Genomic DNA, 71,598 nt, shown 5'->3' with positions numbered 1-71,598 from the left:
TAAAAATTTCACAATAATTGGATTCATATAACGACAAATATGAATTTAGCATTAAAAAAGCATCGGCAAATATCTATAGCAAAACTTTTGTACTAAAACATATCATATTATGTATCTAATACATAGATCTAGTTGTGTGGAGTGTAAAAAACTAGTTTGGCATTTTTATGATTTTTCTATGATTTATTATGAATTTTCAAAGTTTTAGCCAAAAAACATAAAAGAAAAGGGAAAACCATAAAAGACAAACACTTTGCACCGAGGCCCCAGATCTTTTCCTGAATCAACCCGTAGTCTAGCAGTACTGTTCATCATGTGAGTCACGAGATTTATATTGGGAACCCTAGAAAAGCTTCTATTTATGCGTAAGGTTCTTCTCTTCTTCCTCGTCTTCACTGAGTAGAGGAGGGCTACGGCAGGGCCGATTTCCAGCCATGGAGGGCTTGACGGCGGCGATGGACCGGGCGAAGGGGTGCGCGGGTCCCACAGAGACCTGGGGCTATCCGTGGCATTGCTGGAGGTGGCCCGAGGCGGTCCAGCCATGGACGCCGGCGGCTAGCGGCTACAACGGCAGCGGCGCTATGGGGCGTGGCTATCGGAGAGGACCTAGGGAAGGAGCGTGGGAGGGGCAGCGTAGGTAGGGGAAGGAGGTAGCGGTGGCGGCTCAGTCGAGCACAGCTGGTGGTGGCCCAGCCACGCATGCGGTGGTCGTGGCGGGTGACTGCACGACGGCAACGGCACTACAGTGGCTACGGCAAGGTGACTTTGGCCTTGGCGAGCTCAGCGAGCGTGTATGAGGTAGAGCGGGGCCAGAGGTAGAGTTGGTGATGGTGAAACATGGCACAACACCTAGCAGGAGCTCTCAACTGGCCATGGCGTCATCGTGCCAAGACACAGAGAAAGCGAGAGGGAGAGCAGAGGGGAAGTGAGGCGCGCGAGGGGGCTCGGTCTCCACTTGAAGGCATGAGGGCAGGCAGGCATGGGCGAGCAGGCGAGTAGGGCATGGGTGGCCATGGCGCCCCTATGCACAACATGGGTAGGTAGGGCACGGGCGAGGTCAGAGCAGGGCATGGGCACGGCAGTGGCCATGTGCACCTGTTTGACATCCGGTGCAGCGAGTTTGGTCAAGAACTTGGTCCCAAGTCCTATACAAAAGATCTTCACCTCATGCTAAACTTCCACTCTTATTAGGGGACCAAGGTCACTAGAGTAGCAGATTAGTGGGTAATTAGGGCCAAAGTGAGCAGTGTCAGCGAAAACACTAAGCACTTTGTTTCTAAGTCTCCTAGAAAACAATATTTTATCCAAACTTTGAAGCACTAATTAACCTATCACACAATTAAACTAGGCATGAACAAGCACTCTACCACAAAGTACAAAACTTTATCTAAGTTTTCCACACCAACATATTTTATAGTTTCTATATAAAATAATTATTTATTTATCCTCCAACAAGCTATTGAGCAATTAAAACAAGGTAAGGTTTTTGCCATTTTTAATCATTTTCTCCACATTTTTCCAACATGAACCCTAAATAACTTTTGTCCACAAACTCATTTAGAGATGTTTAAGCAAAAAACAAAGTTAGTTGACCTCACACATGTTGACTTTAATCACAAAAGTGATTCCAACAAATATGTACTTATCATTTCATGCAAGAGTCCATCATCAAACCTAGGTAAACCTATTTACCAGGTTTTATTAAGCCATAAACTATTGTTAAATAGGTACGTAACACCAGGGTTGTTACAACACGTGATGGTGGTAGGGGCGCATGGTGCGGGCAGGAGCGAGCAGATGGCGCGGTGGCGAGTAGGGAAATTTTGGCGGTCTAGGGAGCCACGTCCATGAAAGGATCAAGATGCTCAAGAGGGGGGTGAATTAGGCTGATTCTAAATTTCTTGCAATAATTAAGGCCTACACTTAGCCCATTTCACCCCTAGTACCTAAATGTGTTCTCTATTGATCTACCACATAAAAGTTTTGCACCCTTTGTTCCAATCCAACTCTAGCATGGCAATTCTAAGAATGTAAAGACATGAATTGAATTGCTCAAAAGTAAATGCTCAAAGTAAAGAGAGGGAGATGAATGCAGTGATGTTTTTCCGAGGTATTGGAGAGTCGCCACTCCCCACTAGTCCTCATTGGAGCACCCGCGCAAGGGTGTAGCTCTCCCTTGATCCGAGCAAGGATTAAGTGCTCTCTATGGGCTGATTCTTCAACACTCCGTTGTAGTGAATCGCCCACAACTGCTCACACCATGACTTGGGCCATCCACAAGCTCCACCGGATGATCACCAAGCTTCCAATCACCACCGAGCCGTCTAGGTGATGGCAATCACCAAGAGTAAAAAGCACAAACTCTCACTTGACCAAGACAAGCCTAATGAGAAAAGTGGATGCACACATGCTACTCCCTATGCACTAATGAGCTCCTTAATCTTAGATTATCAAATCTCAATCAACCCACTAGTGATGAGGACATGACACCCATGCATATGACCATGTTTGGCACATGGTATGGAGGGGTAGGAGGCCAGCAAGGGTGTCTAAGTCAAGAAGGAGGCCCGAGGCTAATTCGGTTTGAGTCCCCGAGGTGGAGGCCCAAAACAACTTAAGTTCGAGCCCGTCTCGGAGTCCAGGAGCAGCACATACTAAAAACGACGCCCAGGTCGCATACGGTGTCCGTTTTTGGCGTTCTTTATATGGATGGAAAGATAATTTCATGGAGCTTCTAATGGAACTAGTCCCACCTTAAAATTCAATGGGAGTCAACAGGAATCATCAAAACAAATAGACGTTCAACAGAATGATTTCGAGTCTGCCTCGGCCTTCAGGACCAGTCTGCCTTAAACTGGTCACCCAGGACGCATCCGGACTCCGTTTTTGACGATCCACATATGGTTGGAAAGCTAATTTGATAAGGAAGCCAATCCAAGTGGTGTCACGTCAAAAGCCCTTTAGAATCAATAGGAATCATCAAAACAAGTCAGCGTCCAGAATCTGTCAGGGTGCTGCGACACCTTCTTTTGGTCCGTTGGACCGTGTATCGTGTTTGGGTCCATTAGGGGGCGCGTCTAGGGTAGGTGACGACCTTAAGACCTTTATAATCATACACCGCCACCGTCATTAGGTTTTGGGTTTTGCTTAGATTAATCTATCAAGAACAGTTTTGCCGTTCATCGCTTTGTGAGACCCCAACTTCGTGAGATTATTCATTCATCTGCAAATTGGTTGCTTTCTTTCTTGTTCTTGCTTGTGTTGTTCATTGCGCAGGCAGGGATTAGCCTTCTTGGCGAGGTCAACCGGATTCATGTCTCAGTTGATAACCAGAGGAGTTGTGGTGCTAAGATTATAGGGTTGGATCTTTCGATCTGAAGCCGGATCAGTGTGTCATTCTCCGCCACAACGATAGTTACCACCACCTGACGGAAGATCGGGATCCCCGTCTCCATTAAGTGGTATCAGAGCTAAGGTATACCATTAGGTTCACATTTATTCCCTAGTTTGAGTGTTTCGCATTCGTCCCATAGTCCAGTGCCATACTTGTTTTTTCTGTCCTAAAACCTTCCGCGCCATAGCCTTTGCATATTTCAGTTTCAGAGTCCGTCGTGTTGAGTTTGTGTCCTGGTCGAGGCCTTGTTGCTGGTTAGGTCATGTTAGAGTCCAGTTTGTGTGTTTTCCCCCATCGTTTCCATCAAATCTTTGCTGTTGTGACCAGTTTTGCGCACATTGTTCCCGTTTTGTCCTCTAATTCAGAGCCAATTCTTAAAACTGATCTAGTTTTCGCATACGAACTCCGATTTTGACATTCCATATATCAAAATCAATCAGAAAAAAATTTCGGATCCATCCATCCCCTATCTTATTAGGGTTCAAAAATTTTAGATTGGTCAAAAAGTGGTCACAAGATCCTCTTTTCGTGGTCACAAGGTTTTTGTCGATTTTGAGCAAGTTTTCTAAAAATTCCACAGACCACGTCTTTCACTTGTTTCAGCTCATATTTTCTGTGGCTACTTATTTTGTGCTCCTAAGTAAATGAAAATATCAAAAAAAAAAGTTGAAATTTCCCAAAAAACAACAATAGCCCAAAAAATAGAAAAAAGAGAGGGGCAAAAGAGAAACAATATTTAGAGGAGCACATAGAGAAGACCAAAGTGAGCTGTGATAGTGTGTGCTTTCTGGTTCCTTGTTTGTGTTGCTGTTTCTATCCACCATACTTGTTTTTCATACACCTGCCACCTTGCTATCCACCATACTTTTGTCACACACTTGGTACTTGGAACATTTTAGACCAGCAACGAGAACAAGTACTTTGGACTATAATTCATCATTACTTTCTATTACTGACTTGTGTGCCAGATATACATATTACTCTTTGTGTGCCTTCCAAGCTCCACAAACTCTTCAAATCAGTACAGACAAAGGGCCTTGTAATCTCGGTACCACTGCCTCACAGGTATCACGAACCAGCCGCCGGTTGTACCACCCACTGCTTGTGTTGGTAAGAACTTTGTATGAGCTTGGTGAGACGCTTCCACTTGCTATGAAAAGTGACACCACTGCAACCATGTAGTCATTTGGTAGGGATAACTTTCACCGTTTGTTCCTTGTTTTTGTGTTTATAATGATAGGTTGTTCATATCCACCGACTTATAATGGTATAGGTGCTGATGAGTACATGGAGTGGGAAATTGCCATCGATGGCATATTTGCTACTCGCTTTATGTGTCCAAGGAGGAAGGTAAAAAATGCAGCTAGTGTTTTGCGACATTCTACTTTATCTTGGTGGGAGTCTTTAGATCCTTCTGATAAACCTCAAACTTGGAATGATATGAAACTTCTTATGCGAGAAACCTTTGTTAATCCACCTCCTGTTTTGATTTCATATGATGAGGTGCACCATTTAGAGGAAGAGTCTGTTGTTATTCCTCTTGCTATGACTAACCTTCTGCAGGATAATATCCATAAGCGAGAGGATGACATGGAAGAAAATGAGGAGCTCACAACCTCATATGCAAATTCAGAACCATCACTTCACAATGCACCTATTACTCCTGCTGAGAACACAGGTAATGCCCATGGTGCTACACTCACGGAAGGTGAGAATTGTTTTAATGTACTAAATTTTTCCACAAACCATGCTGTCATAGAGCAATTGTTAGTGGAACCCTCTCTTGATTTATCTCTGTCCCATGATAATTTGCTTGAAGTTCCTTGTGATAAAGATGAATTGGTTGATGATGCTTCAGTTTTACATGTTTTGGAACCAGTCACTTGTGCTGAAAATAAACATGTTATTCATATTGCTACTAAAACTGATGAGTTCAAACTGTTGTCTTCTTTACATACTTTGGGTTACATTGAATTTGATGTTTTGTGTAACCTAGATTGTTTGGAGGAGAGCCTTTTTAAATATGCTGATTTGCCTTGGTTTTCTAAACACACATATCATGTTATTGGCAGATATAATAACAAGGGACAATATATGATACATCGAGTATACATTCGTAATAATATGAATTCTCCTTTTGTTGTACAAGATTATGATCATTTAGAGGGCAGCTATAATAATACAAATATTTTCTCATGTTCCTCAAAGAAACAAGTTCACTTCCAAGAATGGGAGCATTGTTGGTTGCTACCTATGTCTGCTCGACCATCTATTCCTGTATTATCTTTGGTTAGTTCTAATCTTTTGTAGGATAGTGTTGACATACATCGTGTGCATTCGGATCATGGAGTCTACATGCTCGCTGAAATTTTTATGCGAGATGACATGCTAGAAAGTTGGAAACATGGTCACGTTCTTTCTCATAATTATTTTAGTTTCCTTTGTCCTCGCAACCCCGTTCTCCTTTATGTTGTGCAGGATCAGTTTCAAGCACAATCGACGCCGAGGACGGCTTTTCGTCAAGAAGGGGAGGATGATGAGGACATGACACCCATGCATATGACCATGTTTGGCGCATGGTTGTGGCAGAACCTCCTAAGAAATCGGGCCCACGTGCACCTATCGTTGTCTTAACAGACCTCGGATAGCGTACATGAGTTCCCAACAACTTAACAGGTCTGTCGGGTGTCCTCGGGAAACCCGAATCATCCACGAATCTTTTTCGAATAGGATCCCAATCACAGACATTGCAGATTACAACAGTTTATTCAAATATATATATCAAAATAAAAGATAGCGGAAGTCTTAAGATAACATAGTTTCCAAACCAGTTGTTTCAAACTTACAATACCATAAGTGTCATACAACCATAGTAGCGGGATAATATTACATTAACATTATTTATCATACAAACTAGTGCCTTGTCCAAAGGCCATTCATCATTCCTCATCGTCATTGACTTCAAACACAGAGATGCAGCAGGGACCAAAACAAGCCTGCGCATGCGACTCACCTACAACAAGGGTTAACAAACCCTGAGTACAAAAGTACTCAACAAGACTGACTCGACGAAAAAGGGGTTGAAGGACTTTAGAGATGCAGGTGTTGGGTCAAGGTAAGGATGTAGCAAGATTCAAAAGTTCTTTGCCAAAAGCTTACTATTCTTGATTCTATTTTCAAGTTTTACCCCTAAGTCTTCTTAGTTCATTATCTCAAACTAAGTGTTCATATCCCATATTCCAATCCTTCTTATTCCATTCCTTTTTCTCATGTTTTAGTAATTCACCAGTCCTGCATTGCTTCTGTAATGAATCGAGTCTCCATATCCACGGAGCACCGGCAATTCGAATTGATTCAAGTCCCAGCTAGGGATTCCTTATCACACGACATATGTAGAACTTAATCTTGCATATATCAACCTCGCTACTGGATCCTCCTATACTAAGCCATCTCCATGCCACCCGAGAGCACAGCACACCTCAAATCCAGCCACATTCCAGCCACGAGGGTACACGCTACTCCTACCATCTCTCCACTCCCAGTGCATGGGCATTCGTCTTAGTATCAGATTAGCCAAAGTAGGCTTACTGGAGTATGTGACCAGTACTACAAAGTGTCTCGTTCAGAAGATCCACAATGAGTGGCCTTTAAGCGACATAGTCGGCAACATTACCCAGCATTCAAGATAAGTCACCCAACTAGTCTCTAGTTCATTCTACATTCTATCTTTCTTTGGCCAGTATGCCATCTTTGATTGTATTGAAACTTTTACTTTGAAAGCCTACCATAAAGCATACTAAGCATTCTACGCCTTTGTAAATGAAAACATCTTCAAGGATGGTAAACAATTAACAAGGTAGGCAATGCATCAAGTAGGTAACATTTGAATTAATCAACTTAATGCAATAAGTAACATAGGTGATAAACTTTCCAAAGTAAACAAGGTAATTGTTTAATGCATAAACCGGGGCTTGCCTTCGTTGACGATCTCGGGTTCCGGATCAGTACCACAATTATCGAATCCCGTGACAACCGGGGATCCTTCCACAACTTGCTCAACTAGGATCGGTTCACTCTCAGATTCTACACGAAATGATAACATATGCTTCAACATGATGATAATGTAAACATGATGCTTTCATGGTACATGAAATATAACAACACCTCGAATACAACTGTCCTTCATGGTACCGTTGCAAGCCAACAAAACCAACTTGCAATTCTGCCATCAAGGACCACACAAGTGACTTGACCAAACTGATCTTGAAACCCTACTGGTCATAAAACATGACCAAAACAAGATCAAACACTAATCTAACACTTAGGGTTTGCTTTTATTCATTTTTGAATTAATTTGGAAATAAGCCCAAAAATGAACTTGTTCCAAATGACCTCAAAATTTTATGTAAGCTTCCTCATGACAAATTAGTGTACCAAAACAAATTTCATAATTTTTGGAATTATATAGTGGCCTACAAAAATCATGGAAATTACATTTATCAATTAATTGAGCAATTTTCATCACATTCAAAAAGTTCTGTAAATCAATATTTCATATTTTTCCTAAATAGTATTCATCACAGAGAGGTCACACAAAAATTTTCATAATTTTTAGAGCCCTAAATAAATCTACACAAAAATAACAAAAATAGACACTATTCATCTATTTCTGAAAATAGAAAGATTCCATTTGAACTATACAGTCGCTGACATACGGGACCCACCTGTCATCCCTAACCTTCGGCCTTGACCGCGGCGATGACGGCGCTGACCGGCGCTAACTCGCCGACGGTGAGTCTAACGGTGAAGGCAAAGGCACCACAGCGTTCACAAGGACTAGGCGCATCGATCTGTGGCACTACGGAGGTTGATTACGACATGGAACAAGGCTGACACCGGCCATGGCGGACACGGTGGCACGGCAGCGCTACGTCGGCGAAACAAGGCCGGTAACAGTGAAACGAAGAGTCCAGGAAGCATCAGTGGCTCACCCCGAATGTATTGAAGCAACGAGCGAGACTGGAGAAGCTATGGTGACGCGTTTCGACGGTGACAGTGATCACGGCGGAGCGGACCTCGTCGACGACGGTGTTCTGGCGACTGCAGTGGGCAAAATGACCAAGCAAGAGTGGATTAAGCACTATAGCATCGAGACGAAGCTGTAGAGACAACAAGCAAGGGCAACGACTCACCGGATAATGCTGGCCGCGGTGAAACGGCACTTCGGGTGAGGTCGCCGGCCACGAGGAAGAAGGGTCGCTAACGGCGGTTCTCGGTGGACTCAGACAACTACAGTTGGTGGGATGGGTTCACGAGGATGAGGTGGAGCTAGGACATAGCTTTGCTAGGACTGGATTGCGCTGAGGAGACGAGGGGAGCTCGCCGGAGTTGAGGCGGCGGCATCGGGAAACAGAGGAGAGAAATAAAGACTGGTAACGCCGTCGGAGCTTTGTAGCGCGGCCAGGAAAGCGAGGGAACGAGACGCAGTGAGCCGCTCGTGCCAGCGCGAAGCCGAGGGCAGCCACGGGCGCACCTGGAGGCCGGAGAAAGGACGACGGCGGTGGGGCGGTGGTCGTGCTACTGTTCACCAGAATTACAGAATTGCCACTGAGTTCATTTTACAAATTACTCCCAAATTTTCTAAAGAAGTTAAAAATCTCCAAAAATAAAAGTTGTTCAAAATCAAAAGTTCTACAACTTTGCTTGAATGAACATTTTCAAATTTTGCGTCCATTTTGAAATTTGAATTTGGGGTGCATTTGAGCATTTGAATCATTTCAAAATTACTCCAAATTTTATATGTAAACTTTAAAAACTTTGAACACCAAAGTTGATCCTTATAAAATAAGCTTCAACTTTGCTTTTTGTCACACCCCCAAATTCCAAATGGATTTTGAATTAGACCAAAGGGGCAAAAAGGACTTTTATGGTTTGAATTTGAATTCAAATTTGATTTGTTTTCCTTTTTACTTAACTTTGAGTTTTGACCAGTTACATGGCCCATTAGGGTTATTTGAGTCAATTGACACATGGTCTCACATGATCACATGAAATTTGACCCTTGTGGTCATGATCTTTGTTTAAAGTTTTGAATCACATCACATAAAATAACAACATTATGAAATAAAGCTTATTTAGTGAATGCATTCAAATTTTTCTACTTTATGAATGCTTTGCAATGCATATGATGACATGTCAAGTTTTAGTGCTAGGTCAAAACACCAGAGGTGTTACAATGGTATGGAGGGGTAGGAGGCCAGCAAGGGTGTCCAAGTCAAGAAGGAGGCCCGAGGCTAATTCGGTTCGAGTCCCCGAGGTGGAGGCCCAAAACAACTCAAGTTCGAGCCCGTCTCGGAGTCCAGGAGCAGCACGTACTAAAAACAACGTCCAGGTCGCATACGGTGTCCGTTTTGGGCGTTATTTATATGGATGGAAAGATAATTTTATGGATCTTCCAATGGAACCAGTCCCACCTTAAAACTCAATGGGAGTCAATGGGAATCATCAAAACAAATGGACGTCCAACAGAATGATTTCGAGTCTGCCTCGGCCTTCAAGACCAGTCTGCCTTAAACTGGTCACCCAGGACGCATCCGGACTCTATTTTCGACGATCCACATATGGTTGGAAAGCTAATTTGATAAGGAAGCCAATCCAAGTGGTCTCACGTCAAAATCCCTTAAGACTCAACAGGAATCGTCGAAAGAAGTCAGCGTCTAGAATCTGCCAGGGTGCTGCGACATCTTCTTTTGGTCTGTTGGACCGTGTATCGTGTTTGGGCCCATTAGGGGGCGCGTCTAGGGTAGGCGACGACCCTAAGACCTTTATAATCATACGCCGCTGCCATCATTAGGTTTTGGGTTTTGCTTAGATTAATCTATCAAGAACAGTTTCACCATTCATCGGTTTGTGAGACCCCAACTTCGTGAGATTAATCATTCATCTGCAAATTGGTTGCTTTCTTTCTTGTTCTTGCTTGTGTTCTTCATTGCGCAGGCAGGGATTAGCCTTCTTGACGAGGTCAACTGGATTCATGTCTCGGTTGATAACCAGATGAGTTGTGGTGCTAAGATTGCAGGGTTCGATCTTTCGATCTAAAGCCGGATCGGTGTGTCATTCTCTGCCACAACAATAGTTACCACCACCTGACGAAAGATTGGGATCCCCGTCTCCATTAAGAGGGACTTGAGCCGAATTAGCCTCGGGCCTCCTTCTTGACTTGGACACCCTTGCTGGCCTCCTACCCCTCCATACCATGCGCCAAACATGGTCATATGCATGGGTGTCATGTCCTCATCAACTAGGCTCTTGCTCTCCCTTGTGCTCCAAAGTGTTTCCTCAGCTGAATGAATGGGCAAGAGGGGGGAATTGGAGAAGTAGGAGAAGTATAAATATCCCCACTCAAAAACATAACCGTTGGGAACAATTCTCCTTTTCTACGTAGCAACCAGACCGGACCCACCTGCATCCGGACCAACTCCCCTTGGGTTCGACTCTCACAGACAGTACAGTGCCAACACTATTGTCAGGGTCGACCGTTGAGGGTCCGGACCTAAGCTCATGGTCTGGAATCCCCAACCGGACTGAGTTCGCTATCAAATGACGCCTCTAGATCCTCTCTAGATAGATCTGGACCGAGCGCGCTCTTGGTCTATACTCTGACTATTCACTAGGTCTGGTTCTCCCTGAACACAGACAATAGCAACTAGACCCTAGACCAATGGTACGGTTTCTCATCTAGCCAGGGTCCGGTTCTCCCCAGCGCTGAGAAACACCCCTACGGTTGCCACATGTCCTCTGGACCCAACAACTTGGTCCTGTTCTCACTGTCAGCCAGGGTCCGGTTCCACATAAACCCCCCAAATCACTTCTAATTCAAACACTTTGTGAATGGGGTTTGATCTACTTGATCTTTGGGTTGTCTCTGAGCTACCTAGTGCTAAGTTTGACAAGTGTGCATCACACCTAATGCATTAGACTCACCTAGGTCAAGCTACTAGTTCATAACCCCTTAATAGTATGGCCAAAGGAAAAACAAAGTCTTAAACTACTCTAAGTGTCTCTCCAATATCAAATGACACTTAGAACTAGTTCATCCTTAACCTTGTCGTCCATCCTTTGAAAACTGAAACGAATTCCATCGATAGGGGTATGAAAACCATTTTTGCCCAAACAATCACCATTATTGTGACCTAACTTAAATTGCCTCTACAAAACTCACGTTAGTCACAATAATCTTATGTCGTCATTAATCACTGAAACCTACTGGGGGCCTAGATGCTTTCAGTCTGGATGGACGGACACCCTGACCCTAGCATTATCGATAAGAAATTGCATCCCTAGTACAATTCCAATAACGGATAGCACATGCTTATTCAAATCACTTAGTGTCTAGTCTCTAGGGACCGGAGTAGAGCAATGAGAAATTGCTAGTCCAACTCCAATAATAGATAGCACATGCTTATTCAAACCACTTAGGGCATTCCCAATAGGGTATCTAGAGCTAGCTGAGTCATCACTCAAGCCGACATAGAGAAGAAAGAGAGCGTAAAAATATCGTCGCTAGCGACGAACAACTCGCTAGCCGATTACGTGCTTCCTAAGCGCTGGCCCCACCATGTGAGCAGCTGTTACCCATACCTCCTCTCTCCATACACCTCCTCTATGTGCTTGTGGCAGGTGGGACCATGCCTTAGAGAACGTGAGCTATTAAACGAGTAATTTTGTGTGTTGCCTATTTGATTATATGGATACGCTTCAAGCTAGAGTTGTCTAGGACTATTGAGGATGCCCTTTGTGTGTGAAATAGTTTTTGTTTAAAAAAAACAAAAAAGTGATTGGATGTAACAAATTCCATAGCCTGAGGCAAGCTACTTAGTTTATGAAAAAAATATGTAGTCTCCAAAACCATATACTCCCTCCATTTTTCTGATACACAAATTAGTTCACATAGGGCCATTTATGTGCGACACAAATTTAGGGCCCTTTTGGCACTGTTTTCGAGGCTCTAGCCCCTAAAGTATAAGATTGAAACCGGAATTCGAAAGAAGCCCCTCCAAATGGATCCTTAGTAGGAGCAATACTATTTCTTTCTTATAAGTGGAGAAGTACTCTTTCGTCATGACCAGTCTATATAGCAAATTGAAGAAATAAAAACAACTGCGGTAACATTCTGGTGTACATATGTGTCGGTGCAGAAAGTGACCAACACGTAAATATTTATAGTTTTGCTATACGTTGTGATCAGAGGTGGCCTAGCACTCAATGACACAGGGTTTATACTGGTTTAGGCAACGTGCCCTACGTCCAGTTTGAGTCGATCGGTGACTTTATTCCTGAGCCTAGGTGCTCGAAGTTTGCTATGGGGTTACAAATGGAAGGGAGAAAGATAGGGGTACAAGAGGTCCGATCGGACTCCGGTCCAAAGGGCCAAGAGTGATGGGAGCTCCGCTATATGCTAAGTATTTGAGCATGTGCTCGAGGTTTGAACCTAGTGGTTCTCCTGTTGTGTGTGTTGTTCGAGTTGTTGTGAACCGGTCGATCTATCTATTTGGGAGAGAGCGCATCCCCTTTTATAGATGAAGGGGATAGCCTTACAAGTGAGAGGGAGAGAGTGTACGTATGCTAAGTATTGTTGCCCATGCTATCGGGTACAGGATGATTGTAGGCACCCATAACACTGTTAATGTTAGATGCATGTGGGAGGTCACGTCGTCTTCTTCAGGTATGGTAGACATCGGTGCCTGCCACACTGTTGATACCCAGAGGCATGCAAGGGGTTTTACCATGTTCGCCTAGTATGATAAATGTCGGCGCCCACAACACTGTTGATGCCTCAGAGGCACGTGGGGGGAGCCTTACCGTGTTTATCTGGTATGGGAGTTGATGGTGCCCACAACACTATAGGGGAAATGTTGGCGCCTATAACACTGCTTGGGTTCTATCATGCCAAGAAGGTCACAGGGTACTGTCCGATAGGTGTACAGGGTACGATCCTTGGTATTGTGGTTGACTTGAGTGCCCTGCCTTACTTTCTTCGTCTGTTTCCTAGTCCTTACCGAGCGGGCGTCCCCGGTCGGTTGGTCCCAATCGGCTCTGATTGCGCCAGTCGGTGAGGAGCTATAAGCAGGGGTTCAGTGCATTCTCGGTCGGAGAAGCGGGTCAGAGTCAGAAGTGGAGTTTTGGCCAAGCCTTCCGGTCAAAGAGGCCGTTCGAAGGTGGGCCGGTGTCGAAAGCGAGCGGTGTTCCTCCTTTGTGAGGCCTTCTGATCGGAGAGGCGGGCCAGAGTCGGAAGCGGATGCCGTTCCTCCTCAGCCAGGCCTTTTGGTCGGAGATTAGATTGTCCTTCTAGCCTGTCATTTAGGTGTTTGGGCTAGCCTATGAGTTGCACGTTGTTCGCAACGTTGTCTGTTGGGCCGAGCCTTTGTTGGGAAGCCAGTCCATGAGAGACCCCGGGTTTATGAACCTGATAGGAGCCCCCAAGCCCCCAGGCAATTTGGGTAGAATCGTCTGGGGGATTTTTGTTTTGACAGCGGGTGCGCGCGAGCGCACCCACGGGTGTAGCCCCCCGAGCCCTCGGGCGATTCGGGTAGAATCGTCTAGGGGGTTTTTCGTGTTGCCAGTGGGGGAAGTTTTGTTTCGTCAACGGGTGCGCGCGAGCGCACCCGTGGGTGTATCCCCTGAGCCCTCGGGCGATTCAGGCAGAATCGGCTAGGGGGTTTGTCAGCGGGCAGTTTAGGGATCGAGGTAGTTACCAAGAATTAGGTGAGATGGAGCTCGCAGATCCTGACGTCGGACGTTTTAGGGACTGGGTGAGATGGAGCTCGCGGATCCTGGCGTCGGGCGCACGCGTCGGGCACAACCAAGGTAGTTTTTTAGAGATCGAGCGAGATGGAGCTTGCGGATCCTGGCATCAGGCGCATGCATCGGGCGCAGCCAAGGCGGTTTTTTAGGGATCAGGCGAGATGGAGCTCGTAGATCCTGGCATTGGGCGCAACCGAGGCAGTTTAGGGATCAGGCGAGACGGGGCTCGCGGATCCTAGCATCGGGCGCACGCATCGGGCGCAGCCAAGGCAGTTTTTTAGGGATCAAGCGAGACAGGGCTCACGGATCCTAGCGTCGGGCACAGCCGAGACAGTTTTTTAGGGACCAAGCGAGATGGAGCTCACGGATCCTGGCGGCGGGCGCTACCGAGGCAGTTTTTAGGGATTAGGCGAGACGGAGTCGTGGATCCTGGCATCGGGCGTAGCCGAGGCAGTTTAGGTGTCTTGAGCCCCTGAGCTCTGTTTGGGCTTTGATAGGGGTCGGCTGAGTTTTGTGTGTTACTCTGTCCGTGATTTCTCGCAACCGGAGGGGCTGAGCTAATGTCGCTTGCCTCGATGGCTCAGGCTTGAGTGACGCGCTCGATGAGCTCGCTAACGGGTATGATCGAGTGAAATCTGGGTCCGTCGTTCGTGATGGGATCAGCATAGCCCTCTTGTGACATTCCACCGCTCCTTAACCTACAACCTAGCAGATGCCTAGGTCGTTCAAAAGACCGACCCAGGTGGCCCGCTGGCCTCCCTCGATGGAGATTCTATGGGTTTGGCAGAGGTTTAGGATCGAACGAGACGGTTGAGATGACCCTGTCTGCTTTGGGGTAGACTGGGCGAGGGCTGCTCGGGGCTCATCTGTGTTTTCTCCCCTGGCTCTATTTGACATGAGGTGGCCTTGAGCCCTTCGTGGGTTGGTGCTCATGTTGAATGAGGCAATTGCCGCTTCGTGACACAACATGGAGCGTTGTGATGCATTTAACCGCATATGCGATGCCTTAGCCCCCAAGCCCCCGGGTGATTTGGGTAGAATCGTCTAGGGGCGCGGGTGTATGGAATGAATGAATGTGTGTATGGATGTATGAATGATTATATAAAGAAATAGTGGGGGTTGGTAATGTTACCTTGATGACTCGAGTGACGGGGTTTGAAGAGCTCCAATCGGAAATGTCCGACCGGGACCCATGCTCGTCATTCGTGACGGAGTCGGTATGGCCCACATGGGGCATCTCTTTGCTCCTTACCTGTCTCTCGGTGTTTTCCTGAGCCATTCGATCGACTCAGGAAGCCTGATGGTCTCTCCTAGGCGGAGATCCCATAGTTGGGCCTTTCCAAGTCCCGCCTAGGAAGGCAGAGAGGTGCCTGCGTGAGGTGGCACTCTGTTTCTCATGCCTGGTCGTGTGGTAGTGGTGGGCCATACCTAGGCCACGTCCTATCTAACTAGGCACCATTCCGTCGGGCAGGGTGCGTCCCATCGGTCAGGGTGCATCCCGTCGTTTCCCATCCATATTTAATGGGGGAAGAGAGAGGGTTTCTCGCCCCAATCCTTTTGCCTTTCCTCAACTGCTCTGCCTCTTCTTTAAATAGGGGGAGAAGGAAAGGAGAACTCACAAACCCATTCGTGATTCCAGAGCGTGATGTCGAGTTGGAGGTCCCCCAAAGTAGATGAGATGGTGTTGGCCGCCTTCGTCGAGAAGGGGCTTGTTCCGCTGAAGGAGGTGGCGCACTGGAGGGTGCTGCACGTCGCCGGCTTTATCACCGTCTGCGAGGCCTTCGTTCGGATGGAGCCGTACGTGGACCCCTTCCGGTGAATCTTCTCCGGGCGAGCCATGTCGGAGGGGAAGATGCTTAGGATTGCATTGGTGGGAGGTTTTGCCCTGTAGCTGCTCAGGTTGGCCAGTTCATAAAGTTTGATGAGACATCCTCCAGCCTTGGCGGCCATACTTCGGCGAGCAGCGTCCCTGCCCAGGAGTTGCCTCGACTGCATGAGAAGGTCAGGAGCTCCATGCTCTTCTGCTGAGCATCTATGGGTGCGATGCCCTTGAGGTACTTGTTGCGCTCGCCGAAGTTGAGGGGGCGGAATTGGGCGGGGTCCTTGAGGTACCCGTTGCGCTTGCCGAAGTCGAGGGAGCGGAACCGAACGGGGTCCTTACGGCGGTGGTTATGTCCGGCGGCATGTGCCGTGGCCTCTCTTTTGGCATCAGCTGATACCGCCGAGCGGCCACAATAGTATTTGGAGTAGAAGTAGTCAGCAAATGTAATCATTAAGTTCATGGGGGAGCCCCCGTGTGAATAGTTTTTTGTATCAATGAATACATCAGTTCTGTTTTGTGATAGAATCACTATTCATTCCTTATTTTTATCCTAGCATAGCTTTGATTTATTCTTTCTTTTTCGCACTTGCCCATTCGTTCCATAGGCTGCAACTTTTGGGAACCTGGGCATGGCCCGCGAGGCTTGGCTGTTCATAACCGTAGGTCGTGGCGGGGTGCGCTCGGTCGGGAGTAAGAACAAAGTCACATAGGGTAATCAAAGGAATGGAATGCGCTTTCGTTTGGGAAAATTTTTTTTACCATGTGATAGTAAAAAGAGATGTATTATTTAGTATTGTACCCTCATGGAGCCCCCAAGCGACCCGGGCTGAAAGTGTTTGTGCTGGGGTGCTTTACAGGAGCAAGTGTTGAATAAAAGCGGTAAGACCAAATTTAGGGGGAAAACGATGTAGTTGTTCAATGTTCCAAGTGTTGGTGAGAACGTTGCCGTTGTTGTCCTTCAGTCGGTAGGCGCCCGGTTAGATCACCTCAGTCACCGTATAGGGTCCTTCCCATGGTGGGGTGAGTTTGTGTTTCTCCTTCGTTGATTGGGTCCTCCAGAGTACGAGATCACTGACTTCGAGGATCCTCCCCCTGATCTTCCTTTCGTGGTACCTACGAAGAGTTTGCTGGTAGCGAGCGGAGAGGATGATGGTCATTTTGTGGGCCTCCTCGAGCAGGTCGACTGCGTCTTGCTGAGCCTCCGTGGATCGGTTGTGGTCGAAAGCCTTCACTCTTGGGACACCATGGTCGAGGTCAGAGGGTAGCACTGCTTCAGCTCCGTAGGCCAGGAAGAAGGGTGTGAACCCTATGGATCGGTTCGGGGTCATTCTTAGGCTCCATAGGATCGCTAGGACCTCTATGACCCATCGCCCGACATGCTTGTTGAGTCGGTCGAAGATACGTGGCTTAAGTCCTTGGAGGACCATGCGATTGGCACGCTCGACCTGACCGTTAGTACATGGATGTCCGACCGAGGCCCAGTCAATCCTGATGTCGTATCCATCACTGAAGTCCAGGAACTTCTTCCCGGTGAAGTTAGTCCCATGGTCGGTGATGATGCAATTAGGAACGCCGAATCGGTAGATGATGTCGAGGAAGAATTTGACCGCCTCTTCCGAGCGAATGTTGGTGATGGGCTTGGCCTCTATCCACTTGGTGAACTTGTCGACCGCTACGAGCAGGTGAGTGAAGCCGCCCAGGCCCTTTTTGAGGGGTCCTATCATGTCGAGGCCCCAGACCATGAATGGCCAGGTGATGGGGATGGTTTGAAGCTCCTATGCCGGCAAATGAATTTGCCGAGCATAGAATTGGCATCCCTCACACCTACGGACGACCTCCTCTGCATCTCGTAGTGCGGTGGGCCTGTAAAAACCTTGGTGAAAGGCTTTTCTGACCAGTGGCCTCGGGGCCACGTGACGTCCACAGATCCTGGCATGGACCTCGAGGAGGAGCTGTTTTCCCTGGTCGGTAGGGATGCACTTCATGAGCACCCTCGATGGACTCCATTTGTAGAGTTCATCACCGAGCACGATGAAGGTCTTGGCACATCAAGCGATCCGTCGGGCTTTAGTCCTTTCGGGTGGGAGAACCTCCTCAAGGAGGTAGGCGAGTAGCAGCGCTCGCTAGTCGGTTTGATTGAGTGCCAACACGGCGACGTCAGTAGGTGATGTCGTCACGGAGGCCCTAGGGTCGTAGCCCTCGAGCACCGGCTTGGTGTTGGGGTTGGAGCCCCCGGGCGCCGGCTTGGCATCGGGGTGTGTTTGGATCGGACCTTCTAGGATGCGGCTGAACGGCTCGTGGAGATCGTTGATGAAGATCTCGCTTGGAGACGGATCCCGCCTGGCGGCCAATTTTATGAGAAAATCGACGGCATTGTTGTCCTTTCAGGGGATGTGATGCAGCTCGATCCCTAGGAATTTGTCCTTGAGCTTGCGCACCTCCTGGCAGTATGCTATCATGAGGGGGCTTTTGCAGGAGGACTCCTTCATGACCTGGTCAACGACCAACTCCGAGTCACCGCGAACATAGAGTCGTGTAGCACCGAGCTCGATGGCGATGTGCAACTCATTGATGAGGGCCTCATATTCCGTAGCATTGTTTAAGGCCGAGAAATAGAGGCAGATGGCGTAGCAGAGCCTACTCCCATCCGGGGAGATCAGAACCACTCTAGCCCCTGAGCCAGGCGCCATTACGGACCTGTCGAAGTACTTTGTCTAGTACTCGTGGGTGACATCTGGGGTCGGTAGCTGCACCTCCTTCCATTCGGCGACAAAATCCACGAGAGCCTGAGATTTAATAGTGGTATGGGGGATATACCTGATGTCGTGGCCCATGAGTTTGAGTACCCACTTGGAGATCCGTCCAACGACGTCGCGGTTGTGGATGATATCCCCGAGCGGGTATGAAGTGACGACCATGACTTTGTGGTCAGTGAAGTAGTGCAGGACCTTCCGGGTCACCATCAGCATGGCGTATAGGAGTTTCTACACCTAGGGGTACCAGACCTTGGGGTCGGTGAGTACCTTCCCGACAAAGTATACGGGCTGCTGGACCTTAAGGTGGTGTCTCGGCTCCTCCCTTTCGACGACCAGGGCGGTGCTCACCACATGGTTGCTTGCCGCGACGTAGAGGAGGAGGGGTTCTCCCCGTTTAGGAGCGACGAGGATTGGGGCCGATGTCAGTGATGCTTTGAGGCTCTCTAGAGCCTACTGAGCTTCCTCAGTCTAGACGAAGGCGTCTGTCTTTTTGAGGAGCTTGTAGAGTGGCATCCCCCATTCGCTGAGCTGGGAGATGAATTGTCTCAGGGTAGCCAGACAGCCGGTGAGCCTTTGTATGCCCTTGACGTTACATATACGGCCCATGTTGGAGATGGCCATGATCTTTTCGGGGTTGGCCTCGATGCTGCGCTCAGACACAATGTATCCTAGCAGCTTCCCCTTTGAAACCCTGAAAACACACTTCTCGGGATTCAATCTGATGTTGAACCTTCGGAGGTTCACGAACGTTGTGGCCAAGTTTGCTATCAGGTCATAGGCTTGAGCCGTTTTGACCACTATGTCATCAACATAGACGGCGATTGTTGGTTTCGGCCGCCCGGCTTGATCAGGCTGATCGTGCAGGTCGATTTGGTCGGCGAAGCATTGCTGCATGCACCTTTGGTAGGTGGTGCCAGCATTCTTCAGGCCGAAAGGCATGGTTACATAGTAGTATGAACCATACGGGGTGATGAACGAGGTTGCGAGCTGATCGGACTCTTTCATCATGATCTGGTGATAGCCCAAGTAGGCATCTAGAAAGGAGAGGTCTATGCGTGGCAAAGGAAAGTGATCCTTTGGACATGCTTTGTTGAGGCCAGTATAATCAACGCACATTCTCCATATCCCAGTCTTCTTTTTAACAAGAACAGGATTAGCAAGCCAGTCGGAGTGGAAAACCTCTCAGATGAATCCAGCTGCCAGGAGTTTGGCGATCTCTTCACCTATGGCCCTACGCCTCTCATCATCGAAGCGACGCAGGCGTTGATTAGCGGGCTTCGAGCCTAGAATGAGGCATAGTGCGTGCTCAGCGACGTCCTACGGTATGCCTGGCATGTCAGATGGCTTCCATGCGAAGGCATCACGATTGGCGCACAGGAAGTTGACGAGCTCATATTCCTATTTGGCCAGGAGTGAGGTCCTGATCCGCACTGTCTTGGTTGGGTCAGTGGGGTTGATCCCCACCGCCTTGGTTTCCTCGAGCAAGCAGAAGGCCATCAAGGAGGTTGGTTTGTTGCAGTCCAGGACTACTGGGGTCGACGACTGCCCGAGCCGCGGGAGCTCAGATGAGTTGATGACCATGGTGGCGAGCTCGAAATGCTCATGGTCGCACGTGAAGGCGTGCGAGAAGGCGTTGTTTACGGTGATGACGCCGTTTGGTCCCGACATCTTCAGCTTGAGGTAGGCGTAGTTAGGGATCGCCATGAATTTGGCGTAGCATGGCCACCCCAAGATGGCGTGGTAGGACCCTAGGAAGTCCACCACTTCGAAGGTGATGACCTTCGAGCAGAAGTTGGCTCGGTTGCCAAAAGTGACGGGTAGGTCGATCTACTCGAGCGAGTATGCCTATGCTCCTAGGATCACCCCGTGGAAGGGAGAGCCCGCTAGGCGGAGTTCTGACCGGGGGATGCGCATGGCGTCTAGGGTGTCGACGTAGAGGATGTTGAGGCCGCTACCTCCGTCCATCAACACCTTGGTGAGGTGCTTCTTATGGATGAGCGGGTAGCGTCCTGGTCTCGCAATGTGGGAGGGATGGTCCCTCTGATCAAAGGTGATCGGAGATTCTGACCAGCTAAGAAAGGAGGGGACGGCCGTCTCGGCGACGCATGCCTCCCTGTAGCGTACCTTGTGCTGGTGCTTGGAGCTGATGGCCTCGGATCCACTGAAGATCATGATGCATTCCTCGAGGTTGGGGAAGCTATCCCCGTCCTTGCCCACCGCGCCTCCTTTCTTGGCTACCACCTCTTTGTCGTCTCCTTCTTTCGGCCCGCCAGCCTATCGAAGGAAACGTTTGTGGAGCTCGTAGTCCTTGTAGAGGTGTTTGATGGGGTAGGCATGGTTGGTGCATGGGCTATCCATGAGCTTGTTGAAGTGGTCAGGCAGGCCCTGCTGGGGCTGGTTGCCCGCGCGATCAGCTGCGACGACCAACGCGGTGTTGTCCATTCGGCGCCGATCCTTTTTGTTCTTCTTGCCCCTCTATGTGGAGGGGCCCTTGTCTTGGTCTACGTGCTTGGCCTTGCCTTTGTCCTAGCCTCCGTTGAAGACCGCTCCGACCGCCACCTCACCGGAGGCGTGGTTAGTGGCGACGTCGAGCAGGTCGCAGGTGGTATGGGGCTTCAGGCAGCCAAGCTTGTGGATTAGGGACTCGCAGGTCGTCCCAAAGAGGAATGCGCTGATGACGTCCGCGTCGATGACATCAGGGAGGGAGTTGCATCATTGGGAGAACCTGCGGATGTAATCCCGCAGGGACTCGCTGGGCTCCTACTGGCAGCTCTTGAGGTCCCAGGAGTTACCAGGGCGGACATACGTCCCCTGGAAATTTCCGACGAAGACCCTCTTGAGGTCCGCCCAGTCGCGGATGCTATCGTGTGGGAGGAATTCAAGCCATGCCCGAATGTGTTCCCCCATGTAGATGGGGAGATATTGAATGATGAAAAGGTCATCATCCACACCTCTGGCTCAGCAGGCGAGCCAGAAATCTTCGAGCCAAATACCGGGGTTCGTCTCCCCGGTGTACTTGGCGATGTTGGTGGGCAGTCAGAAGCGCTGTGGGAATGGCGCTCTCCGGATACGCCGGCCAAAGGCCCGTGGTCCCGGGCCATCCGAACTAGGACTCCGGTCATCTGGCCGGCGACCATGCCTGGCGCGCATTTCACCGCTCCCTCGATGGTCCGGCCGGGGCCTATGTCGCCTGCCCTCATCGCTGCCTGAAGGACATCATCATCATACTGGGCCTGATGTCGGTTGCTAATGACGCTACGAGCGTCTTGGTGTGGACCAAGCCGTTGGCGTACCGGCGGTCGGTGTGGAGCAAGCGCCAGGTCGGACCGCGGCGCAGCCATGGCCTCCTAAGACTTGCTTGGTGGCTGTAGTGGTGAGCGGATGGAGCGATCCATCTGATGCTTCCCCACTCCCCCAGTGGGGAGAGAGGGTGCGAGTCGGAGTCACGATGCGGAGCTTTCCACCTGTTGAACGACGGTGGCCTCCATCAGCGCCCGGAGGTTCCGATAGACGGCCTGCTCCTGGGGGTCGACGGGCTCGGGAACGCCGCGCAGAAGCATTGCCGCAGCGGCAATGTTCTGGCTAGCCCGAGCGAACTGTGGGGGTCATTCCCCTCATTCATGATGTCGCACTGGACCTAGCGGGCGCGACCCCGGGCGCCGCTCGCCGGGTCACGCGCATGGGGCGCAACGTGCTGCACCGAGCGCGCCGGTGCAGGCGGCGGCTGGTTCTACCGCCGTTGTCGTAGCACCTCGGCATGCTCTTGTGCGAGCGTCTGCATAGACTCCGCAACCACAGGCGGCTGTCCCGGAGCGTCCACCATAGCGCATTCCCAGGACGAGCGGTGGCTAGGTGCCACGTCGCTGATGCTGGAGCCGTCGCTCTCAACCTCGTCATCCAGGAGTTCGTGGAAAGTGGTGGGAGCATAGCTCGCTATTCCCACGAATTCGGATGTGAGAGGGGGCGGTGCGAGCGTCTGTCGGAGCCCCCGAGCGTACGCGTCCGTGAGGGACACGAGGCCGCAGAGGAACCGGTCGTACAATGTTTGCGGTGCGGACAATACGGTCCCTCCGAATAATCGGTGGGAGATAGTAAATAGAGAGTAAATAACAGTATGCACATTACTCACAGTGGGGTTTGAGCAGAGAGTTTGCTCGGAATGAAGCGCAGGCGCCTCGTCGTTGAAGTCGTCGTGCATCCTGAAGCCGATGGAGGGCGCCGCTATGACGGGCGCCGGAACAAGTGCCTCCTCGCGGAAGTGTAGTACGCCGAGCCAGTCGGCGATGAAGTCTAGGCTTCCGAAGAGGAAGGCCTAGGATGGCTCGAAGATGGGCAGAACCCACATCCCTAGAGGTGGAAGTGCGGGAAACTCCAGTGAGCCAAAGCGAGTCGTATCGCTTGAGCCCGCCATGGCAAAGGTGGCAGAAAAGTGGGTCATCCGATGACCAAAAAGTGTGAACGTACAGCGTCTTCTCCACGGATGGCGCCAACTGTCGGTGCAGAAAGTGACCAACACATAAATATTTGTAGTTTTGCTGTACGTTGTGATCAGAGGTGGCCTAGCACTCAATGACACAGGGTTTATATTGGTTCAGGCAACGTGCCCTACGTCCAGTTTGAGTCGGTCGGTGACTTTATTCCTAAGTCCATGTGCTCGAAGTTTGCTGTGGCGTTACAAACGGAAGGGAGAAAGATAGGGGGTACAAGAGGTCCGGTCGAATTCCGGTCTGAAGGGCCGAGAGTGACGAAAGCTCCGCTATATGCTAAGTATTTGAGCGTGTGCTCGAGGTTTGAACCTAGTGGTTCTCCTGTTGTGTGTGTTGTTCGAGTTGTTGTGAACCTATCGATCTATCTGTTTGGGAGAGAGCGCATCCCCTTTTATTAATGAAGGGGATAGCCTTACAAGTGAGAGGGAGAGAGTGTACGTATGCTAAGTCTTGTTGCCCACGCTATCGGGTACAGGATGATTGTAGGTGTCCATAACACTATTAATGTCAGATGCATGTGGGAGGTCGCGTCGTCTTCTTCAGGTATAGCAGACGTCGGTGCCTGCCACATTGTTGATACCTAGAGGCATGCAAGGAGTTTTACCATGTTCGCCTGGTACGGTAAATGCCGGCGCCCACAACATTGTTGATGCCTCAGAGGCACGTGGAGGGAGCCTTACCGTGTTTGTCTGGTATGGGAGTTGATGGCGCCCACAACACTGTAGGGGAAATGTCGGCGCCTACAATACTGTTTGGGTTCTGTCATGCCAAGAAGGTCGCAGGGTACTGTCCGGTAGGTGTACAGAGTACGGTCCTTGATATTGCGGTTGGCTTGAGTGCCCTGTCTTACTTTCTCCGTCCGTTTCCTGGTCCTTACCGAGCGGGCGTCCACGGTTGGTTGGTCCCAGTCGGCTCTGATTGCGCCAGTCGGAGAGAAGCTGTAAGCAGGTGTTCGGCGCATTCCCGGTCGGAGAAGCGGGTCGGAGTCGGAAGTGGTGTTTTGGCCAGGCCTTCCGGTCGGAGAGGCCGTCCGGAGGTGGGCCGGTGTCGGAAGCGAGCGTTGTTCCTCCTTTGTGAGGCCTTCCGGTCGGAGAGGCGGGCCGGAGTCGGAAGCGGGCGTCGTTCCTTCTCGGCCAGGCCTTTCGGTCGGAGATTGAATTGTCCTTTTGGCCTGTCGTTTAGGTGTTTGGGCCGGCCCATGAGTTGCGCGTTGTTCGCAACGTTGTCTGCTGGACCGAGCCTTTGTTGGAAAGCCAGTCCATGAAGGACCCCGGATTTATGAACCCGACAATATGCGACACGATTTACATGCACGAAGTATCCGTTGGGACTTTTGCAGTCAAAGATCCTACATGAGATCAGTTGGCACACCGTCAAATTGAGACAATTCAAATACACGCTCCTGGAAATAGTTCAACATGAGACGTACCTTTCAAAAATAGAACTACAACTGCATTGAGATGGTGGCGCATGCATGCTTTGTAACGCACCCAGTCATAAAGCGAACTACAGTTTCAGTATTCTATGTGAGGTAAGTAGAGAAAATTCAAATGAAGAAACAAGCAGGACTGAAAAGATTCAACACTACGCAGGACCATTTAACTTGGTAGACTTGCCTAGTTATTAGTCCGCACCTTTATGCAAACAAACTTGACCAGTCCAGTTTAAAACATTCATTTTCAAACTAAAATAGATGGTTGATGATGACCTGTGAAGCATTGGATTTCGGCACCGCTCCATCCAAAAATCAGTTGGTTTCGTCATGGGACGGAGCCGCGTCGTCCAACGATTTTTAAATCGATCAGTCCGTCAAAATAAATTACGCTAGCAGGGAAGACTATGAAGGTTGGGTTGGTAACGTATCGGTTCAACTCATGATGCAAACCAAACAGATCATCCAAACAGATAATCCAGGTTTGTATTTAGGTTCAGATGATTCTGGATCGATATGTCCGTCAATCCAAACACACCATTATTTTACGAAGCCACACTACCGCAATGCCGCTTCAAATCAGCTAACATGAATTAGGGAAACTAGGAGAGGACTGTTCTTCCCTGTCGGTGCTTCCGGGTTACGGACAGAGCACCTCATCATGCTGAAAAGAACTTGGGTGCTGTTTGGTTTGGCAAAAGGGAAGGCAACGTAAATGGAAACCATTCCCTCCTGTATCTGTTACCAACCAATCGACTACGTGTTCTGTTTGGATCGCGCCTTGCCAGCCCCTGGCCGCGACGGGAGCGGATCGCGCCGGGAGAGGAGGGGCAACGGGTTTCTACGGGGCTGGATGCGTTTACGGCGTTATCTATTACGGAGTGGGCCAACCAAACACGAAATAACGTAATCGTTTAGAGCTGTGAACCGATACCGGGTCGCAAAGGCCGAACCAAACAGCTCCTTGACTGGTAGTATAACATGGAGCAATGCTAACTTTGATGCAAGAAGAGACAGATCAATTGTCTGTCTCAATAAAACTCAGCTGGCACTTTATTAGCACAAAACAGTAGTAAACTGCCGTGGGCTACAGTAGTAGAAGCTTCCAACAGTTACAACTAAAGCACTAATATCATTTCTTACTTACACAGATTCTAGTAGCTCTTAATACAATATCTGCATAATTTACTCTACAAGCCTCCATCGGCCTCTCCTTCCTTCCCTTATTCTCTTGGAGACGGCAATGGCTGATCCGAACCACCTTCTGTTGCATCTCCAAAAAGTTCCGCAACAACAGCAGCCCTTGCCGACTTTGCTTTTTCATCATCCCCAGACAGGTCAGTGGTTGTAGCTTCCTTTGCCTCATCGCTGGGAGGCTCGCTGGATGATTCTACCATAGCCTCAGCAGACACGGGTGTCTCTTGTTTCCCAGTGTCAGCTTCATTAGATTCTGTATTTTCGCCACTAGGAGCAATGTTTAGCCGTCCCTGCAAGGCAGCAGCAGTCTTCTCGGTGTCCGAATTTTCATCATTTCCCAAAGTGTCACTGCTCGGGGCCTCCTTTACCTCTTGGCAGCTGGGTGGCTCGTTAGATATATCTACCGCAGCCTCACCAGATGGTGGCGATTGCAGTCCCGGATCAGCTCCAACAAGTTTTGAGGTTTCGCCACCAGGTGAATGTTCGGTGTTTAGCCATTCCATCTCAGCATTTTCATCAGTTCCTGAAGGCCCAGATCTTGCAACCTCCTGCACCTCTTGGCTGAGTTGCTCCCTAGAGCTTGCAACCTCCTGCACCTCTTGCCTGAGTTGCTCCCCAGATATGTCTACCAGTGCCTCACCAGATGAAGGTGGTGGCAACTGCAGCTCCATGCCGGCTTCACCAAGTTTCGCATTTTCACTACCATGAGCAACTTCAGTCCTTAGCTCTCTCTGTGCAGCAGCAGCCTCTTCCATCTGTGCATCTTCATCATTTCCTAAAGGGCCAGTGCTTGGAGCCACCTTTTCGTCTTGGCTGAGTAGCTCGCTAGATGCGTCTACCATGGCCTCAGCAGATGGAGGCAGTTGCTGTTCTGTGTCAGCTTCATCAGTCTTTGCATTTTCAGCACGAGGAGCAGATTCCTCATTTACTGGTCCTTGAGCAGAAGCTTCATTTTCCGTTTTCACATTTTCATTATTCCCCAAAGGGTCACTGCTTGGAGCCTCCTCCACCCCCTGGCTGGGCTGCTCACTACACAATATCATGGCCTCCTCACCAGAGGAAGGGGCCAATTGCAGTTCAGTGTAAGATTCACCACCATGAGACTGAGCATCTTTGCATACTTCACCAGATGCACGAGACTCAGTATCTTTGTTTACTTCGCTGATGGTAGAAGTAGTGTTAGTTTCTATGCTACCCCCTTGACTAGGAACAACAGTTTCTTGAACAGGCTCCGATTCCACAACAGTTTCAGATGAAACAACAATGTCACCCTCTGCTGCACATTCATCCCATGTACTAGTTGCCAGTTCCACTTGCATAACAGAAGTTTCATCAATTGCCTTGGGTTCTGCAACGTGCTCAGATTGGGAAGCAAACATTGGTTCAACCATCAACGCAGCAGTTGTAGGAGAATCATTCTGCCAATCCATGTTCTCTGGGAGGGTAGAGGTGGTTTGAGTAGGCAGAGTTTCTTGGCGATCAACACCAGCTCCTTTACTATCCGCAGAATCACCATCAGCTACTCGGGCAGCAGCATCCACCATTGAGTCTTCTGAAGAAGAATATCCTACTAAAGCCAGGCTAGATGCCGCTTCTGCAACTGAAGCCATCTTTACTTGTTCTGAACCATGAGCTTCAACACCTGAAAATCCATATGCAAAGTGAGTAACTGAGACAGATGCTCAGTATCAACACTAGACAATGGGGTGTGTGTGTGTGTGTTGGGGAGGGGGGAGGATGACATTCACCTTGATCAGCAGTAGCAGAAGCCTCCTGGATAACAATCATTCCAACAGCATCAGCACCAGAAGATTCTAACTTGCCAGCACAAACAACTTCTGCATCACAGGTATCTTTATCAGATTCAGCTATCACCAGGGCAGTCGCAGGAGGATCAGTAAAATGCTCCTTGTTCGAGGTATCATAAGGGCTTTGGATCTCCTCTACGTTAATCCCAATAGAAGGATCCTTGATACCTTCAGAGTCTGTTTTCCTTTGGCTGGTTGTTAGGTCCACACCAGCACCACTGCTTATGTTATCTTGCAATGTGTCCTGTTCCCCACTAGATAATATAGCACCATCACCGGTTACATGCACTTCATGTGTGTGACGCCCTAGATCATCTGTACAGAGATTAGATAAAATCCTAATTGAATAGTAACTTCTTCAGAAATTCAAATAATGCACAAACCTGGTGTAGAGGCTGCTTCTACAGCTGAAACCATCTTTGCTTGTTCCAAATTATCAGCCTCAATCTCAATACCTGAAATGCCAGATGCGCATGAGTACCTAGATATCAAGTACCGACATAGAAAACAAGAGCTTGATATAGAGTGACGGGAGAAGTGCTTACCACGCAATTCAACTCCATGTGATCCCTTTTCTCCAGATTCAGCTAATAGAGGAGCATGTATACTTACGCCACTCTGGTCACCAGTTTCCTCATGATCAGCAATGGCATTCTCCTTGATGCCCACTGTTTCACTCTCTGCGATCGTTTCGATTTTTGCTTGTTGTTCTGAACTATTAATTTCATCACCTGGGGAGAAAAGAAACAGCAAAGGCATGCGTAAATGTTTATATGAATATAAAGTAATTCGAGTTTTAAACAGTGTGCAGACCTGGTGAGGATGATTTTTTTTGTTCTGAATTATGTGCCTCCACACCTGAATAAGACAGCTGCACATGAGTGCCTAGGCCCATATACGTATTAAACGATGGAAAATATACGCATTGTGCTGAGGTGAGGGAGTGGGGATTACCTAGCACATCACTTCCAGGTAATGCAGGAACCTGTGTACTTGTGTCATTCAGATCAACTGTTCCTCTTGTTCCCCCAAGATCAACAATTGCAGTCTCCTGGACACATAATGCGTCAATCTCTGCAGCTGAAACCATCTTTGTTTGCTGTTCTGATCTTAGAATCGTGACATCTGAAAGAAAGAGGACAAAGAATGATAAGAAATGCCGGTCGCAGTTACTATTGACCTTTTAAAAAACAGCAGCAAAGGACGTACTATTCTATCTGAGACAAGAACTGTAGTTCGGGTGTGTTTGGGCACAAGTGGGTTAGAAACTTAAAATCAGTACCTTGCACGTGTTCATCATTAGCAAGTGCTGATTCAGCAGGTGAAACCATCTTTGTTTGTTGCTCTGAATTAACTTCAGTGCCTGAAAATAAAAGGAGAAAGAACATACACAAGAAATTTAAGCCATTGTTACTATTGACATTGAAAATAACTGCACAGGGAGTACTGCTCTCCTCACAAGAGCGGTGGTTTATGCATGTGATAAAAATACCTTGCATGTGTTCATCATCATTTGTAGGTACTAGTTCTGCAGTCGAAGCCACATTGGTTTGTCCTGTTTCATCAGGCAGTGCAGGAGTCTGTGTGCTCAAATTTGCTGCACCAGACTGAATAGAAGATACTTCCTTGACCTCTGATGACTCCATTTCCATCAACACTTCACCAAATGCATGAATCCCCAAATTATTGCGTGCTTCGCAATTATTAGAAGTATCATTAGCTTCTCCAATATCCTCTTGCATTGGAACAGCAGTTTCTTTATTTGGCTCCAATCCCATGACAGTTTCAGATAAAGCACTGCCAACCTCTGTTGTGCAGTATCCATCTGAGTTTGTTGCCTCTGGTTCGGCTTGAATAACAGAAGTTTCACCGATCGGATTGGGTGCTACAGCAAGAAGCTCAGATGAGGCCGCAGGACCACCATGCTTCAGTACAGAGCAGTCCTCTTCCAACCCTGCAGCCTGAGGGGATTCATTTAGTGTAGAACCACAAATCGTAGTTTGTTTTGTCTGTGTCTCAACATGCTCTAATACAGAAGATTGCTTTTCAACAGAATGAACCATTTCTAGAGTCTGTTCAGCTCCTTTAGCAACAGTACAATAACCATCAGGTTCTGCCTTGCAGGCATCCATAAACACTACTGCATCTATGATTTCCTCTTGGTTTGCAACAGTAATTTCTCGAGTTTGTTCTACAGCAGCAAGTAAATTAGGTGCTTCTGAATGGCTAATGGCAGTAAGATCTTCAGTAGGTTCTTTCTCACAAACAAGACCTATCGTGGAACATGATGTATCATGAACATCATCACGCAGCGGACTGTCAGTTTTGTGACCCAAATCCCCAGTTCCTTCTGTTCCCTCAAAATCAGTAACAGCTGACTCTTGGATACCCACTGTTTCAGCCTCAATACAAGAAGATTCTAATCTGCTAGCACAAACAATTTCAGCATCACAAGTAACTTTGTTAGACTCAACTATCAACAGGGCACTTGGAGGATCATTTCCAGTATGCAATGTGTGGCTTTGCTTATTCAAATCAGAATTCTCCGATACAATAACGGTGCTTTCTTCCATCAGTTCTCGTGTGGTTTCAACAGGATTAACAATGGTGTCCTCACTTTTATCATTAGAACCATAATTTGCATCGGTATGGATTGGGTCATCACCACCAGTCCTATCTTCACAAGATACATGACCCTCGAGATCATTGTGTGCTTCGCAAATTGTGGGACTACCATCGGTAGACACAACAAATTCTATCATGCTGGCCTCTTTATCAGATTGGGTGGATGAAGCATCCTGAGCATCCTCAGGCCCATCAGTATTCATGTCAGCACAGACCTCGACACTAGTCCCTTTACCTTCAAGTCTATCAACATCGGTAGGTACACCAATATCTGTTATGTTGGCCTCCTTAGATTGGACGTTCAATGCATCCAGAGCTTCATCAGGGCCATCGGTATTCATGGCAGAATGGACTCCAACAATATTTTCTTTACTTTTGAATGTTTCACCAATTACTTGAGCAGAACAACGCTCATTCGAGTATTCCGAAGGAGAATTTCTTGCTAATGATGTATCATGAGAAGGTTCATTGCCCAAACTGTGAGTTTGATTGCCACCAGAACTGTTATCCAAAGCTTCTTCTGTTTTCACCTGCTCCTTCCTACTCTCCAAATTCTCCTCTTGACCTGGAGGCCAATCTGACTCAGTTGATTGTAAAGTAGCTTGAAAATGACTAGAAGAACCCCTGGAAGCATCATCAGTTTGTGTGCCAACAATGTTCACATCATCTTGCTCAGAACCAGTAACATCAACAGCAGTGCCTTCACTGGGCAAGATGTATGAGGCATCACGAGTGGCTTTGCTATCATCTTTTGTGGAGCCAGTAGTGGTAGTGTCTTTGTACGAGGCATCATGAGAGGCATTGCTATCAAGTTGTGATGCTTCAGACTGCCTTGCGGTTCCATCTGTACATGCTGCATCAGACTGGCAAGCAGCATGCTCAACTGTATCCCGCAATATATCTGTTGCTGCACAAGAAGTACGCATATTATCAGCAGCAGTCTCAAGATACACTTCATGCGTTGTGTGTTCATCATTTGAAGGTGCTGACTCCACAGCTGAAACCATACTTGTTGGTTGCTCAGAACTACCAACCTCTATAGCTGAAAATAAGAGCAAAGATATGCATAATGTCAGCAATTGGTACTAATGACCGTCGAAAAATTAACAGCAATAATGTTCTACTCTTAATCTGGGCCATGAACCGTGCCATGTGCGAGGATGAGTGTGTGACGAGGAGTACCTTGCATGTGTTCATCATTTGCAGGTGTTGGTTCAGCAGCAGAAACTATTTTTGTCTGTTCCGAACTATTAACTTCAGTACCTGAAAACAAAAGCAGCAAAACCATGCATAAGAAACATCAACAATTACTACTGTTGACCAGTACAAATCACAGCAAACAGTGTACAGTTCTTCTCGTCTGGACCAAGAACTGCCTGTGAGCGGACACATGTGTGAGAAAGTGTACCTTGCATGCGTTCATCATTTGCAGGTGCTGGTTCCACAGCTGATACCATCTTCGTTTGTGGTACTGAACTATCAAACTGAATACCTAGGAAAAAGGAAAACAAAGACACGCACAAGTAATGTCAGCCACTGTTACTGTTACAATGGAAAATAATAGCAAAGATTATGCCACTCTTCTCATCTGGACCAAAAACAGCGATCTGAGTGTAATAAAGTATACCTTGTTGGTCCTCTCCTGGAAGTTTTCTTTCTTCTGATTTAGCCACTGCAGGAGTCTGAGTTATCATAGTGGCAGTTGTTTCTTCAGTACTTATTGCGCCCAGCACATGACTCCCCACAGGAATTGAAATGTCAGAAGACACGTGACTCCCAGGATTCTTCTGTTCTTCACAAACAGAAGCATTGGTAACCTCAGATCTTAAAGAGGCAGCTCCCTGTTGCTCTACCGATGAAACACACACTGTTGTGGTCCTTGTTGCAGACATCTCTAATTTCTTTATGTCCTCTGCCTGCTTCGATCCAGTAAGTCGGGTACGGCGTTCACTTGCAGCTGTTGCAGAATTACTTCTGGTGCGTGGTTCCCGAGTTGACCCTTTCCTCCTCCTGCTTGGTGTCTTATTTGGAGCAGCACTGTCAACCTCAGAAGAAGTCAGTGCAGTGGCATCCTTACCTGAATTCTGAAGAAAGGAAGCAGATGGTTCAAACTGGGCATTTCCTAGTTTATTATCACTAGTAGGATTTGCAGTAACTGTTTGCAAGTCAGTAGCAAAGATTCCAGAACTCACTGCCAAATGGTCCTTCCCTGTCTCGAGTTGTTCTTGATTTTTGGAATCAACAGAAACAGGCTCATTAAGGTGCAAATCAACTGGTTTATCACGGTCAGCAGGATTGGCAGATGTGGCAAAAGTTATCTTAGAATGAGTAGTGTGGGTATCAAAACCACTAGGAAGAGTAGCTTCATTGATGGGGACAGCTATAGGTGTGCTTGGTTGAGAATCATATCCAGACTTCTCATACAATGGTGAGTTAATATTTGGCAGCTGATTGGGAGTACCTTGAATTGAACTGACATCTCTTTCCTTCGATATTCCTGATTTCTCATTTGGGGTCATGGCAGAACCAACTTCATCAATGGCAACAGAAGTACTGTAATAAGATCTCTTCATAGCTGATCTTTGTCTAGTGCTGACTCCAGTATCCTCGCTACTAGATGTTTTCTTTCTGCGGCGACGTGAAGCAGTTTGCTTCTCAACAGGCTTATCTGCCACCACAACATGTGCTGTTTTCAATAATTCTTCTGAAGCCACAGGCATAGGCATAGTAGGTGCAGATGCTACTTGAACTAATCCAATGTTTTCCTTAAGAGTGTTCGGTGTCAGGGTGATAGTGTTGTCCGATGTTGTCACAGTTCCAGCACAGATATCTTTTGCCACAGGTGTTGTAACAGTAGCACCTTTATCTTCTTCATTAACAGGAGAAATACCCTTACCACTATCTGGCAACAATGTATCCAATTTAACTGTGACCAAATCCTTCTGGATTCCTGCCAGTGCCACAGCAGTGCCTTGTGATGAGGGCATATTCACATGAGAATATGAAGAAACATAACTAGTGTCTGCTACCCCACTACCAGTTGAAACAGTTGGGTTAAGACTAACAGTTGGGTTAAGACTAACATCATCTACACCAGATGAAGATAGAGATTTTGGTTTTCGGCCTCGCCTGCGAGGTGTTTCTCCTGCTTGGGATTTTCTGCCCCTAGCTGATTGATGCGGTGGTGCAGGAGCTGCTACATTATGAACACTCTGTAATGGTGTACCAAATTCATTCGCCACAGATCCTTCCAAAACAGAGACAGAACTGGAAGGCTTAGTATCAGTACTGAACTCTTGTTTCTTGATATCAGCTGGTGAAATAGAATGTATATTAACATCTGAAGCAGCAGAATGGATTGGAGTAGCTGGTGCATCAGAATGGATGGTACTAGCTGGTGTGGCCGAACTACCATCCTGTGTGGTTCCTGTGTCTTGTTTGACAGCATCAGTCAGACCTGCAGTAGGAGATAAGAAAACATCTGACCTTTTAGGTCTACCTCTCCGCCGTTTGGCTGGTGGGGAGTCCCCAACAGTTGGGGATGCCTCCATCTGTTCTGGTTCTTCTTTTGAACTCTCCACAACAATTTCAGTCTTAATGCCTTTATTAGGAATATCCAAATCCTTTGACATGCCACCAGGTTGGGGTGATTCAGGAGAATCAACTTGACAAAGTTTTTCAAATTCTTCTTCAGTCCATTGGTCCTCATAAGAGCGAACCTATATGGGTATTCATGAATTAGCAAAGAAATTCATTAGACTGTTAGTCGCAGAATTCTTACTCTCATCGAGAGAGGATGACACTAGGAGTTGGGGCAATTTTCTGGTTTATTTCTCACACAATGCCATGCCAACCTGAGGGGTTGGAGGTACATATTTATAGGCTGCTAGCCAGCCAAACCTATGCCAAGATGCTAGTCTAAGATGCTGTCCTAGATGCTAAGATGTTGTCCTCTAAGATGCTGTCATAGATGCTAAGATGTTGTCCTCTAAGATGCTGTCCTCTAGTTTAAGATGCTGTCCAAAAAAAAAAACAGACCATGCAGCCACAAGGACCATGTGACCAGCACAGCCCCACAAAGACCAGCCAACACATGAGACTTATCCCATCATTCTCCCCCTAAGTCTTGTGCGTCGTCTTGTGGGAAAGTTGAACCATCCCGGTCCTGGAGCAGAGCTCAATGAACTTGATCCTCCCAAGGGGCTTGGTGAGCAGGTCCGCAAGCTGGTCCTTGGTGTTGATGTAGCTCGCCTTGATGCTCCCTTCCTCCAAACAGCCTTGGATGAAGTGGTACCTCACCCGGATGTGCTTACTCCGTTCATGAAAAACGGGGTTCTTTGCCAGGGCTAGAGCGGACTTGCTGTCCACCTTGAGCTCCACCGCTCTAGTGTCTCTACCGAGGAGATCACCAAGCAGTCGAGCGAGCCAGAGCGCCTGAGTCGAAGCGGTGGAGGCCGCTATGTACTCAGCCTCGCAGCTGGACAGGGCCACCACCTGCTGCTTGACCGACTGCCAGCTAACGAGGCACTTGCCGAGGAAGAAGAGGATCCCGCTTGTGCTGTTGTTGGTGTCGATGTCGTCGGCGTGGTCGCTGTCGCTGTACCCAACGAAGTGTGCCGCCCCGGGGCACCTAGGGTAGTAGAGGTCGTGGTCGAGAGTCCCCGCAACATAGCGGATGATCCTCTTCACAGCCTGCTGGTGCTCCGTCGTCGGTCGCTGCATGAACCGACTAACGTAGCCGACGGAGAATGCCAAGTTCGGCCGTGTGTGGGCGAGGTAGCGAAGGCTCCCCACAAGGCGCCGGTACTGCGTAGTGTCCACCTCCTCCGTCGTGCTGTCGCGGCTCAGCTTCAGCCTCTCCTCCATCGGAGTGAGAACTGGGTTGCAGTCGGTGAGCCCAGCTAGCTCAACGACGCGCTTGGCGTAGGCGGTCTGTCGAAGCGTGATCCCGGAGTCATCCTGGTGTACCTCGATTCCCAGGTAGAAGAAGAGAGGCCCCAGGTCACTCATCTGGAAGGTGGCCTTCATCTCTTCCTTGAATGCCACCACCTCCGCATCCTTGGTGCCGGTGATCACCAAGTCGTCGACGTAGACACCCACCAGCAGAGCATTTCCTCCACTGCCCCGTCGGTAGATGGCCGCCTCATGCGGGCTTTGCTCGAAGCCCATCCCCTTTAGCGTGGAATCCAACTTGGCATTCCACGCCCTCGGTGCCTGCCGCAAGTCATAGAGGGCCTTACGCAGGCGGAGCACCTTGCCCTCCTTGCCGGGGATCGCAAATCCTGACGGCTGGTGCACGTAGACCTCCTCCTTCAAGTCGTCGTTAAGGAACGCCGACTTGACGTCCATGTGATGAACACGCCAGCCCTCCTAGGCAGCTAGCGCAAGGAGGAGTCGCACGGACTCCATCCGTGCCACGGGAGCAAAGGCGTCGTCGAAGTTGACCCCCTCCTGCTGCACGAAACCTCGTGCCACCAAGCGAGCCTTGTGCTTGACGATGGCGCCGGCTTCATCCCTCTTCAGCTTGTACACCCACTTAAGGGTGATCGCGCAGTGACCACGAGGAAGGTCAGCAAGCTCCTAGGTGTGGTTCTTCTCGACCGCATCCATCTCCAACTGCATCGCGGCGCGCCATGCCTCGTGTCTCTCGGCCTCTGCAAACGACCGAGGCTCGCCGTCGTCACACGCAAGGTGCAACTGCGCCTCCAGGTCGTGAGGCACCGGTCCCGACACCGGCTGGTCGCCGAGAAGGTTCTCCATCGTACGGTACCGCAACGGCTCGCCATCGTGGTACGCGTCGATACGCTCCTCGTCGTGAGAGAGCGGAGTAGCGAGCTCAACCGGGTTGTGCTCGACACGAGCTGGTGTTGGAGTAGACGTGCCCGGAGAGGTGCCTATCGGTGCTGGAGTGCGTGGTAGTGCCAGCTGTGATGGAGCCGGCGAAGGACTCATCGCAGCCGAGGTCCTGCCTGGAGAGCGTGATGCTGTCAGAGTAGCAGGCACCGGGGTCGGTGGAGGCTCGGGGACTGGGGTAGACGCGCTCGTAGAAGAAGAGCTGCCTACTCCCCCAGCTCCCTCGAAGTGGACGTACTCGACAGTGAAGTCGTCGTACGTCGGAGCCAAGCCGTCGTCCACCGCCTTGTCCCACGCCCATCCTCGCCCTTCGTCGAACACAACGTCGCGCGTCGTGCGCACACGCTGTCTTCGGGTCGAGGATGCGGTAGGCCTTCGAGCCCTCCGCGTAGCCGATGAACACTCCCGGAGTGCTCCTGTCGTCGAGCTTGTTGATGTGGCCAAGCTCCTTGGCGAACGCGAGGCAGCCGAACACCCGCAAGTGGGAGACCACCGGCTTGCGCCCATGCCAAGCCTCGTACGGCGTCCTCCCGTCGAGCGCCTTGGTAGGCGAGCGGTTGAGGATGTAGACGGCCGACACCACCGCCTCTCCCCAGAAGACAGCCGGCATCCCCCTCTGCTTGAGAAGGGCCCGAGCCATCCCCACAACCGTCTGGTTGCGCCACTCGACGACGCCGTTCTACTGTGGGTTGTACGGCGCGGAGTAGTGGCGCTGAATGCCCTCATCAGCGCAGTACGACGCGAATTCAGCAACCGTGAATTCGCCGCCGTTGTTGGTGCATAGCACGTGCAGCTTGCGGCCGTACTCCGCCTCCGCAGCCTCTCCCTTGCTACCGAGGACCATCACCCACATGTAGCGGGAGAGGTCGTCGACGAGCAGCAGGAAGTAGCGTCGTCCTCCCGGTGTGGCCGGTGTCACCGGGCCACACAAGTCCCCGTGCATAAGCTCGAGCCTCTCCTTGGCTCGAAAGCTCGCCCGCTGGGGAAAGGGGAGTCGCCTCTGCTTCGTCAACACGCAGACGTCGCAGAGCTGCTCCACATGGTCGAGGCACGGCAGGCCTCGCACCATCTCTGTGGCACTGAGCCGCTTCAGGGTCTCAAAGTGAAGGTGCCCGAAACGCTCGTGCCACTGCCACGCCTCGTCGTCCCGACGAGCAGCGAGACAGAGGGGTTGTGCCACCTGCACGTTAATGACGTAGAGTCGATTTGCGCTTCTGGATACCTTGGCAAGAAGGCGACGACGACGATCCCAAATCCTCATGACTCCATCCTCAACCACCACGCGCGAACCGTTCTCATCCAGTTGTCCCAAGCTGATGATGGAGTTCCTCAACGCGGGGATGTAGTAGACTCCGGTGAGTAGCCTGTGCTCACCAGACACGGCGGTGAAGATGACAAAGCCGACGCCCTTGATCTCCACGCCGAAGGCATCCCCAAACTTGACGGAGCCTCGGATGATAGAGTCAAGCTCGGTGAAGAACTCCCGTCGACCGGTCATGTGATGGGTGGCGCCGGTGTCGAGGCACCACCCGTCAGTCTTGTCGTTGCTGGAGCCGTCGTCGAGGAGGGCATGTGCTTTTGGCTCGTCAAGGTGGAGGAGGGCCGTTGCGGCCGGTGCCGCTGGAGGTAGCTCGATGCTTGCATGTGCCATGAACAGAGCCGGCTCCTCCGCCTGTGCGACGTGGGCCTGGCCGTGTCATGGCTGTCGACAGTCCTTGGCCCAATGGCCAAGCTGGCCGCAATTGCGGCAGGCGTCGTCTCGTACCGGCTTGTTCCTGTCGGCGGCGCCACCCTGGGCGTCTCCGCGGGCATCACCCTCGGCATGTCCTCGCGCCCCGGCCTGGGCGTCTCTGCGCGCCTTGCGTGGCTTGCCACGCTTGCGGCCGCCTGTCGCGGAAGAAGGCTCCCCCTTCTTCCGGTCACCTTGGCTGGCAAGCCACTGCTCCCGAGTGAGAAGGAGCTTCCCGCTAGTGGTGATGGGCCCTGAGAGAGACTGTGGCTCATCGCTGTCGACGACCTTGAGGCGACCTATCGCCTCCTCGATCAACATCGTGGAGAGATCCAACAGGCACTCGATCGAGCGAGCCATCTGCTTGTACTTCTCGGGGACGCAGCGGAAGAGCTTTTCGACAGCTCTCTCCTCGCCGTAGGTGTCATCGCCGAACTGCACCATCTTCTGCAACAGAGTGTTGAGACGGAGAGCAAAGTCATCAACGTCCTCACCTGGCTTGAAGGTCAGGTTCTCCCACTCCTTGCGAAGTGTCTGCAGTGTGGACTTGCGGGCGCGGTCGCTGCCGATGCGTGCCGCAGCGATGGCGTCCCAAGCCTCCTTGGCAGCCCGCTTTTTAGTAAGCGAGAACTGCATCTCGGGCGGGACTGCAGCGATGAGGGCATCCAACGTCCGTCGATCTAGGTCATAGTCAACGTCGTCGTACCGGACTGCCACCCACATGTGTCGCACCTGGAGCTTTACCCTCATCACAGCAGCCCACTCGACGTAGTTGGTCTTAGTGAGGGTAGGCCACCCACCGCCGGAGCCAACGTCCCTGACGACAGCCTGGAGCCCGTGGTAACCACGGTACCGATCCGGGGAGAGAGAGCCACGCTGCCTGTGAAGACCGCGCTCTCCATCGACCCGTCCGCCACCGTTGCCGTGCGCGCCTCCTCCAGGAGCGCCGCCGCCGTGCGTGCCTCCTCCAAGAGCGCCGCCGGCGCGTCCGTGCCTATCTAGGCTGCCGCCGCGCTCGTGGGCGTGCGCGGCTGCCCACTGCGCTGCCCGCGCTCGTCCTGTCTCCCTCCCCAGCAGCTCGAGGTCCGCGTCGACGCTGTCGTCAGCAGAAACGGAGCTGCTGATGCTGCCGCGCAGGGCCTCGACCTCTGCTACCGCCGCACGCGCTGCATCCGCCGCCGTCGCTGCTTCCGCCTCCGCTCTGGCTGCTGCCAGCTCCGCCGCTGCCAGCCTCGACGCCCTTGCCACCGCCGCAGCAGTCTCTGCCGCCGCTCACTCGCGTTCCTCTGCCGCGGCAAGTTCGGCCTCCTGCTGACGCCGCGTGCTCGAGGAGACCGAGCGCTGAGACTGCCCTGCGGACATGACACGCTACCGGGAGGCTGCTGCGTGGGGAGAGGGATGCTTCAGACGAGCTGCGCAGAGGGAGAGGAGTGAGCAGGAGCGGCCGGAGCTGTTGCTGCTCCTAGCTGGGGCTGTTGCGAGGCTGGGAAAGAATATGAGCAAGAGATGCTCAGGCTACAGGATAATACGGCTCTGATACCACTTGTTAGTCGCTGAATTCTTACTCTTTGTAGTAGCAGAATTCTTACTCTCATCGAAAAAGGATGACACTAGAAGTTGGGGCAATTTTCTGGTTTATTTCTCACACAATGCCATGCCAACCTGAGGGGTTGGAGGTACATATTTACAGGCTGCTAGCCAGCCAAGCATATACCAAGATGCTAGTCTAAGATGTTGTCCTAGATGCTAAGATGTTGTCCTCTAAGATGTTGTCGTCTAAGATGATGTCCTCTAGTCTAAGATGTTGTCCAAAAAAAAACAGACCATGCAGCCACAAGGACCATGTGACCAGCACAGCCCCACAAAGACCAGACAACACATGAGACTTATCCCATCATAGACAACAACTGAAAGATACATTAAGAGACAGTGTGCAACTGACCTCACGAGCTCGTTTACCCCTTCCATAATGCTGTGTATCAAGCCCCCCAAGTTCACCCTTCTTCCTCACATTCACCTTTACTGTTTTCACATTTGATGATGGCTCGTAAAGTTTCATAGCATGGCAGAAGGGCTTGAGATCATCATCAGTTACAAGACGATAAGGCAATACTGCAGGATCTAGCCCACTAGTTGAAACATCCTGAACCACCTTTTGCCAAGCTGCCTGTAAGGACACAACAATATTACAAGATGGCAAATATGTAGAAGCTTTAGCTGAAAGCAACTTATAGAAATTCAGCGTACCATTTCTTCTTCTCTCCTTTGCTTGTCAATAGACTCAAATATGTCAATCTCAGCTTCACTGCAATACAGAAAGTCAAGCAATGTTATGTAAATACAAACATTCATAATGTCGAAACAATCGGATCTTACCTTCGAGCTAGAATATCATTCAGAGCATCATCGTCTAACACTGGAGCTGCTTCTTCCTTCTTACACTCACGTAGGAGTGATTCAAGATACTCTCTTCGATCTTCAGCACTGAAATAGCACCCCATTGTATAAATTAGGAGGGTGAGGATGGGACCTATGGGTGCTAAATTATTTGAGACAATAGAAGGATTTACCTTGTGTTATTGTCAAAAAAGCCAGCCGTTATACTCTGATTAGCAACACCTAATTTGTGTTCTGCTGAAGCCCTGACTTGCTCTTCAACAGTTCGGACCTTATATTCATTAAAATAGGCTAAAAGTCAAAAACAAATGGCAAGAGATTTTTCATCTCAACTAGTAGAAGGTATTAATTTGGTTAAACCAAGAAAAAATTCCTGAGATATTCAGGTCATCACAAAATCACATAGGGTTTCTGCTATGGCACAAACAGATAAATAATACAGAAAAATCTCAACATGACGTTTTGTATAGTCATTATCAAAGAACTTTTTAGTATCAAAAGCACTACTTTATTCGTTTGGCTTACCCAAAAAAATTGTTCATTTCGATTGAGAAACATCAAATTGTGTTGTGCCTTCAAGCAATAGCTGCTTTATTAAGAGAACTATTAGTATCCAATATCCATGGGTTTCTGCACTCCCCTAAGCTAAATGCATCTATTATTATTTTCTGTGGTTTCTTATATGAGAGTGGATTTCATCCAAGGGTCCCTTGTAGCCGTGTCCCAGCTAATGAATTGAGCATGTCGCAATGCGTTGAATATTTTTTGAAACATGATGCATGTGGTACATATAAAATTAAATAAACATGAAAAATAAAATTTCAAATTCATCCTAGATGTCAAGAAACAAAACAGACAAACAATGGTATGAATTAGCCTACTTGCAAAATAAAGCAAGGGAAAGGCTTCCTAGAAATTCCCTTCCCCCGACCACCCACACTGTGTGGTAGCTTTCAACACTAGCCACTGGGTAAGCTCAATTGATTTGTTAACTACTCCCTCCATTCCAAATTGTAAGTTGTTTTGGCTTTTCGAGGTACAGAAAAAGCAATGAACATAAATATACGCTACGTCTAGATACATAGTAAATGAAGTGGCGGCAAGCGTCTGGTGTCCTATGTGACAAAAGGGTACCACAGAAGCTAAAAAGCAAGTTTTATAGGACGGCGATTAGACCTGCTATGTTGTATGGTGCAGAATGTTGGCCTACGAAAAGACGACATATTCAACAGCTAAGTGTCGCGGAAATGCGTATGTTGCGTTGGATTTGCGGTCATACAAGAAGGGATCGAGTTCGGAACGATGATATACGTGAGAGATTAGGGGTAGCGCCAATTGAAGAAAAGCTTGTCCAACACCGGTTGAGATGGTTTGGACATGTGCAACGGAGACCTCCAGATGCACCGGTGCGTAGTGGAATCCTAAGTCAGGATAGTAACGTGAAGAGAGGCAGAGGAAGACCGAAGTTGACTTGGGTAGAGGCAATAAAAGGAGACTTGAAAGGATGGAATATACCCAAAGACTTAGCCTTAGATAGGAGTGCTTGGAAGACAGCTATTCACGTGCCTGAACCTTGATTGCTTCTGTTGGGTTTCAACTCTAGCCTACCCCAACTTGTTTGGGACTTAAAGGCTTTGTTGTTGTTGTTGTTGTTGTGTCTAGATACATAGTAAAAGCTAAAAGGCCTTACAATTTGGGGCAGAGGGAGTAGATAAACAAACTTTCAACCTAACACCACAAGAAATGATTACCGTTTCTAAACGTAAAACAAGAACCTCCTTCTTTTGACCAATCCTGTGGGCCCTCGCCTGTGCTTGCAGGTCAACCTGGATAAAAATCAATTAGTAGTGAGCAGCACGTTGTGTCCTCTTATAAAAAGAGTAATAAGCGTATATATATAACATTATAACTAGATATTTAGCTACCTGAGGATTCCAATCAGTATCAAATATGATAACTGTATCGGCTGCTTGGAGATTGACCCCAACACCTCCAGCTCGGATACTACCAAAAAGAGGTAGATAACAGTTAGAGCTAAGTAATTGTTTGTCATTAGATAAATAGGTTTAAATAAATATTAATCAAATCAGTAGCCCAATCATACTTCGTGAGTTTGCTAAGCTCACTTTTTGATAAAAACTTGCAATACAATTGTAACATACCTAAGAAGAAAAATGAACGCTTGAGAATTAGGATCATTAAATTTATCGATAAGAGCTCCTCTTTCCTGGCCAGAAGTGTGCCCATCCAATCGAAGGTATTTATACTTTTTCCAAAACAGGTAATCCTCCATTACATCAAGCAATCTTGTCATTGTAGAAAAAAGTAGAACCTGGAGGATTGTAGTTGCCATCAGTGATCCAGAACTAATCACCAGAAAAGGAACAAAGATACGAAAAAAGACGAGGGAGCAGGAGGGGAGGGATGAACATTCAAGTTCAACTGGCAACTAGAGAAAAAAAAAAGGAACAATCAAATTCTAAGTCAGACTAAATCCAAATAATATTCACTCACCCTATGGCCAGTCGCTTTGAGTTTGGGCAGCAATCTGTCCAACATCTCAAGTTTTCCGCAGAGCCTCACAATAGATGGCAGGTAATGTTTAGGTAGATAGCCCTCAATCTACAAGAGAACCCAAATGGTTGCTGGCAAACATAAGGATTCAAAAATAACAAGAGTGAGGAAGAATGGAAGATTTGCATTCTACCTCTTCAACATGAAGTTGGCTCAGGTAAGGATGGTTGCATATGTTCCTCAATTCCATGACAGAGTTGTGCACGGAGCGAATCTAAAGACAATAACGCAGTATCTTAAAGACCAAATCCATGAAATACTCAGCAAATGATCAATGAAACATACTAGCTAGCACGACCCAGAACAGTAAGATGATACACACCTTAACGGCTCCAAACGCACCAAGATTTTCTTCCACCCTTGTCATGAGAAGTTTCTGATAAGCAGATGCCTCACATCTTACAAGTCTTTCAATTTTCTCAGGCAGCTCATTTTCGACCTGAAGTTAGTAAAACAAAACTTGCATAATTATCTGGACACAGACAAAGATGAGAAACATACGAATACAACAATAATCCAAATTAATGAGCAAATTGCTAAAAGCTAACTAAAAGATCTTGATAAAGGATGAACTAGCTCTTGTATTGATACAAGACTAACAAAGGATGAACTAGCTCTTGTATTGATACAAGACTAACACAAGAGAGAGAGGGGGAAGCACACAGGCGACAGCCAGGGAAGATTCCCAGGCATCAGCCGTCTAGCAGCAAAAGGAGAAGTAAATACTAGCAGTAAAGAGGGGGAGTAAGTAGGTGACAGCCAGGGTAGGTTCCAGTCAGCTAGTAATAAAGGAAGCAGTAAACACACTAACCCCCCCCCCCCCCCCCCCCCCCCCCCCCCGGCGGGCTCGCTGATATGAAGGCTGGAGCGAAAATCTTGGAACACAGAGGTGGGAAGACCCTTGGTGAAGATGTCAGCAAACTGGGACATCGTTGGTATGTGAAGAACCCGAACATCGCCAATGGCGACCCGTTCACGAACGAAGTGGAGATCAATCTCAACATGCTTCGTGCGTTGATGTTGTACGGGATTGGTGGACAAGTATACTGCATTGACATTGTCGCAGTAGACCAGTGTGCTCCGAGGCAGTGGAGCATGCAATTCCTGTAGAAGTTGGCGGAGCCAGCAAGTTTCAGCAACTCCATTCGCCACAGCCCGGTATTCAGCTTCGGCACTTGAACGAGAGACTGTGTTTTGGCGTTTTGAAGACCAAGAAACCAGATTGGCGCCAAGAAACACAGCATAGCCTGAAGTGGAGCGGCGAATGTCGGGACACCCAGCCCAATCGGCATCAGTATAGACCACAAGTTCAGAAGGAGTGGAGGGCTGAAGGTGCAGGCCATGGCTGAGAGTTCCCTGAAGATAGCGGAGAATCCTCTTAACAGCAGACAAGTGAGGTTCGCGAGGATCATGCATGTGAAGGCATACTTGTTGAACAGCATGAGCAATGTCTGGTCTTGTGAAAGTAAGGTACTGCAGGGCTCCTGTAAGACTGCGATAGTGGGTAGGATCAGTGACAGGAGCACCTTCAGTAGCAGAAACTTTAGCATGAGTGTCCACAGGCGTGCTACACGGTTTGCAATCCATCATACCAGCACGTTTGAGGATGTCAATGGTGTACTGCTGTTGTGACAGGAAGAGACCACCTGAATGTTGCGTGACTGAAATGCCCAAAAAGTGATGCAAAAGACCAAGGTCTTTCATGGAGAATTCTTGTTGCAAGGCAGTGATAGTGCGGTGGAGAGAGGCACTAGAGGCAGTCAGAACAATGTCATCCACATAGAGTAGTAGGTAAACAATCTCATTGCCTCGGTGGTAAATGAACAGAGAGGTGTCAGACTTTGCTTCAACAAACCCGAGAGACAAGAGGTAGGTGGCAAACCGGCTGTACCAAGCGTGAGGTGCCTGCTTCAGACCATACAGAGACTTGTTGAGGCGGCAAACATGATCAGGATGAGCAGTGTCAATAAATCCAGTGGGTTGGCAGCAATAGACAGTCTCGGAGAGGGTGCCATGGAGGAAGGCATTCTTGACATCCAGTTGATGAATAGGCCACTGCTGTGAGAGAGCCAAAGAGAGGACTGCACGGACCGTTGCTGGTTTCACCACAGGACTAAAGGTCTCATCATAATCCACTCCTGGACGTTGGGTAAAACCACGGAGAACCCACCGAGCCTTGTAGCAATCAAAGGAGCCATCAGCATTGAACTTCTGACGAAAAATCCACTTGCCAGTTACCACATTTGCACCAGATGGTCGGGGAACGAGATCCCATGTGTTATTGGACAGAAGAGCCGCATACTCTTCTTCCATTGCAGTTCGCCAATTAGGATCAGCAAGAGCACTCCGATAAGTCTTCGGAATGGGAGAGATGGCTGCAGCATGATAGATGGCAGGCTGACGGAAGCCAAGTTTCCCTCTAGTGGTCATGGAGTGATGATTCACCACTTGATGAACTGGAACAGCACCCTGGGGCAATGTAACAGGAGCAGCAGCAACCGAAGGACCGTGTGTCAGCCCTGAATTAGCAGCACCCGGAGTACCTTGTGACAGCCCAGAATCTGCAGTAGCTGGAGTACCTTGTGACAGCCCAGAATCAGCAGCAACTGGAGAAACACGAGTTGGGTGACGCCGGGTGTAGACATGAATGATGGTGCGCGCAGGGGGCACAACAGGGGGAGCTGGTGGAGCAGGAGCAGCAGCAGGGGCGTTGTGATGTTCCGCCGAGGGAGCCGAGGCTGCGCGCGGCGCAGGAAGGGGCTGGTAAGGACCTGCCAGGTCCACAGGCTCAGCCAGCACTGGTGTGACAGGAGTCACAGTGGCAGCTGGCGAGACACCGAGTGAACCAGGGTTGACTCCGCCGAAGGTACCTGAAGGGGAGGAGCCAGCAGAGAGGCCTGGAAGGCACACCGAGGGCTCAAACTCATCCAAAAAATCAAAATCATTAGTGGTGGGGGGTGACGGTGTCTTGGCAAAGGGAAAATTTGTCTCATCAAAGGTAACATGACGAGAGATGATGATGCGGTTGGAGAGGTCAAGACACCGAAATCCCTTATGATTAGAAGAATAACCCAGGAAAACACAGAGTGGAGCAAGGGGAAAGTTTGTGAGGGGCAGTGGCAGACATGTTAGGACAACAAGCACAGCCAAAGACCCGAAGGTGGAAGTAGGAGGGATGAGAGCCGAACAAGGCGAAGTGAGGAGTGGCGAACTCCAGAGTTTTTGTGGGGAGACGGTTTAGTAAATAAGTGGCAGTGTGAAGGCCTTCAACCCGGTAGGAAGTAGGCAAGGAAGCTTGGAAGAGAAGGGAGCGCACAATATTGTTAATGGAGCGAAGAATGCGTTCAGCCTTCCCGTTTTGGGAGGAGGTGTAAGGACAGGACAAACACCGTGAGTGAGGAAGAAAAAGCAGGCGGAGGAATTGTCAAATTCATGCCCATTGTCGCACTGGACGTTTTTTATGGTGCAGCCAAACTGAGTGGTCACGTACGAAAAGAAATTTGCCAAGGTAGAAAAAGTCTCGGACTTGAGCCGCAAAGGGAAAGTCCAGATAAAGTGAGAGTGATTGTCAAGAATAACGAGATAATATTTATACCCGGACACACTCTTGATAGGAGAGGTCCACAAGTCACAATGAATTAAATCGAAATTCTTAAGAGCACGAGATGAAGAGTTGGCAAATGGTAAGCGAATATGAAGACCAAGTTGACAAGCATGACACAGTTGATCACTAGAGTGATGAGTACATGAAATAGCAGAAACACTAGATAGTTTGAAGAGTGCTTCATGGCCAGGATGCCCAAGACGACGATGCCAAACAGCAGCTGGAGCAGCAGTGATGAGGGCACATGAAGAGGAGGAAGCGGCCGGCGGCATCAAGGAGTAAAGGGGGCCGGAGCTATTGCACCTGATGATCTCGTTCCTGGAATGAAGATCCTTCACAGAGAGACCAAAAGGATCAAACTCAACAGAACAGTTGTTATCAGTAGTGAATTGTCTAACAGAAATGAGGTTCTTAATAATGTTGGGAGCAACAAGAACATTATTAAGACGAAAGGTTCCTGGAAGGACAGCATCACCCGTAGCTGTCACAGGAAGAGTGGAACCATTTCCAACAACAATGGATGAAGGACAACTGGACAAGTAAAATGAGGTGGTCGGAAAAGAGAAATGTTACCGGCATCAGGCGTCATATGATTAGAGGCGCCGGAATCCATGACCCAGTCAGTGAAAGCAGGTGGAGTGAGGCTCATGGTGCTGAAGGAGTTGGCCAGAGCCTGCTGATTCCAGGAGCCGGTCCAGGGAGACTGGGAAGGGGCCTGGTACACCTGCTGTTGCGGCTGCTGCTGATGGTACTGCTGCTGGTTCATGGAAAAAGCCGGGGCAGTCAGCATGGGTGGAAAGCCCGGTGGTGGAGGGATACCGTAGGGATTGGGCGCCGCCATGAATGCCTGCTGAGGTGCAGGGTGACCAGAACGCCCATCTGGAGGAGGACCATGGGGCTGCTGCTGCTGCTGGCCACGAGTGGGCCACACGGTGAAGGAGCCTGTCCAGGGTTGTAGAAGGAAGGCCAAGGGGAGCCACCCTGGCTGCCGTTGCCACCTTTGCCGCTGTTCCCACGGCGATAATGCCGCTTGCCGCCATTGCTACCAGAACCAGCACCAGCACCGTGGTGGCTGGGACCGGTGCCAGGAGCCCGATTGGAGGCACCGTGGAGAGAGGGGCCCCCAGGTTGCCGCACCTGAAAGGTGTTGGTGGCGCTGGACTTCGGCTGCGAGGCGAGGAGAGCTGTCGGTGGCTGGGACACAGGGGGGTCCAGCGTGAGCTCCTCAAGTTGGAGATCATTGCGGACTTCATTGAACGTCGGGAACGGACGGGTCAGCTTCAAGAGGGCCTTCATGTGGTCATACTTGGCGTTGAGGCCACGAAGGACATTGAGGACAAGGGTGCAGTCAGTGATGACCTCACCGAGATCGCCTAGAGCATCTGCCATACCTTTCATCTTGCAGCAGTAGTTGCGGATGAGCAAGTCACCTTGGACGAACGCGCGGAACTCTATGTCGAGGTAGAGAGCGTGAGTCTCGCGGTTGCCCAAGAATTGTTCCTCGATGCCAATCCAAGCGTCGCGTGCTGAGCCGCCGCGTTCGCGAACGGTGTCCTGGAGTTCGACAGCGAGGGTGCCAAACAGCCAAGGCAGCACAACGCAGTCCATCCGGTGCCAAGAAGGACGGGCGGGGCGGGGCGCGGTGCAGAGGACATGGTCGGCGAGAGCGTAGCGCTCGAGAGTAAGCAGCACTAAGTCGCGCCATCGGTTGTAGTGGGGGGCAGGAGATCGAGGACCACTGGCACGAGGGAGCGGATGTTCTGGACACCCGCAGCCTGGGCGTGGAGGTGGGCGACAAGGGCAGCTTCATTGTGGAGAGGAGCGTCGTCGTCGCTGAGGTTGGAGCCGTCGTCTTCAAGGGCCGGTGGGGCGGCACGGTCCCGAGCCACGGTAGCCGCGCGTTCGAGGGCGGCGGCCGCAGCGCGCTCGGCTTCCAGGGCAGCGAGGGCTGCTTGGACGCGGGCCTGGGCAGCGGCGGCGGCCTGGGTAGCAGCCGCAGCGGCCGTCTCCAGAGCGGCCTTCCCTTCAGCTGTAGCAGCGTCCTCTGCGCGCTGGCGAGCGGCGGCCTGCTCGTGCTCAGCCTACGCGGCGAGAGTGGTCGCATCAGACGGAAGCGGCAGCTCAGGGGCCATGGAGATAGGGAGATAGGGAGCGGAAGGAGACTGCAGGATCTTAAGAGTCTCGTGATACCATGATAGAGGATGAACTAGCTCTTGTATTCATACATGTTGAGTAAACCAAATTACAGGGATTTATGTAGGAGCTAGACTAACACGAGAGAGGGGGGGAAGCACACAGGCAACAGCCAGGGAAGATTCCCAGGCATCAGCTGTCTAGCAGCAAAAGTAAATACTAGCAGTAAAGAAGGGGAGTAAGTAGGTGACAGCCAGGGGAGGTTCCTAGGCAGTCAGCTAGTAATAAAGGAAGCAGTAAACATGCTAACAGATCTGTCCAATGCACTACCCCCTCAGTTACTTTCCATAAGTCCATTTTAACGTATTAGGATTTGTAGAAGTCTTTACATGTCCATTTTGACCATACAATTTACAGAATATATGTTTAACTGGGTTGTGGAATGTGAATCTATTGATATAACTTTCAACTCAAAATGCATATAATTTGCTTAATTGTTAGTCAAAATTTATCAAATTAAATTCTAATACACCCTATAGAAAGAGATGGAAGCAGTACTTCTTTTCGGTTTGTTGAATATCAACTGTTCAGTACCAGCGTCAAGTTTCAAAAACAACTAAAAGAGAATAGAAGACATTTTGGTTGGCTTGAATTTAACTATAGGACAAGAAATACGCTTGAGACAACAGAAATCACTCGCTCCCACTGTCTGCAAATGTAAGTTCTTTCCTATTGTTCATGTGCAAGTCACGACCCAGCCAATGTCAATATGGTGGAAAAGGCACAATTTCAAAGGTAATGTCAGTAACTGAGATAAAAAAAATAGTGAAAGAAAGCATAATAAATGTGCCTTCTCACATATATTAGTGGTCAAAGCTGTAAAATCCTGGCTGCACATGCAACAATATGCCAAAATGGAAAACATTTCAAATCAATTTAGCTTAAACAAAACTAGATAGACTCATAAAGGCACATGAAGCAAACTAAAAGTAGACAACTTTGAACTACCAATCATGGAGAACGTAGACCAAACAAAGCTAATGGAGAATGCAGTGGATTGCTGGAACGTCAATATGCAATTATTTGATTATTCCCCAAAACAGGCATTAAGATTGTGAAATCAAAGACCTTATGCTTAAGTCTTCGGAGTACAAAGGGCCGAAGAACCTGGTGAAGACGATTTATGATCAGCAAGTTTTCCTCCTCCGAAAGTAAGGCCTTTAAACAGAAAATATATGCAGTCAAACATCATTCCTTAGAACAGAACAGTCCACTACTGAGGGAAACAAATAAAACTGAGGTTGTACCTCATCAGGTGAATTATCACCATTACTTTCAAATGGTTTGTTAAACCACTGAGAAAAGTCCTCTGATGAATTAAATATATTGGGTAACAGAAAATTCAAAAGTGCCCACAGCTCCTCAAGATTATTCTTCACAGAAAAAGCAGGCCAAATTAGCAAAGAAAGACAGAAAGGGTGGTCATAAATGGTAGTTCAGTACTACGTTTGTTCCAAAAGATAGGTCATTTTAGTTTTGTCACAAACCAAACTTCTCTAACTTGGACCAAGTTTATACCTTATGGAAAAATATATTAGCATCTACAATACCAAACAAATGAACTATCATGAGTCATGACATATTTCATGGTGGACTTAATAAAACAGATCTCATGTTATAGCAGTTTGTGTATCTTTCAAAAAACTTTATCGAAGTTAGACAAGTTTAACTTCTGACAAAACAACCTACATTTGGATCAGGGTGAGTGGTATATTAGTAATATAGAGGGTAGAGGCCATTTTAGATCAGAAAACAGCTGGTGCAGAAATTGCTTGAAAAGCAAAGAGTGAATTAATGAATAACAGTACAAATGCAAACTTCAGAACCTGAAGAGGCGTTCCTGTTAATAATAGCCGATGAGAGCTCCGATAAAGCTTCAAATCAGCATTAAGCTTACAAGAAGCATTTTTAATACGATGCCCTTCATCAATTATTATATAGTGCCATTGTATTTTGCTTAGTTTTGGCCTATCATGCTTGTTCATCAAGTACTCGTATGTTGTCAAAAGAACATTGAACTTCTGATGAACAATCATCTCTCTGAAAGAAAATAGCTGAAGTGAATAAAAACTCCACATGGACTAGTGCAAGATGAATTGAAAAAAAAAACATTTACTTGAACATCTTGCGCCTTTCTTCTGGAGGACCAGCATAAGCAATTTTATTTATATTAGGTGCCCAGAAGCGGAGTTCAGATTCCCATCCAGGAAGAACAGATGATGGTACAACCACGAGAAAAGGTCCACGGTCATTTTTTATTTCCATAAGGTAGCATAACAAAGAGATTACCTGCCAAAGTAGGAAGGCAAATAAGAAGGATTCTTGTATTCATGTATTATTTTAAACAACTACAGAACAGATGAAATTAAGTGTTGAACACACTGCACTAGGTCTTACTTGCACTGTTTTACCAAGACCCATCTCATCTGCTAAAATACCATTCAAATTATTATTGTACAACGAAACCAGCCAACGCAAGCCATTCATCTGGTACCTGTACAATAGCAAGCAAGTAGCAAACCAATAAAAATGTATAAATGATCAAATACGTGACCGCAACAGCAAAAAACAAGAATATCTGATCACACGCAAAAATTTAAGGAAACAAAATAGTAGCATAATGAATAGTGCAGCTTACTCTCGCAATTTGCCACCCTGAAGATAAGACGGCTGATCATTTACAGTTTCCTTCACACTAGAAAAACGTAAGGAACCGTGTCAGAATTAGAAAAGGACTGGGAATTTAATTAGCAAATTATGAACATTAGAATACAAGGGGGGAGTCTAAAACTAAGCACATGCTTGTACTTCCCATTAACAAAGGAAGATGTCTTTTGTCCAATTCATAAGTACCTGTGTGCCAGTTGATAGTACTTTTCATTACTTTCCAGATAATGCTGCAAAGAGGAAATCGCACTTGAGTAAATATCAAACATGAAGGAATCAGAAATCTATATACCAGAAAACTAAGTAACCTGTGGCTGGTAGCTCTCATCTTCAATGTCGTTTGCAGTGTCACTCTTATCAGTAACAAAAGATGAGCCTGTGGACTTTGCATTCTGTAATTTATTCCCAAGTTTCTGTAGATATTTCTCAGTTTCACGCAATAGTTGCTTGACACGGTCAGATTTTGCATCCTACAATGTAGTAATGTTTATCAGAGGTGACTTAATCAAATAAATAGAGATTAAATGAAGGGCTAAGATCAAAATACCAGTAAATCAAAATAAAGCAAGACAAGACTCACCTGGACCATTCTAAGATAACCCTCAACATCATTGTTCTTAAGCAGATTGATTTTCTCACGTTGGATCCTATCCAGTTTCTCCCGATGAATTCTTTCTTTCCTTTTGTGAAATTCTTTTGCGTATCGATTGAACCCCTTCAAGCGCTCTCTCTTAGCCTTGAAGTTATCCTCGAGTTTCTCTCTGCAAAAGACATAGCGTAGAGATGACTTCAAATGGTTCAATGAAATGATGAAAGCAACAGAGATTGTCATCCAACCTGTGAGCCTCTATATCAGCAAAGAACTCCTTCTGTCTCTCACGAATTCTCTTTTGCCTTTCTTCCTTCATTTTCTGTTCAATTTTTTCAAGCTGTTTCACCCGCCGGCCATGCCTATGTTTCTTCAGTGATTTTATGCGCTCTAAGTCGGCTGTATTAGGCTTGAAAAAGTCCAGCAAAAATTCACTGCATGATAGAGTAGAAAAAAAAACATGGATTACATAGTTAAACAGACATATAGTCAGATTAACAAAAGAATAACACTGATTGGGGGGGGGGGGGGGGGGGTCTCCAACCTGCGTACACGACGTTGAAGTGGCAGAAGCTGAAGCTTTTTCAATTCAATGACACTCTTTGTCTTTGCGGAAAGATCTTCAGAAGAATTAACACTCTCCTGAAGATGAAGGAAACTTAAATTAGGTTTATAGCCAGCCAACAAACTACAAGATGTAAGTCTAGTGGTGTAAAAAAGAAACACACAAATGCACTAACAGTATAGCATACATAAACAAGTTGTTCTGATAACGGGAAAAAATAACGGCTAGAAGGAAAATTCTGATTGTTAAAATAACGTTGTCATGAAATAGAAATACGTATATAAACATATCTAATGATATTTTTCTCATTTCAGGCCCTCAAGAGAAGGGAAAGAGAGACCTTTAGCTTCTCATATGATGCTGACATTCTGCTGTGTAATTTATGCTGCTCTGATGCCCTCTTTTGTCTCTCATTGTAAATTCTCTTCCGGTAATCCAAGATCCATTTTTCTGTCATTGTGTGCTTTGGAGGAGATGACAATAAATCCTCATGCTCTGAGAGGTCCTCGTCTCCTTCATCAGCAGCCTGCTCAGGCACAATATCCACAACGTGGCTACAATTTTCAACATCATTACCAGCTCCGGCTGTCTCTGGAGTCCGATCTATTCCTGGTATATTGGAGTTGAAACCATCACCAGGCATATGGTGTGACTTTGAAGGTGCAAGTGATTCTTTAGTTTCCAGATTCAGATGTTGTCTAGTACTACCCAAAGCAGTAGATCCCTGGCCTCCCCAACTTAAATTCCGGCTCAAATTTTCAGCATCAGTCCTATGGATATCAGAGGCGATTCTTCTTGTATCTCCCTGAAAGTATGACTGTTGTGGCCCAGCTGGATTTTGAGATGCAGTTTCTTGGGAACGCATTTCAGAACTAGCTGAAGCTCCCTGCATAACAGAAGCTTGCTGGATATTTTTTACTTCCATCAATGACTTCTCCTGTTCAGCAACCTTGATCTTTTTTGTAGCATTTTCTGGGTCCTTCAATACGGAATCAACCTCTGCAATACTTCCTGCAGATGTGGATGGAAGTCTAGAGATATCAGTTTGCCTACAGAAGACACCAGAATTCTCCCGACTGCTACCATTTTCCTTTCCCAAAGCATCAGACACTCTGCCCTCGCTGCCCCTCTGACCTGCACTGTCACCTGATTTTCATGTATAAACCTATCATTGATATGACAAAACAAAATCACATAGATCACAATGTGTGTGTTTTTAGTTCTTACTTTCTGCAGGAGGCCCTCTGCCCAAAGCAATTTCAAGATGTACCTTCCTGGGCTGCAAATTATTCCTACAAGAAAAGGCAGCCTACATGGGTACCACAAAATGAAGTTTGGATGCCATGATCTGAAGCCTGGATATACTCAGTGAAACTACAACAAGAAAAAGATATACGAAAAGAAAAGCAGACCTAAATGCAAGAAATACTAAGCACTGTGCTCTGAGCTGCTTCAGCTGTTGTTCTTTAAATGGTGTGTTGGAAGAAGTGTGAGACATTGGACTTGGCCCGGTACTTCTGCTCGGAAGTGAAGATGGCCTGCCTTCCTGGAAAGATGCCTCGGCTCTCTGTGACACCCTGATAATACCTTGCCTTTCTTGCATGGGACTTCCCTGGAAAGTTACGTTACATTAGCCTCAAATAAGAACTCTCGAAGATTGCATTAGCTATTGAAGGTACCATTTTATAAATAAACAGATGAGCTGATGTTAGATGAGTAACTAAAAAGCTTCTCAAGATTGCTGGTGGAGGCAGGATACACCAGCTAGATGATGAACCTTGCTAGGAAACCAATTAAGGCATCCTCATAGAGATAAATTGAGACACATATGACGTATCAAATGCATTTCCGTGTAATCTCAATTCCAAACCTTATGAGAATGAATATCTAACCCTCCTGACTTAAGTGGACGGCATATTATCTAAAAGGTACAGTAATGATATCCAAAAAATAATATGCAAGTCCATGCACATAGGACCTCTAAGTATCAAAACAAAGGCCTTACATGAGGAATCCCAGGCTGAGATGCAACTTTAGACGTGGAATGAAGTTCAGTGCCAGTACTGCTGGAAGCCAACTCCTTGCCTTTGTCCAGAAACTGTGAGCTAGCTCCAAAGGAAGAGGGGTTGTAAGTTGGAATTGTGGGAAATTCCATTTGTGGTGCCGAGGTAGAGTTAAAAGCTCCTTGTGCCCCTACACTAACTTTGCCTGCAATAAAAGTAAGCTCATTATCAAGAAGATAAGTATGCGCACTCCTGTATCTCACCTTAGACTACTATATCTTGTTTAAGTATAAGTACCTTCGATAGTAACTCCAGACCTCACTAAATTGGGAATAGAACCTTGAGAATTCTTCAAGGTTGGAACTTGTGGGTTTTGGTTCCAACCAAAACCAGGATTAAATAAATTTGCTCCACCCTGTATACTTTTTTGCAACTCGATGGGGGCACCACTAGAGGCCAGTCCTTCAGGAAAATTTGGAATTTGAGCCATTGAGAATGGATTTGATGGTTTCGTCTTGTCCATTGTCCTCCCAGAAGGACCTTCTGGGTGAGTCCTGAGAAAAGGTGCACCACCATGTATCGGTGGCACCTGAGCAGTACCACCTTGCAGTATATGTGGCTGCTCATGCTCAAATCCCATGGAAGGTTGACCTTGTCTACCAGCCTTACCAACCTGTTTCCCCTTTCTGGTATTCTGTCCAGTGGACATAGCATCTGACTTTGAGTTGTCTTCAGAATGCAAATCCCCAGCTCCTTTTGAATCCATCCTTTTTCTCTTGGAAGAGGTTTTCTTACTTGTTTTCTCATCGGATTTCAAAGAATCGTGTGAATTCATAGATCTGGTGTCCTCCATCTGCAGACTTGCAGGGCTTTCAATGCCAGAGGATCTACCGCTCTTTTGTGACATGGACGCTTGATGAATATCAGCTGCTGAGAAATCTCCCCTATTTGGCCCTGTAGGTACCCTACCCGAAATAGATGCCCCATGCCTTGTCATATCAGTTGAACCTGATGACATAAAATAAGTGTCAGGAAGTAAAATTTATATCTTCAAAACTATTGGAAATCTTCTTTCAAATCTGCTTACCTGATGGAAGCTGCCACAGTCCAGCTTGTCCACTAGTTTGGGATGCATCACTTCCAACCATGGGAGACTGGTTACCAATGACCTCCTTGTCCTTTGACATGGCACCACTAGAATCCCCTGCCTGAGGACCACCAGCAAATGGAATTCGCGATGATCGCAATGCATCCATATCAATTCCATGTTGGTTCACAACTGTCTCCATAGCCCTGCCGATTTTACAGACAGTATGAAATATTTTAAATTAGGAAAAGGCAAAAGCAACAACCTACATTGTTAAACCTCTATATAACCTGCTGAAGTATGTAGCATCCTTTCACTTGGCATTTAAAGCATTCATGTAAAAAGTGTAACCAAGATTATTTGTCACTATAGATTGCAGTTTCCCGAGGGAGGGGGAGATGTCATGTGGGAATTGCAGTACTGCAGGCCGGCATCACGCAGGTTCAGGTTTCTGATGATTCTACTTCAGCATCAAGTTAGACTAAAGTTCAGATTAGAATTATTGAATTGGAGAAAGAATTCTTATTAGAATCTGAGAGTATTACGTTCAGGATTGGAATTAGTTTGTTGGAGAGAGGACTATATATACATCCACTCATTGTCAACCAAGAAATCAATCAAGAAGTTATAACCACAATTTTTACCCCTGAGCCTTGTCTTTTGGTGTAACGTCGTAACCGTGCCACCAAAGTTAAAGTGTTCAGTTCCATGTCCATTCCCATAGGCCATAGCATCACTACTCCCTACACGCTATACAGTTCCTTACCGCTGGCCATGACAGTGGCAATCATCTGACACCAATTAAGATATTACATCTAGATAGAGGACCTAATTCCAGTGTCATGAAGTATGAAGTTCCTCCCAACACATGTCACAACATTTGGTACTAGGCATGGCAATATTCATTGTGGTGGGATGAGGGTACCTCCAGTATTCTCTCCCTCAGCAAGCCATCAAATTTCTGAACCCCGAAAGAAGGAAACCTTAAAGAATCACTCCCTCTTCAAACCATGAATTTTCAAACCCCAAAAGAAGCAAGAAACAATAAGGACAACTGATTTCCCAAAACCCTTCCCAATATACAAATCCCTTCAGCATCTCACCAAAAATCTGCACAAGTCACAAGGATCAAACCCCTTTTGCACTGTAGCAGCCTTTTCTTCTTTTCCCCCTTCCCTGGAGGTTAGGGTGGCTATTTTTATATATATAGAAAAAAGCAGATTTGCTGCATTATAGGACCCATGTTGCCCTGAGGACCTATGTCCCTTCTGTTTGTTCCAACTTTCGTCTCCTAAATTAACTGGTTAGTCAGTCCTATAGCACCGGAAAAAACTTGTTTCAGTAAAATACGATACAAGGTTCCCTCCTTTAAGTTCTGTACCATTCTGCCTGTCTGATAGGTAGCTTTAGCAACTAACAGATTTTCTTTTCTTTTATATTTATTTTCTCCTTTTTTAGGGCACATCTATCACCCCCATTCTTCTTTTTTGCAACTCCAACACAAGAACAGTATGGCTATTAAATCAAAGAAACCAAAAAGAAGAAGCTCAATCCCAGGCCATTTAGAGAACTCCGTACGGAGAAACTGAAGAACACAAACCAATTTTTGAGTCATTTTCTCGTTTCTAGAAATAGTGAAGAAATAAATACACACCTCGATATGACTTGATATGGCAGTGACTGCTCCTTGCCACTTAGTTTCATATGCTGACATATCTGGAACATCAAACATAAAATAAGAAGCAAGTTGGTAGAGGTTTTTAGACTTTTCATGCCCTTCTGTATTATCAGTTGAGCTGCATACCACGTAAAGTTTTGTTGCTAGTTTAGCAGGCTCATCCTTCGACTCCTGAATAAGTTTATGTAGAAGTTTCGCGGCCTCCATCTCAACATGCTGTGATGATGCCATTTGTGAACTAGCCTGTCATCATAGCCGGTCATTACAAAATGCAAGAAAAAAAGAAGTATTCAGGGCAGTCTGTGATTCATGTTGAACAAGCAAATGTAGTTTCCTTTAAGCATCATATAATGGTGTAGAGGTACAGATACAATGGCATGATGTTTCAGGATTACTTTAGTATATGCAATGTATTATTGAACCATTAGCAGGTTTAGTAGGCGAAAACAGATGTAGTCCCACAGTCTCATGGCAATCCATGCTAGAACTTTGAAGAAAATATTGACCTAGGTTTTGCACGTTCACGCATCTGATAGTGTGGAAATACATACTAGATACCACACATGGTCCACTACAGTTATAGGTTTTTGCGGATAAAACAGCATAGATAGTGCAAAATCCCCATACAAAGTTTGGAATGACATTTCTGGTCTACAGCACATAACATGAACACCCGTCATAAACTAAAGCATTCGGGGCATGCAATGGAAGAGTTCCACTGATTGAAAATAGCAATCAACTTCAATTAGGATAGCATTCAGCTGAATTGTTGTTTAAATAAAAACCGATCATATGTAAAACAGGTATAAGTAGGTACCATTTACATAAACCTATTCCCTCGGTTTCAGAGCTGGTTTTCATATCCAAGCCGTATCCTAACCTAAGCAATCATTGGCGTAAGTGGTCAGTCTTTAAAACTACTTAAACTTTCTTTCTTTGCATCAATTCAAGATCCAAACAACCCCTAAACGTCGATATGCTCGACCAACTCGCCACATGGTGTGTTCAAAGCCACTAAGAAGCTGGATGTAGCAACTAGCTCTCCCCAAAAAAATCCCTGTATATTTCACACCCCAAAATTAGCCTACCGAGGTAGTAACCCTAGCTGGGAAACAGAACCACACTGGTTGCGACAACGATTCCCAAATCTGCGTACAAGGAGACCAAACCTACAACTCAGGCGAGCACGACCTGAAAGGGAAACACCCAGGCAAGCCGCGGCGACTTACAGTGATTGGGGATCGGAGAAAACCCTAGCGGGAGGACGGTAAAGGAGAGGGCGGGAGCCGCGGAGCCGCCGCGCAGGAGAACTAGTGGTCTCCGGCTGCGGCGGCGGCGTGAGAGTCCGGCAACCGCTGCGGCGATGGCAGGAGCAACGCCTACGTGCCCAAGCTCGAATTCGTCGCCTCCGCCATTTCCAGACTTCCAGTTCCTCAGTAGACCCCTGCAGTGCTGCACTCTCTCTCTCTATCTCTGTTCCGTGTGGTATTTCGGCTTATAGCGCGTCCTGTATATGGGCTCAACGGCGGGCTCAACTGTTTATTGGGCCGGGTTTTAGAAAAGAGTTGGGATTGCTCTTTTTTCACGCGGGTGTTTGTCTCTTCTTATAGAGCCTTTTACCATGTGCCATTATAAAAGATTGAAATTACCTATGTACCATTGAAATTTTCAAAAGTTTTCCTGTACCTTTGCACGAAATTTCTTTTCCCTACATGCCACTTCCGTCTATTTTGCTGGTAACAACAGCTAACGGCCACCCGAAAAGACGATTTTGCCCTTAGTGGTAGAATGCATCAAAATTTTGATTTTTCCCCTAGTGCCACTGTAACCGTCTGTGTTGAAAAAAAACTTCACTTTTTCCTCTATACCACTATAAAAAATTCACTGTAATATTTGTATATGTGCACATAAAAATTCTAATAAATACAGTAAATTTGCGATACATCCAAAAAAATTTGACAATTGCGACAGCCAAAATAAGTATTTAAATTAAGTACATTCAGACATAAAAGAGGTCCAAATTTATCATCGATATGTATTTTTCATTTTAGCAAAACTAGATTTTCATTTTTCAACAAAACTGGATTTTCCATTTTAGCATTTTTCTACGCTTTGCTATGGATTTTCTAAATTTCAGCCGATTATTATATGTAATAAATAAAAGAAAAAGAAAAACCAGAATCAGGCACTTTGCACTAGGCACCGTGGACCTTTCACTAATCAACCCGTAGTCAACTAGCATTGTTCACACCTGTTCATACGAGTCACGAGTTTCGCATCTGGACCTAGCTAAAGTTTCTATTTCTTTTCCCACTCCCTCTTTCTTTCAGTCTTGGAAGCAACTGCACATCAGAAATAAAGAATTATTACACTCCCCCCTCTCCCCCCTGATTTGAAAATTTAACGTCTACTCCGTAGGTGCAATAGAAGAGGAACCTTTTGAAGCAGTTGGAGCTTGCCTGATGCAGCAACAAGTGAAAGAAAATCATCTTCTGGTCTGCTCGGTTGGCATCCTGCGGGCGCTGCGCCTCACCACGGACCTTAAAACACAGAGACAGACGCATCAAGTTTCAACGCTCCCGGGAGCTCGGTTCAAACGGATCAAAAATTCAAAGCATAAAGCTGTAAACACAGAAACCTTGAGGAAGAAAGAAGTGCAGGGAAATTTGGGTATCGAAGAAAACCGGGGCCATGGAACACTTGGCAGAAATCTACAGCTTGGGGGGTCAAAATTCCGGATCAGATGCACTTGCTTTTGCCGATTTTAATTAAAAAATATTGTATACTATAGTACAAAATTCCGTGAGAAACTATGGGCCCCAGCAACATTTGGCCGCAGTAAAAAGAGCGCAGAAAAAGACGAGCGGAATTAATTAAGAGCCACCAGAAGATGATTTTCTTTCACTTGTTGCTCAGGCAAGCTCCAACTGCTTCAAAAGGTTCCTCTTCTATTGCACCTAGACGTTAAATTTTCAAATCAGGGGGGAGAGGGGGGAGTGTAATAATTCTTTATTTCTGATGTGCAGTTGCTTCCAAGACCGAAAGAAAGAGGGAGTGGGAAAAGAAATAGAAACTTTAGCTGGGTCCAGATGCGAAACTTGTGACTCGTATGAACAGGTGTGAACAATGTTAGTTGACTACGGGTTGATTAGTGAAAGGTCCAAGGTGCCTAGTGCAAAGTGCCTGTTTCTGGTTTTTCTTTTTCTTTTATTTATTACATATAATAATCGGCTGAAATTTAGAAAATCCATAGCAAAGCGTAGAAAAATGCTAAAATGGAAAATCCAGTTTTGTGGAAAAATGGAAATCTAGTTTTGCTAAAATGAAAAATGCATATCGATGATAAATTTGGACCTCTTTTATGTTTGAATGTACTTAATTTAAATACTTATTTTGGTTGTCGCAATTGTCAAATTTTTTGGATGTATCGCAAATTTACTGTATTTATTAGAATTTTTATGTGCACATATACAAGTTATTACAATGAATTTTTTATAGTGGTATAGAGGAAAAGTGAAGTTTTTTTTGCAACACAGACGGTTACAGTGGCACCAGGGGAAAAATCAAAATATTGATGCATTCTACCACTAAGGGCAAAATCGTCTTTTCGGTTGGCCGTTAGCTGTTGTTACCGGCAAAATAGACGGAAGTGGCATGTAGGGAAAAGAAATTTCGTGCAAGGGGACAGGAGAACTTTTGAAAATTTCAATGGTACACAGGTAATTTCAATCTTTTATAATGGCACACAGGTAAAAGGCTCCTTATACAAGAAGCAATAGTGGGAGAACATGAGGGAGACCGAACCTACTGTATGCCTTGGCGGAAGAAGAGAAGGGACCGCCAGCGGCTGGCGTCCGGCAGGCGGACGCGCCCGGCCACGACCAGCGAAACCCTAGGCCCTCGGCCGTAGGCGGGCCAAGGAACCTAGGGCTAGGGCCTACGCGTAGTCCCGGTGTGCAATCAGCCGGGGACGGTAGTCGGTGGCGGTGAGGCGAGGCGAGAGCCGAGGGGCGCAGATGAGGAAGCTCGTGGTCCTCGAGGTGTCGGACCGAGGAAGTAGCGGGTCGTTGGGGTGGGAGTGTGGAGGAAGGGGACGAGAAGCGTGTGGAGTGGACAAGGTAGGAAGAGCAAAGCTGGGTATATATTTGTGGGGAATTATCTGTGTGCCATTAAAAAAGATCGCAATGCCCTGTGTATTTCTGGAAAAGTTCAGCGGTCTTCAGCGTCACTGCTCCAACTTTTTTGTACCCTCCATGCCACTGTCGTCAGTTTTGGCTCTAACACCGTCAAAGTGCAGGTGTGAAAAGTCGAAAATACCCTTAAGTCTAAATATGTCATTAAATTTTTTGAGCATCTTAACGACTTCAAATAAAAAAACTCAAAACTAGAAAGTTGTAGATCTCGTCGAGATCTATAATTTTTATATAAAAATTATCTTCATTTAATTTCAAAAAAAATGATTTGATATGATTAATATATCTTAGAAAAATCATATCTTTTTTGCGGAATTAAATGAAGATAATTTTATATAAAAATTATAGATCTTGACGAGATCTACAACTTTCTAGTTTTGAGTTTTTTTCATTTGAAGTCGTTAAGATGCTAAAAAAATTAATGATATATTTAGACTTAAGGGTATTTTCGACGTTTCACACCTGCAGTTTGACGGCGTTAGAGCCCAAACTGACGGCAGTGGCATGGATGGCACAAAAAAGTTGGAGCAGTGTCGCTAAAGACCACTAAACTTTTTCAAAGACACACAGAGCATTGCGATCTTTTTTAATGGCACGTAGAAAATTCTCCCATATATTTGCTATCGGCCGATTCAGATGAGGAGGACTAGCAATGAGATTTTTACAGAGGAGGTGCCGTAGAAGGTGTAAACAAGGAGCAAGAATCAGATTATATGAAAATCTGGCGGGACCAATCCCAGCCATCGGTACCGAAGATCAGACGGAGGAAACTTTTTTGAACGACGTGGCTGTTGCTTCTGCCCGAGAAGCACTTTTACTTTATACTCTCCAATAGTTTCCTATCTTAACTTGCTAAACAATTTTACATTGGGAATCCCGAGCTATTTCTAACCAACCAAACAAACATCTTCTAAATAAATTTGTTGTCTTTTATCATTTTCTTATATGAAACGCTTTTATTTTTCTTAATTTACTCATGCGTCCAAATTTACTATGATCTCCTAAGAAAAACATAGGATGGGCAATGGATATGGAGTTTCTCTCGACTACAAAGCTTACGAGTTCGAGAGGATATTTAGCAACTTGTATTTTAAAGAGCCTTTTTATCAAACTGTTGGAGGAAACTTTTTTCTTTTTACTAAAAAATCAAAACATGGAGTTGTTTAACAAAATTTTTTGGAGATGCTCTAAGTAGCAAAACATGTCTATTTGTGCTGGTGCTGATATTAATGAGCCATATATTTTTGTTAAATCTAATTATACTTGGTCAACCTTAAATTAAATAAATTTCAAGGCCCCTAAAAATTATTATAATATAGGATTAATCCCATAAAAAATTGAGGAGATTAACTCGGCTTAAAGATATGGTTATTTTTTATGTATATGTTGTGATGGCCTCAAGAAAGGGCCACACGTCTAGTCGCGCCGCGATATAAACAGGCTGAGATAGACGGGACATATGAGTGGTGTGGCGCTAACGAAACTTTTGCAGCTCAAAACTCAGTGAGAATGGTGAGACCGTGAGAGTGATGGGCCGAAGAGAAGTGACAAGTAAGGGAGATAAGTTTTTTATTTCTACTAGCAGATTTCTTGGCAAATTTGTGAAGCCATGTTATCTGTGTTCGTAACTCAGGCGGACAATCACCTTCCATATGCAGCAGCCGAACAATCACTTTCCATTCGTGTTCATAGCTGAGGCAATACCGGCTCTTCATTTCCAAAACTACGAATTGAACAATCATTGTATTCGCTATGATAAGAAGCAACAGTGGCGGCACCATGACGCCGCACGCCGCTTGTGCCTCGTTTGCGCATGTCACTGCGATTGGCTGGGCTCGGCCGTGTGCCGCCGTTTCTCCTCCTCGCTGCTGCATCCACCGCAACAGCAGGTGGTGGGGCCCCTTGATGTGACAACAAGCATCAGCAGGGCACCCTGACGACGCACGCCGCTTGTGCCTCGTCCACGCACGTCGGGTGTGTAGCATGCCCTTACTTAGCCTACATAGCTAATCAGGTCAAAAATCCAACTTTACTAGGGCTCCTACTACCGACTCTAAATTTGTGTGGGCACCAAAACCTCCCACCAGACTCCATTCCCATTGGACCAACACCCCGGTCCCATCTGGTCGTTCCTCCCCACGCGCGTACGGACCGCTTCTCCACCACTGCTCGCGGCGCGTCCCCTTCCCCTCTAGCGAGCGCCCCCCCCCCCCTCCCCGTGTGCCACTCCCTCCCCGACGACCAGATCCACGGAGGGCTCGGCCATGGCGCACTCCTTCTGGGTGTTACACCCTAAATCATTTATTAATACATATCATGAGCATCATGTTTATGTATTAATGCATGTGATAAAGTGTGTACATCAATTTCTATAACTCAAAACGATCATTAAAAACATTAAACGAAAGTTGACTCGATAGTTCATGCATAACAAGTAGGGTTTAAAACCAATTTTTATTAAGCAAAAATGTTATAGAACATGTGTGTGATACTTAAATAAAGTTTGAAGTACAAACTTTGTAGATGACAATGAAATACTTGTCGTAGAAAAATAATGTTACTAGCTAGTATTTCTAATAGTTTAGAAACGGAACTTGAAAACAAATCCAGCTCAAAAACTTAGAAAATTTCCAAGTCTGTCAACAACTAGACATTGCTATGTTTAGCAAATTATTTTGAGAGATTGGGTTAAGGGTGGTGTAGTGTTATAGCTCAATTTGGTAGTCTCATATGCCATCTTGAGCATGGTGAAGATGGTTTGGCTCCTGGAGCAACGGTTTAGTCGTATTGGGCGCTTTAAAATTCATGCGCGTCACCTGTCTCGGGTTAGTTCATGTCGCGTGCGCGCTCACCGCGCGACGTCCCCACGCTGCGCACATGGTCGTGTCTCACGCGGTCACCGTGCGCCGCCACGCTGGGTCGGTCGGGCCGCCTGGGCTTGGCCAAAGCCGACCGCAGCGAGCCGCTGGCCGCGCGCCCTGCTGCCCAGTCTCACGCTGCCGCCATTGGAGCCGCCACAGCCGCGCTATCGCTGTCATCGCGTCCGCCCACTGCTGCCTCGCGTCGCGACGCTGCTGCTGCCATCGTGTCACGCCAGTACTCGCGTCTGCTCGCTGCACCGCGTTGTCCCCTCCATGGCCCGGTTGGATGCCGTCCGCACGTGGCCGTGCATGCCGTCGTCATGCTATTAACGGCGCTGCGGAGCGCGGGCCATGGCCGGTCGCGGACGCTCATGCTCGTCCCCTCGTGCTTGGACGTAGGTCCATTGGCCACAATCGCTCGCGTAGCGCTAAGGCGAGGACAAACCGAGCCCACCTGTCGCGCCCCCGTTTCTCTCTTTCTCCCTCTGCTTTCTGCCGTCGTCGAGCCATGGTCACGGTGAGCCAGAGAGTGAGCACCTCTCATCAATTCCTCGTGCTCGTGTCTCCACCTTTACGTCCTCTTGCCGCCCGCCCCCACCCCATCTTGATTACAGCTAGGCTGAGCTCCAATTTTGGAGCTTTGCTCCCGCCGTCGCGCCATTAAGGCCTAGCCCGCCTCACCATGGCCAGCTCCAACCTCGCCATCTTGTGTCGAATTGATCGCACCATTAGCCTCACCTAGAACCCCTCTTCGTCATGCGCACGCTAGTCACAGCTCTAGTGCCACCTCCTCGCCACTGACTCGGCCATGCCTTTACGATCCGCCGTTCACCTCGCAGCGCGCACGTGGCCAGCCTCGCTCGGGTCATCTCCGGTCGAGCCAGCACCTTGGTTAGGTCACTGGTGAGTTGTCGTTCCTCACCCGCTATCCCTACTGCCTTGTTGTTGCTGCGGTTCACCAGAACGCCACTGTCGTTGCCGCAGGATGCCCGCCATTGTGGAGAGGTCCTTCTACGGCGTCCTGGCTCGTGCAACCGCCGCCCATCACCTCACGTCACCCCCCTTGGTGAGATTCGACCTCTTAGCTAGGTTAACATGGGTCCTGGGTGCCCGTTGCTGTCGCCAGTGCCACCGCTCGCCGCGCGCGGGGGAGGCCAGGGACCATGCCATTATAAAGAGGAGAGAGTACAAGGATCTTTTTGCATAGGTGTTGTCTCTAGGAATTATAACATGGACTGCGGGTTGTTTTGTTCATAGTCAGGGGCGTTTTCGCTTATATGTCAGCGCGCGCGGGATTTCCCCGCCGCGGGCCGTCTTCGTGTGGGCCGCACCGCGGGCCACCGTGCGCTCGCGCGCGGGCTGCGTCGTGTGGGCCGCGTGTGTGGGCCGCGTGGGAGAATTCGATTTTCTTTTTCATAAGGAATTAGAAATAGTTTTCTAATATAATATTTAAGCGGATCTTTGGTAAATCATATAAAATCATGTAGGTCTCTAAAAATTATGAAACAAATATTGTTAAGTTCCTAAAATCGTGCTCTATCTGTTAGTGTATTTTGTTCATATATGTACATGTTGATACCAGGAGCTATTAAATCATTTGAGAGTGCTTAATATTACTAGGTTAAATATTGTAGGATTTTTTGTTGTAAATTGGTGATAGCTTTAATCCTAAAATTTTTATGGTAGTTTTCTTGTATTATTATGTGTTCCCTATCATTTTTGTAGCCCTAGAATAGGCTAAGCACTAGGATAGCTAGGTGCTCCTTGATGTAATATAAGTTAAATCGCTAATAAGAGTAAGATTACATTTTAGTTGCTAAGTTAATACCTGTTAGGTGAATTCATACCTGTTTTGGTGGAAATGATAAGTAGTTAGTATCTTAGTCATTAGAGCTAGCTTAGTAGCTTAGCATGTGTATTCTTATTTTAAGAGTTGTTGTTGCCAAAATACTAAGTGTTGCATCATCATTGCATTGCATGCATGTAGAGAACGAGTTGGTGGAGTTCGTGATCGCCGGAGAGCAGGAATATGAGGAGGTGATCGAGGAGTACGAGGAGGAGGTTCTCGTACAGGAGGAAGACTCGGAGCCACCGACGACTGACATAGCTGACAATTCGCTTGCCCAAGGCAAGCCCCGATGCATAACCCTTATTTTGAATAATCACTAGATATATATATATATGTGATGTGCATTTACATTACAGGATTTATAGTAAAACTCCATGCATAGATAAACCTACCTATGAGTCCTACTAGCATAGGTCGAGAAGCTGCTATGCTTAGGTTATCGATAGCATGAGTAACATGTCGTTACTCACAATAGGTGATTATTATTATTACTTTCATGATAAATGATGAAAGGAAATGAAGACCGGGCAGGGATATAGTACAGGTATTGGTGGGTGTAATAGGTTGTGTCCCACGATCAATGAGGCATAGCTTGATTATACTGTTTTCCTTGTCCGTGTCGGTTAAGGACCGTTCGTTGCTGTGGATGGTAGTCATGTCATAGACTTATTATCCTGAGCACATATTTGCTTATGAGAACGGAAAGGCTCGTTGCTCTCTTATCATGGGTTTCGGCTCTTTTCGGACTGACTGATTGAAAGCGGAGATGGCGAAGGTCAAAGCACCACACTGAGTCCAGGACTCAGGAGTGGGGGCTTGGAGTCTAAGTTTGAATGGGGACCTGGACCCCTTGACAAGAGAGTGGTGGGTTGGTCTTGCTTATGTCTGGGGTACAAGCAGGGAGTGTGTTTCGGGATACCCAGCTGGGATACATTGGTTCGCGAATCACCGTGTGATACGGTACGACTTGACTATGGTCTAGCACCGTAGTAATAACTGAAAGATGAAAGATGATGAAATGGATCTGATTGCTCAACTCTTGCTTGAACGTAGAAACAGATGCTTACATAGAATGGATAGCTAATGAACTAATCATGACTGCTAATAAAACACATACATAAGGATCCACTACTAGTAATGCTTTTCGCAAAAAAACCCAACAAACCATAAAGCTTATTATATTCTTTGAAGTCGGAAAATTATTCTCACTAGTCGGGTAAATCTTACGAGTACATTGTGTACTCAGGGTTTATTCACCCCTATTGTAGGTGCAGCTTGAGGAATGGTTGTTGTGTGGATGATTCTTTTAGTGGGCACAGACGGATCCTTGTATCTTATCGTTAGATGTTTATTTCAATTCCGCTGTTAAATTCCGCACTCTAAAATTGGTATTGTAATAATGTATTTCCGAGAACTCTTGTGATATGAAATGGACTAAGTATTGTAAACTCGTTCTTATTATTGGATCCTGGATGAAAAACGTGGATTGTTCGAGTTCTCCTTTGGGGTGTACTCGATGGAACTATCTGATGTAGCTTACTTTCGAGGTGCTTAATGTCTAGTGAAAGATGAACGTCTCCGAAAGCATGCTATTTCGGACGGTTCTGCCACACTGGGCATGGCGCACCAACTCACGGGCGCGTTGCTCGGCCGCACTGGAGCAGCCCAGTCACTCCTCCCTTCTCGTGGCCCTGCTCGTCACCCGGTCCCTGCTTGCTCGCCCGCCCGCCCCACGTGACAGCCGGTGGGGCTCGTCCTCCCCCGCCCTGGGCTGAAATTGCCTGGCTACACAGTTGCCTGGACCTTGCCTGCATGGCGTTTGGTTGCTGCCCTGAAAAGGTGCTTGAATCAGGCAACGAGTGCCTGGCTCCAGTAGGCTGCTTGCCTGGGCTAATGGCCATGATGACACGCTAAGCATAGCTTTGCAAGTCTTTCTGAAGTTTCTCTATTCAATTCAGATCAATCATAATCAAATGACCACTCATAATTAGAAGGTTAAACATGTTTCTATTTTCTTTCTGTCGTCATTTTATTTTAAGTACACTTATATAATCATTATTATATAAATATTTAATTTTAACATATAAATATTTAATTTTTAATCTTACAAGACAAGAAAAAATATATATAAATAGTTAGTGTTCAGCTAATATATGACAATGGCAAAATAGATCAATGTTTTATTTTTATCTATATCAGAGTTTCCAGACACAAGCTTCTAACCAAACAAACTATCATCTATTTGCCTCACCAGACATATTTTATTAAATTTTCGGACAACACTTTTTGTCAGGTAAATGGTCCCGGGCTCGAACCAAAGGTGCCCGTCGTGCGGATGGCCAGGCTCGCCCACGCCCCGCTGATGCTCGTAGTTAGGCTTTGCGTGCCGCCGTCACTCATGGCTATGCTCAATTCGGAGGGCCTCGGAAAGGGCATCTTGATTTCCTTATAGCTTGGGAGTGCTCTATTATCTTGTACTAGCCACTGCTGCCCGCGCTTCGCTGCAGGTGATGTGCTTGGTATAGGTGGCTCATATGTTTAATATGTTCCTCATCGCGATTACTAAAGGTTGGTCTATTTGGTACATTAAACGGGTAAATATGGGAAGGAAATGTAACATGGCTTTTTTCATTACAATGTTGTAAACAAACATAGAGGTTGGTTGTTATTACATGGTGCCTATTGTAGGCCAGCAAATCAATGATATGCTAGTGGAAATAAGTATTTGATGGAGTTGGGCTCAAGCAACTAAGACACTTAGATTCAAAGCACAACATTGTCTAGGATTGCATTATTGTTGGAAAGAGCAAAAACTACAACACAAGTATGTCTCTTAACGTGAGGGTTTACAAAAGAGTGAATTAGGATCCACTCTTCTTAGGCGAAACTACAACACATTTTGTAAATCTGGAATCACACAAAAGACTACACGGCGTCGAACACTAAATTACACTGGGATTTAACGTGACATGGTTAAGAGCAACCTAGTACAACCAAAGCTTAGTCCAGAAGTTGGGATAGACAAGGGCAATGAAGAAACAACAAGATAATGATTATCCAAAACATAGCGTATGACCAACAAATCCAGAAACAGGAGACTGAGAAGTAAAACATCGTTAACCCTAAGACCAAACTAACCAACGGTAGACTTGAACTTCTTTGAAAACCAGATCCTTTCTTCTCAGATTACACCATCACCTCTGTCAGATGAACCTAGTTCCACAACGACGACTAGATCTCTTAGCTCTGCTTCGGATTCGAGAGGGATGAGGATGAAGGAGAAGAGGAAGGACCAAGGGCATCTTATAGTGGTGAACGTAGATAGGGCACAGCGCACTGAAAGTGGAGATGGCATGGATAGGATACACTGCTGGTTCACGCTGTGGGGATACAGTCGGCCAAGGCGTGCTTCCTGCGCAAGCGAGCAGAGGGGGGGATAAAGGAGAGGAGAGAGAGTTCGCTCGATGAGGGAGGCGTGCGGGCGGGCTTGTCCCCAAAAGAAGAAAGAAGGGAGGGGGTCCGGTACGGGGACGAGGGCAAGTATCAAAAGCGGACCGGAGGACGGGAAAAGTAGAGGCGCACAGCGCACGAGGACGGCGAGTGGCCATGCAAGGACAAGGTGCTAACGGGCCCGACACCGACGGCGTCCGTGGGGCACACGGTGATAGTGACCCGACGTGCGTAGTGTGGTCGAGCTGGGCACAGTGCTTGGGACCTAACATCCACTCAGGCTTTTCTAAGCACTCCCTACTACCCAAGGCTAACTTTTCCTAGGTGTTCTTCTTTCCTTCCTTTCCTTGTCCACAATATGCGCCAACCTTTGTATGAAGTGAGATAGGCATAGAGCACAACTCAAGGCTATGCAGGAACCCAATCTAATCAATAATCTCTTGTGCTGGCTTTCGCTACCAAACAGCCACTCACTCGCTAAGATCGAGCAACAGGATCCGATTAACACAACCCAAGAACATTATTATATTTAAACTTCTCAGGTGGCTGTAGATAATAAGGAATGCTACTGGTCTCCATATAACATTTCTCTATGGTCTAGACAGTGGTTATTAACGTTTAGAAGCAAGCAACTCTATAAAATATTTTTAAAAGAATTAGACGGTGTGCATAAGACTGAATTGCTGGTGTCTAGAAGATAGATAAGCCATAGACCATAGAGAAATGTCTGAGGTGGCTGCCATCTGCTAGCAAAGAACAAATATTTTAAATTGTAAGAGAATAAGCATGGACATAAAATACAGCTCAAGGATGATTCAGCTGTGCAACTCTCATGGCATTGGTGTGCATGGCCACTGCATTGGCTCGCCTCTTTTTCAGTTGACAACAACAAACATGGTATATGTAGGGTTACTAAGATATCTACATTGACTTTGTTCTAAATGAACACATAGTGACAAAAGTGAAATTCATTGATGCAGTTTTTGCCATGAGATCACTTGTGCCTGCTCGACCTTGATCTTCTCTGTAAAAACAGAAACAAGCATACCTCAGCATCACTAACCCCACCAGCAACGACTACCGAAATTTAACAGTGTGAAAGGGAGTGACCTACCTATGGCAGTCCGTAGTTTTTCTCTTCAATTCAATGAGCCCACCCCTAACTGAAATGAAATGAAAACTCATTCCAACAACTTGGTGTGAAGCCATTTACTGTTAACTTGGTAGAAAAGTTAACAGTAATTAACACAACCATATCAAACTAAAACAAAAGAATTTCTAGCCTAAAATATTTTTAGTTTAAGAATATAAAAATTAGTTTGTTTTACTGCCCAATAAACATATAGTTTAAGAAAAATAGTTAGTTTAGTTTAAGAAAGTATTCTTCTCAGTTCTATGAATCAGTTTAGGCTTATAGTTCATATGTTCCATCAATGCATTTTCTCAAGCACTTGGTGTCAAACCAACATTTCCAAATTCTGTGAAGGCATTTTCTCAGGCAATTGGTGTGAGGCCAACATTTCCAAATCCATTTGTTACTCAAAAAGTAATTAAATTAGGGGATAAGATATATGTGAATTTGAATTTGAAACCAGAGATCACCTTTGGAGTCACAAGAATGATCTATCGATGTTGTAGCTCCTTACTGTTGGTGTCCGATTCGAAGGAGCTGCAGCACGGTTTGACTTCAGTTATTAAGATAAAGTATACAATATTGCCAAAATGAAATATGGTTTGACTTCACACCAAAACACATGCAGCCACACAAGTTACTGATAAGCTTTCAGAAACATCCTGAGTAAGCCACTGGAGTACATAGTGACACTGACAGTTGTGTATTTAGCATACACCGTATATGATGGTTTGAAAGGATTACTAAAATCACGAATGCCCAGTTTTAGCTCAGATTTCTTTAAGTAAATTATCGTTTTCGTCAGCTAGGCAATTGATTATAAAACAATTCATTAGCGCTTAGCTTCAGT

At 47.1% G+C, this 71,598-nt stretch overlaps 2 protein-coding genes across 2 annotated transcripts; both read right to left on the bottom strand.

Moving 5' to 3' along the window:
* Positions 1–18,403: 18,403 nt before the first annotated feature.
* On the bottom strand, positions 18,404–18,709 carry LOC136525926 (uncharacterized). Its single transcript, XM_066518750.1, has one exon. It carries the CDS (start codon positions 18,707–18,709, stop codon positions 18,404–18,406), a length of 306 nt encoding a protein of 101 aa, XP_066374847.1.
* Positions 18,710–25,691: 6,982 nt separating this feature from the next.
* LOC136528904 (chromatin structure-remodeling complex protein SYD-like) lies at positions 25,692–58,732 on the bottom strand. The gene is made up of 41 exons (XM_066521898.1): positions 58,493–58,732; positions 57,390–57,506; positions 57,240–57,301; positions 55,586–55,791; positions 54,796–55,506; positions 54,501–54,703; positions 53,908–54,107; positions 53,723–53,787; positions 52,836–53,641; positions 52,475–52,572; positions 52,179–52,364; positions 51,922–52,102; positions 51,650–51,811; positions 51,528–51,571; positions 51,313–51,369; positions 51,072–51,168; positions 50,791–50,963; positions 50,501–50,714; positions 49,922–50,047; positions 49,743–49,832; positions 43,200–43,316; positions 43,011–43,091; positions 42,818–42,925; positions 42,466–42,635; positions 42,229–42,307; positions 42,055–42,129; positions 40,477–40,574; positions 40,283–40,390; positions 40,154–40,211; positions 39,849–40,073; positions 31,952–34,043; positions 31,733–31,816; positions 31,507–31,587; positions 29,192–31,366; positions 28,982–29,062; positions 28,654–28,824; positions 28,513–28,557; positions 28,245–28,430; positions 28,083–28,154; positions 27,640–28,014; positions 25,692–27,533 (listed from the first exon to the last, which is right to left on the bottom strand). Exons 2-41 carry the CDS (start codon positions 57,492–57,494, stop codon positions 25,918–25,920), a joined length of 11,883 nt encoding a protein of 3,960 aa, XP_066377995.1. The 5' UTR covers positions 57,495–57,506; positions 58,493–58,732; the 3' UTR covers positions 25,692–25,917.
* Between the last annotated feature and the right edge of the window lie 12,866 nt (positions 58,733–71,598).

Source organism: Miscanthus floridulus, chromosome 19, assembly GCF_019320115.1.
Source record: "Miscanthus floridulus cultivar M001 chromosome 19, ASM1932011v1, whole genome shotgun sequence".
Classification (NCBI taxonomy): domain Eukaryota; kingdom Viridiplantae; phylum Streptophyta; class Magnoliopsida; order Poales; family Poaceae; genus Miscanthus; species Miscanthus floridulus.
This window is presented reverse-complemented; position numbering and strand designations above follow the sequence as displayed.

Excerpts from the sequence above, each read along its gene's own strand:
- LOC136525926 (XM_066518750.1), bottom strand. The coding sequence starts at position 18,709 with ATGGCGCCTGGCTCAGGGGCTAGAGTGGTTCTGATCTCCCCGGATGGG.
- LOC136528904 (XM_066521898.1), bottom strand. The coding sequence starts at position 57,494 with ATGGCATCATCACAGCATGTTGAGATGGAGGCCGCGAAACTTCTACAT. Across the intron at positions 49,833-49,921 it reads GTGATAATTCACCTGATGAG|GCCTTACTTTCGGAGGAGGA; the intron begins GTACAACCTCAG and ends TTCTGTTTAAAG. Across the intron at positions 40,212-40,282 it reads AATGATATTCTAGCTCGAAG|TGAAGCTGAGATTGACATAT; the intron begins GTAAGATCCGAT and ends TCTGTATTGCAG.